Below are 60,948 nucleotides of genomic sequence, written 5' to 3'. Positions count from 1 at the left end.
TTTCTGTGGAATAAATACCATTTATTGAAATGGCAGACTTTTTTTCCAGAGAACAAATGTAATCTTTTGATAGCTTTTATTTAATTTTAATCGTCTTGTTTTGAAAGTGTCAGAATATCCTCTTTTAATTTTTTAAGAGACAATGGTTCAAGAAGACTTTTTTAAAATGCCAATTTAGTTTTAAAACTAAAAGCCCAAATGTGAAATGAAATGCTTCAGCGTTGTCAAATGTAAATTAACATAATTCAAAAGTTTCACAAGTCACAGAATAGTTCACGATTCTCATCACTTTATTTGAATGTGGGAAAAAAAAATTAAAATCCTTCAGGAAGAAAAAACATTTTTCTCTCTCCACTCTTGCATTTGTGGCTCTCTCCTACGATGTACCTATGTCATAGCTGTCCAATGCATACAGAAGTGTCCAGGAGGTTTTTCAGGAAGGCTGGGAAGCAGGACAATGGGGTTAGAAGTATATGATTACTTTACCACAGGACTTCCTTTCCTGTGAATTCTTTGCCCTGTAGTGTGTGGATTAAAAATAGTCCTGGACTATCTTACATTCCATAGTGAGGGAATTGCTGCCTAAAAAAAGAAGGGATTGAAGCAAGCTTTAGTCCAAGATGTGAGGAATAAGGCTCCTATTGGAAAGAGACTTTAGGCATCATTAGCAGCTGAGACTGTGGCCAAAATTTGAACTTCTGTAAACTACTTTCTATATTGCAAAGTGGTATGTAATTCTATATTCCAATAGTAACAGGTATATGAATATATTTAGTGATGTTCTACAATTAGATCCTCAGTAACCTTCCATCTCAGGTTTAAAGTGGCATTGGAAGGGAGGCAGCAAGATCTAAAGTGCACTGGGATTATTTCTGGGAATGCTTTTATAGATGAGAGACAGACTGAAGTTGAATTATCCTTAGTGGGAGCTTTCCTTGAGTGAGAGGTTTATAGGGAACAGGAGATAAACATGGTAAGCAGTTGCTGAAGTATGGTCGTGGTGTAATAGGACTTACATAAAATACCATGAAGGGGAAAGTAGCCTTCCTGTTGCAGTCAGTCATTCTTTTCAGGCCCAGAAATTTGGGGGCTTGCTGCTGAGGTTGCCCACAAACCTAATGTGGTGATCCCAGAAAATTACGGTTATCTTTGCTTCCACTTTCTTTCCTAGGAATTCTTTTCTTTGTCTGTTTATTAAACAGGACTATGTCAAATGAAAAGAAAAAAGAGAGCAACAAACAACAAGCAAACAACCAATCAACCAGAAAAACAAAAAGACAAACACACCAAGAAACTCAACCATACCAAACTAAATTAGATTTAGAGTAGCTGGTTCAAATCCTGGGGCAAGGATTATTAAATTAAGAAAAAAATTACATAGTAGAATACAGCCATGGTAAGAATTTGGATGAGTCACCTTACAGACTGCAGTTATCTTCGTCTTTTCTGCACTGCTCAACAATGTTATCAGCAGTGTTTCTGCTACTGAGCATGCAGCCAGTGTGTGGTAAACTGTGCCATCACAGTCTCCACTAGGTAATCATAAATTAAGCTGTTAATAATGTCTGAACAATGAAGCATTTTTTGGTGGTTTGTTCATATCACCTTGTATTAATGAACTTCTTTCATACCTCTGGCATTCAGGGAATGAAATTCAACTTCGACATTCAGGGAATGCCAATTTACAGGAAATTGGCTCAGCAAACCTAGATATAACAAATGTCTGCTTCATTTACCAGATAATTAAATGCAACTACTTTAAATTAAATTAAACCACTTTAACTAACAAAGAACACCTATCCAGTTTTGAGAAAGTCATATCACATATGAACAGAAGCTCTTGAAGTACAATTATGACGCACTAACTCTAGGATTAGGCATTGGTCTAAATGAATGAGGATAAATTTAATTCACTTTACTATTTATAAATCTGTGCCCAGATGAACCCTCATCTCTTGACCAGATTTTATTTCCAGTAGGTTCTATGTTCAGCCCATTCCTTAATAACTTGTAACCCACCTGTGAGTTTGCAGACATTCTTCCACAATGCAAAAACTACCACAGATGTCTCTACTCGAGTTTAACACCCAAGTACTGCTGCTGCCAATCAGCACCCAGAAGCAGAGACCTTAGAACCACAGAACCAGAATGGTATGGGTTGGAAGGAACCCTAAAGACCATCTAGTTCTAACCAGTTTTTCATAGGCAGCTAGCCCATAGGCACCTCCTGCTAGCCCAAGCTGTTCAATGCCCCATCAAACCTGGCTTTCCCTGTGAGGAGAGCAGGATGCCATCTTCTGTGGCACCATGGAACACATGGCATTCAGCAGAAAAACATCAATAGGCTTATTACCCACTGCCTGACTCAGAGCTCTTGAAGGTTTCAGGCACATGACTGGGGACGGATTCATCTGGCTACCGCTTCAAGCCCCAAAGCCAGGGTCCATTGAGATGGCTACACCTGCTCTTGTTAACCTCAGGCACTCAGACTGGTAAAAGCTATTGTTTCACTGCAAAATGAACGCTGGTTTTGGGGGTGAGGTAAGAGCTTGTCTGGTAGTGAAACATGCGGTGACGCAGGATGAGTCTGCCTGCACCCTGCTGCTGGTTGCGGCCTCAGCAGACAGACCTGTGCTATTTGCTGCCTGCTAGCCTGAAGCAATTGTGAAGTCTTTCTTGGCCATGAAAGAGCAGATGTCTCATGCCACAGCAACCTCAACTACCATTTTTTTCTTGCATTTCAGTGAATATATGTTCCTAGCTGAACTTCTGCCTAAATATTTTTTACATATTATGTAGCAAAATCCCTACAGCCTTTACAATAAATTTTTAAAAAAAATAAAAAAAAAATAAAAAAAATCAGTTTTATAACTGTGTATTGTCCATGCACAACAATGTAAGTGGCAACTTTCATTTAAATCATGTCCAGGACTGATGAGTACCTTTATAGTCATCCTGTCCCAAGCAAAAACACGTTCATTGCATTGCCGCCTGTAGCTGTAGCTTTCATTCCCAAAGTGACAGAGTTTTTCCTCATGGTCCCTGTGCAATGGAAGAGTTGTCATTCAGGAAATGACTACATAAAGTCCTGTGAAAAATCAAGAGTGAGAACCAGCTCCTCAAACCACAGGCCACAATGTCCTATCTCCTGTGCTGATTCAATGTCAGTGATACTGAGGCACTCAACAAGGTCAGAACACCTTTTTCCTTCTCCTTTGCCCCAAACTTTTATTGCTGAGCATGGCTTTCATGTGGCATGGGATATCCCTTCATCACTCTGTGTCAGCTGTCCTGGTTTTGCCACCTCCCAGTTTCGTAGGCACCTGCAACCTACTCACTGAGGGGGAAGAGTGGAGAAAAAGAGAAAGCCTGGATGTTCTGCAAGCACTATTCAGCAATAGCCAAAACACTGGTGTGTTAGCAACACTGTTTTAGTTATAAAAATCTAAAACACAGTACCATATGGACTGCTACAAAGAAAATAAAAATTAACTCCATCTCAGCCAGACTCAGTACAGGAGTAGAAAGAGAAACTACATTTAAAAAAAGCTGTATAGGGTCTAGGTTGGGGTCATCTTTTTTGCTCTGAGGTTGTAGAGAGTCTCATGTAGTAGGATCCTGACTTCTGTGTTGAGTTGTTACAAAGTTATTACATTCACACAGGCAAGTTTTTCATCATGATGCTGACCTCAGAAGCCCTCTTTGCTTCACTTGCCATTGAACATCACTTTGTAAAAGAGAATCAGAGGAGGATTCAGAGATGCAATGAAACACAATGCTATGCTTCTCTATGAGATGGAAGCAGTGTGGGGTGAAAATCAGCAGCAGTCTAGAATATCCATCTGTGCATGCTGGGCAGATAGGAGGCTGTCAACATTCCTCAGCCACAATAGTTTTGCCATTTGTATTTCCAACAGAGAGTTCAACAGCATGTCTTTGAGCTGACAGGGCAAAGGTGCAAGAGAAAGCTGCACCTATCAGGGAGCCCACCTGTCACTTTCTTTGCTACAGAACATAATGAGTTTTACTTTATTTTATGAGACCTGGAAAAATCTCATCATGTGAAAAGCCCTGAATCAACACTAGTGAAGTCTGAAGGGGGGCCCAGATGGTTAGGAAGAAGAAATGTAAGAAAGACAGTAAAGTAGCATGAAGTTTGTTGTTATTTGAAAGACCTAAAAATTTGGGGATTTTTGTCACACAAATTGTGTTATTGCTGTCACACCGAGTGGTGCCTCATCCTCCTGCTGTGGTTAGTATCTGGGAGGAAGTAGTTTCAAGTGTTACCTCCATGGCAGGCAACAACTTATGTAGATTACTTACATATAACTTATATGTAATTTATTTCCAGAAGCAGCCCTAATCTTGGACATGAAGAGCAATTGTCTGCAATTCCTTTGGTGCTGTTGGCCTCACATAGAGAATCTGAATAGGGTCATTACCAGTAATAAACATGAGGTCTGTGCAGTGCTCTCTCGTTAAGATGCAGGGACACTGCACAGTAAGTGTACTGTAACACTCTTCTCTTTGCAATAAAACCACGAAAATACATATCTAGAAACAATATGGGTAAAACTAAAGAGAAGTTGAAAAGATATGAGCCACTGCAGGTTACGTGTAGGTCTCAAGAACTTATTAAAGTATAAGCCCTTCCTCCTTTTCTCCCTATCTCTCTGTGACTTGCACTGTCACCTGTTCTCTTCTCATGGCGAGGTTCCCCACGGCCTGACTGCTTATCTTGAAAACAGCTCTGTCCCTGGATGGAGATATGGGGCAAGGTCATAATCACTGAAGTATTTTTTCTTGTAAAAGGCATCTCTTTTAGGATGAAGTTGCTGTAAGAGGTGACAGAAAAACTGGAGACAGGAAAATCAAAAGAGTGCTGGGATAGAGGGATGACATGGGCAGATTGACAGCTGTCTGCTGACCTAAGGCAAGTTGGTGGACTCAGTGGTTAGTTGATCCTGTGGTGTGCAGATATGAACTGCAGATATAACCAGTCCATAGGCTGATGTTATTTACAGCAGGTGTTAAAGAATGCAGCATAAAAACAACATAAATCTTTATAATTAATTGTTCCATGAAATGATGTGTGTTTTCTGCAATCAACTGAGCAACCCCAGTTGCTTTCTTCATTCTGCGTGTGGTTTGATTGTAAAGCTGTACTAAGTCTTATCCACAGAAACAAAAAGATGAGGACTTTAGGAATCTTGTTTACATTTATTAAGACTTTATTTATTAGTTTGTCATCTGCATGAAATGGTAAATTAAACGGTAAACAGCTAATCTTCCCTTATAAAGGTGAGATCTCACAGGAGGTTTTTATTCCTAAGACATTTGACTTATAACAGCCTTGAAATCTGTTCCTTTACCATCCAGGAAACGGTACACACTGGAACGCCCTTGGAGATGTGCCTGTAAAGGGCTGGTCAGTTTGCTTTGCCTCCATCCCTCTTACCCTGTTGGATTACATGTGTGTTTCCTGAGAGGGGGATTTTCCATTTTCCTTCTTGGCAGCAGTAGGTGTCCTGGGGGAGCTCTTAGCCTCGAGGTATTCCACTGCTCCATAGGTCACCATGGACAGCACAAGCACAGACAGTAAAATGTACATTTTGACGTAGGCTTGCAACAGGTTGCTGTAAGCGAAGGCGATGACAAATCCAACTGATTCCCAGAGACGGTAATTCGCAAAGGCAGCCTCCTTGTTTTTCTCAAATAAAATGCCATAGATTGCTGGAAGGAAGGAAGAAAGGAAGGAAAGACATGTCTTGTGAAGATTAAATCTGCAACCACATATTTTCTGCAAAGGGAATAAATAGAGCACAATGGGAAAGACAGACATTCCCTCATAAATGTCAGAGAAAGGAAAATACAAGCCTTGCCTTAAAAAATTGTTGTGCTTCTGTGAATTGTAACAAGTGAAATAACATAACAAACATGACAAAATAGAGAACACCAGAGAAAAAGGGAACAAAAATGTGAGGAAGAAAGGATGTGATTTATTGAAATAAGATGGCAGGACTTCTTTTTTCAAGCTATTAGTTACAAAAATGGAGGGTTTTGCACTGATGAACAGGTAAGGAGAAAAGGGAGGCCTTGACATCATAGAGTCTCCATGTATAACTATGGAGAAGCTCATACCAAATCCTTACTGGCTTTCACATCATGGGCTCAGATTTAGTATGCAGATAAGATATGTCTCTCTGAATCAACCAGGTTTTCAAATTTTCAGCTCCTGGATGGGTTAGCAAATAGAATATCCTTGATGCATACAGAACTTCCAGGCAGCAACTGGAAAACTTACTTGACACAGAGACTCAGTTCAACTGATCATCCTAATGCAGTTGTGTTCAGTGGGAAGCTCCCAATGAGTTAAGTCAGTTGCACACACACAGCTGGGATCCAGGGAGAGATTCCAGCCTCCAGGTCTGGCTAGTGAAGCACACAGGGAAAAGGGAGAGAGCTTGCTTTCCTCTGGGTGCTGAGCTAGCACCAGCAGTGATAAAGAACAGGGTATTTACTCTGATTCAGATGTGGTATGCACAGAGGAAAGAAGAATATCAAGAACTTTGACTGTTTTCATCCACTTGTAGAACAACACATCTGTTTGAAATATGTACATTCAGCCAAAAGACAAAGAGGAATGCAAAGTTCTCTAAAAATCTGAGTAGACTCAACTACCCCTTCATTTTTGTTAAGTAGGGGGAGACTTCTTCTGTATGAAAAAGCTTATGTGTCCTGATGACTGCAAGAGGACATTGGCTGAACTGTTTCAATTCAGACATGATGGAAATCTGGACAGGTGCATCACAAGATATACTTAGTTCATTAAACTGTCTGAGTGGAGTGTAGATATAATAGACCTTCATAGATTTGCCTAATAAATGAACAAGTGCAAGTTGTTCATACTAATTACCTGATATGCCCAGTGTTATCTCCTGGAAAGATATTAGTGAGGAAAGTTTAATATAGGAAGGTTTCTGAGGCCATGTTAGTTCTATGTCTAAAGATTCTGGTTTTCAGCTGGTACAGGTTTGCCATCTTGAAGCAAATTGCCTGGATGAGCTTCAGCAGGACCACCTGCTGGACTGAGTGAGTGGAGAGGCTGCTAGCTCTGAAATTTTGCAGTTCAATTCCATGGAAATTATCCTGGTTCTTTGCCACTGCCTGTTTTCCTACTCGCTCCCCTGGTACTTGTAGGCATGAGTATATAATAGGACTGCTGGAAATTATTTGAGTCCAGGTTTATAAACTCTTTAGACTCATTTATATCCTTTCTAAAGACACAAATCAGCCTGGAAAGATCTTGGTTTTACTGTAGTCCACCTGATAGTTCTGTGCTACACAATTATTATGCCCCTGTTGTTTTGCCCCAGGTGCAATTTTTGTCAGTGCATAATATCAGCATCTGTGCTCAAGTTAGATAAGAAAGAGCACAACACGCTCTGAAATGAAGTAGCTTTCACTGGAAATAAGTGAGAGCATCCACACATGAACACAAACATGTCAGGAAAACTTTTTAAGATGAAGTGGCACATCTACTGTGAGCCTACATATCCTCTAGGGGGTACTCGAGTATTAAATATCCACAGGAGCACAAAGCAAACCAAAGAATGCCTTAAGTATGTGGCACTGTGCCATTTATGTATTCACTGGTTAATCTACTGAGGCCCAAGCAGCATTCATGGGAGATTAGCAAAGGAAGGAACACAGATTTTGTAAACCAGTGTTATTTTGGAGGTCTTATCTCACCTCATAGTCTTTGATGCCAGGAAGTTCTCATGTGATGTATATCTATATGAAGCTTTTGAAGGGGAGAAGACAATTAGTCCTATGTGGGTATGTCAAGCTGAAGATCCTATTCTGGGATGCAGCACTATGGGGTAATGTCACTGCACCTCTCTATTAATGTTTCATGTCATCACTTGATGTTTCACTGTGACAATGTGACAAAGAGAACTTTGTATTATCTTACAAATGAGATCTGTGAAACAGTTGAGTAAGGTACAAACCAAAAAGAGACACTATGCAAGGAAGAAGAACATTTGGGTGTCTTTCCAAATGTGAAATTTTCACAAGTATCTCACAGGAATCTGAGAATGCAGATGACTGGACAGAGGGCTGTAAACAGAGGATGATCCTGTCACATAGCTGCAGAGTTCACTCACCATCAAGTAAGCATAAAGTACTGTCCACTGTCTTTGCCTCCTCTGGGGATTTAGAAATTACAGTCACTCCCTAGCCACCTTCTCCAATACTTAATTCCTCTGTGCTTACCCCTTTTTCCCCTAATGCAGGTCTCAGGTGCATTTTTGTCATGCAGGGACCTTACTGAGGAAACACGCTCCTCAGGGACACCTCAAATGTATGTAAATCCTAGAAGAGAGGGTACAAATCCCAGCTCTTTTCAGTGGTGTCCAAGAAAAGTGGGCAAGAGGCGATGGGCATAAACTGAAATACAGGAGGTTTCCTCTCAGCATCGGGAATTTTTTTTTTACTATGAGGGTGACTGAGCACTGTCACAGGTTGCCCAGAGAGGGTGTGGAGTCTCCCTCTGTGGAAAATATCCAGGCTCCCTGGACATGGTCCTGAGTAAGTGGCTGGGTGGCCCTGCTTGAGCAAGGGGTTTGAAGTCCAGAAGTCCTTTCCAGCCCTAACCCCACTGTGATTCTGAAAGAAGCACAGTGTCCGAGGACAAGGTTTTCTGGCTAAGATAGAAGCAGGACAAAGGACAGGTCCTTTATTCCAGTGAAAGACTAGGCTACAGTTCTCAAGAGTGTTAGGAAGCAGAGCAGTCAGAAAGACTGTGGCTGAAGAAGCAGGAAATGAATGAATAGCTTGACTTAAGAGAGAGCAAATCCTCTTTGATGTTCTCCTTCCATGACCCTGAGTATTATCAAGAACACTGATTTTAAATTTTTACCTGAGGCACAAGCCTCTGGGTAAGGATGTGAGATGATGAGAGGGTGTTCCCTGATATATGCACTAGCTCTGCTCTAGGGGATATGAGCTGGAGCTGCTGGAGGGGCAGAGAAGGATGCTGGCTGACCACTCCCTTGTGTGTAGAGGCAGGGACTCTACATGTGCTTGAAAGGAGATCACTCGAGGAGGCAATGGACTACAATGCTTTCCATCTGGCTCTCCAGGAGGAACAGGACACTTTATCTAGTGAGTGAAGTCTTCTAAACTCCTTAGACAACCAAAGGGATCAGAGAAAGGAAGGCCAAGATGCATAACCTGATGTGTGCCCAGAGGAGCACCTTCCCCTGAAGTGATTTTGTAATGATGTGATGTAATTCCAGCTCAAATTTTTGGCAATGAATTCCATACTTTGCTTATGCATTGTGTGAGAAATACTATTCATTTTGATTCCTATAAAGACTTCTGCCTGGTAACTATCTGGTGCCACTAGTCCTGTTATTATGAGATATAGTGAATTTCAAGTCACCTTCTCCATACAATTAATTATCTTAATGACTACTTTCCATACTTACCTCTTGTCCAGGCTAAAGAGCTCTAGTTTTTAGTCTGCCTTCAAGCAGAAGTGCACCATGACCTTGCTCCTTTTTATTGCCTACTTATGCCTTATCACACTGGATTATGAGTTTTGAAATAGAGTAAATCAGAACTGTATGAAGTCACTTGGCTGTATAATATTTCTGTGGTTTTCTCCTACACATTTTTTCCAATAACCTAACACACAAATTTTTTCTTCTTTTGTTGTTGAGCTTTGAGTTAATTTTTATCCAGAGTGCTCTCCTTTATGCTAAAGACAGACTAAATGTAAAGTTCTTCTTAGTTTCTAAATTACTTTGAAATAGTCCTCCAGAATATTTATCCTGAATACCCAAATACCTGAATAATCTTCTGCAGTATTCTTCTCTCTTCATCTTGGAAATTTTGGTTCAGTGAGTATTTTGCATTCTTACTCCCAACTTGTTCTATTTCTTCTGCTTTCCAATGAGTTAACATATTTCTTTTAGATGCTGTCTTAAAACCATTATCATTGTTATGCAGCATTGTTTCATAGATGCAAACATGCAGACTTTTATATCTCGACAGAATACATTTCATTGTCACCAAGACTTACCATTAGTTTGTGTTTGCCAAACAGCATCAGATACGCCCCAAAGAGCAGGGATGACAAAAAATACAGCAAGCTGCTTGGGATGAGGTTTCCACAGCAGTAGTGTTATTATACAGCCTGTGTTCAAAGCTGCGGCTGTTGATTTAGAAAGAAATAAAGAAGAGAAATAAAGATGCAATTATAATTAGGACAGATTGTGGTAGATAACACTTATTTATTCTACCCCCCAACAAAAGCACAAGGCAATCTTAAAGTCTTTCTGGTTCATTGAGCTTTGCACTGACTGAGTTGATATCACATGAAATACAAACAATGCAGGCTTTTGACAGTGTCTAATTCATGATTCTGAGCAGTGTCCTGAGCTGAGAGATGCTCAGTGCTGATACGATTGTTAGCACAAAGGACACGAACTACTGAGAAGGAGCTTCTGAAAGGCTTGCAGTCGCCATGTGAGGCATGTGGGAAGGGGGACCAAACACCCTTCTGCGCTCCTTGCCTTAAATGAGGTTTCCATTTAGGGCTAGAGGGGACAATTAAGGATTTCTAGAGGATCTGGTGGCTTTGGGGTCTCTGTTTTAAAAGGTGGTTTTTAAATGAGTCACAGATTCTTCCCCCTGCAGGTGCATATTCACAGGCTGAGTACAAAGACCACTAAACAGAATTGAGAAGTTCAGGTCTTCCATTTCTAACACTGCAGTTTGGGGAGAGATTTATTTGTTTATTGCTACTATTAGGTTGTTTTGGTTTTTGTTTCTGTTTTTTTTAAATCTGAGTTTTATAGGCTGAGACACACACCTAGAACAGACAGAAGAATCTTTGAGCTAGTGACTGTAACAGAAAGCACTCTAAATTTCTTCCTCTTTGTCCAGGTTTAAAATTTCCTGTGGAGAATGTCTGTAATGTCTTGATGCATATTGATCTATTCAGTGATGTTTCTAATAGTATAAGTTATTGCATAGAGGAAATAAGGTATTAGTCTAGTTCAGTATGCATAATGCACACAGGGGCACAAGAGAAATATTTCTTGGTATTTATTTTGTGCCTCCATTACTCTGTTGCTCATTGGAACAATGTTCTTTGGAAAGGGAGATGTCCTTAAATATGCAAATCTTTTCTCAAGGCAACATGTAAATTACTGTCCCGTACACAAGCGCTTAAGTTATTTTAGCCTGACACATGATTCTCTTCTATTTTTCTCCCTATAGAACTAGTAGCAAAAAGGACAGCAGGCCAACCTTTAAAAAGTTTCCTGAAATTTCACTCAAATTTCCAAGTTTGTAATTTCCTGAGACTCAGGTCAACAGTGATTTGCATTCACTCCATAAGTGTGAGGAGGTCTCAGCCCAGTGGAGAAATCCTTCTTATGATAGTGCAAGTCTCAACATCTGCATTGCAAGATGATTTGTCACTGGCTGCATCAGAGCTATAAACATCAAAGCTATAGGGCACCTCCTGCATAGATAGAGCCCTCAAAAGCAGGCTGAACTTACATCACCAGCAAAGTGATGTAAGGCAAAGACAGCAATAGAGTTCTTAACTGTGAGCTGAGCTGCCTCTTCTTATGAATGAAGTTTGTGAAGTCTGCCTCTAGATTGACTTTGGTTGTAATTGATAGCTGACAGCAAGCTATCCCTCTGTACATGCAAAGGGGGGAGCAGTGGATCTGATTACATGTGGTGATCAGTCGTTCAAGAAACCTTTACATACCTAATGCAAATAGAAGTTTTCTACCCGTGAACTGAGAGATCTTTCCAAAGAGCAGGGAGCAGAGGGAATTTACACCTGCAAAGCAGATCATCATATAGCCAACGTACTGTATCCCCAGGGCACAGGTCATATATACCTGGAAGAGAAGGTATAGTGGTGCCACATTTTCTTTGATAAAAATACACAGCTAAAATTCAAGCATTTTACCCTGAGTGTTTGGTAAATAACCAACATGGATGAGATAAAAACAGCATGGCTAGAGAGTTTGCCGATAAGTCCCTGGTGCATTGACATAGCTGGCCTTCAGCAGCAGCTTTCCTACCCCTGTTCCCAACCAGACTGATGCCATGCAAGCAGAGGGATAATAAGCAGAACAATTCTGAGCACTGCTTGCTACAAATAAAACTCCTGAAAGCAGCATTAGGAGTCTTCTGCCCTTCCCATCATAGCCCAGGAGATGAAAATTGGCAATTGACACTATGGTCATGACAGAGCTGCTCCCAAAAAATGAAGAGGACGTCTTCTATAACAGCGTATAACAAGTGGAGGTTGCCATGGAGTGCCCTTTTCAATCCATTCCAACAGAGCAACAAGTGCACCCTTCCATCTGATTTATATGCAAGGTTTGAAAGCCTTAAGCTTGGAAGAAACGGCTTGGGAAGGTTGTCCTCTTTCTTATGAGGCTTTCTCAACAAATGCCTGGAGAACATACCTGCTGTGTATCTAGGTTTGTTGAGAAACTGGAGGAGCAGAGGTGGTTTTAACAATTTCAATCTGTCAGGGTCCGGACCTGTTGCAGTAGTGACTGTGAGGGCTTTCAGCCAGCCACATTGAGGACTTGCCCTCTTACTGTAAAAGTTGTCAAAATAAAATATGTGGAATGTGTGCTGACTTGCATTTATACAAGCTCTAGGGAAACCAGAAGAGGAAGGAAGATATGAAAGCTTTCCTGACTTCTGGCTTTATTCCCAGTTTGTTATTTACAACGAGGTGAAGAGTTTGAACCTGTAGCTCTCTGCTGTGGGCTCCACTGGTGAGTTAAGCACTCTACTGCATTCTTTTTGAGGCTGTTCCAAGGGACATATTTACTGCTGTTTGAAGATGTCACTCAGTTCATTCACGTAGAAGTAAGCAGTAATTTTGCAGTCCACAAATCATCATTAAGAACATCTTCATTTGACAAGTAAATATTCAATAGTGAGATACAGCGGCACAAAAAAAATCAGACAGAAATACATTTTCATTTACATCCATACCTTGGAGTAGTCACCAGTAAGAAATGCCTGTTCAAACCCACTGTACATTGTCAGAGGGATTAGAAGACACTGTCTTTTATCTTTAAGATGCCGGAAAGTCGCTAGGAAAGTAGACCAAAAGGATGGTGCTTCTAGTTTTTCTTTCTCAGTCTCTACTTGGTCAGATTGGATCTGGTCCAGAAATATAGTAACCAGCAACACAGCTAGCACACCGCAAGCTGCAAAAAAAAAAAAAAAAAACCAAAACAAAAAGTTAATGGAAAACTGAGGAATGCTGAAAGAATGATGGGAAGTCGCTTGCTGCTGTTATTGTTCTGACTTGGTGCTTAGCTCTCTGTGGGATATTTTGGCAGCTGCCTCTGATTCCGCTTCAGTGTAGAGGCCATTTCTGTATAAACAAGGAGGCCTGATCTACATTCACATCTTCTGCATACAGCTGTGCACTGGCAAATCCCCTCAGCTTAGCTGTGGCTGGTCTGTTGTGACAGCCGCCGGGCCAGCTGCACGGCCGCTGAGGGTGACAGCTCACCCTTCCAGGGCACTCCGGGGCACGGGGATGGGAGCCGGCCACAAACAGTTCCCTCGGGAGCTATCAGGAGCCTTTAAATCAACAAGAGAGAGGAGTATTCACTTCCAGTGCCAAGGTCTTCATGGCTAGCAGGGCTCTTCTTTCAAATACATGGAAAGAAAAATAAATGCTGTCTTGAAACCCAGTATATGTTGTGTCTTTTTTTTCTTTTTTTGGCTCAGAACCATGCTTTGGGTATGGAATATGTGCTGTTTTGAAGATGATAGGGAGCAGCTCTAGCTAACTTGAAAAGATGGAAGCTATAGCTTTAAACCCATAATTTCCTCGGAGAAGCAGCATATAAAAGTATATAAAAATATATAGAGTGTTTAATCAGAAAATTATCATGCACGTATCAGTCTAGATTTGTTGCCTGTGTGGTGAATCAAAACAATTTTTTTCATGTTATCAAGAAGATAACTGTGTCTCACAATATACATGAGACAGCCATAGATTCACAACTGATTGCATCATTTTAGATGCAGGGCACGATAATGTTTCCTCACTTATGCAGACTAGAATTCCATCCATGGAAGGAAGTACAGTTCAGAGTAAGATGAGAACCAGGCACCTCTTTCCATCCACTTGGCTTGTTTAATGTGCTCCTGTGTTATTTGTATGGATATTATCTCTATTGTGAACTTTTAATATCCAAATACATCAGCAGATTAACAATAAATTGCCTCATTTTTTTTATTGCTTATTATTTTTCATCCATGTCTCGTAGAATTTCTCCAGTGTCCTGGTTCCCCACTGTGGCTAAGCTGTAAATCCTTTGTGATTCAAGTAATTATTGGTTCTGCCAGAGTGTTTATTAGTACTTATGGACTAATTGCTTTACTTAAATGGGTGAGAAGAGGACATCCACATTTCCAGAAAAAATATATATAAAAAATACATTAAATGAATCAAGAGCAATTATAGGAGATAATGGCATGTCTTAATAGTGGTTGGCATGAACATAAGTAGAAATATTCGCAGTCCTTGAGACAGCAAAACAGCAGAACTGTTATCTATTACTGTTTCCACACAAACTGGGAAAAATAAGTATTCAGCCACCAAATAGAGAGGACACATTTAAAAAATGTCTGTGAACGAAATATTTACCCATTTACTTTCCCCTGAGGTAAGAAAAGACATCTCTTGCATTAAGAGCTTAAAAGAAGGAAACCCCACTGACGCAGGGTCAGGAGGAAGCAGGGTTGCATTCACTCTGCATGCACAGAGCCTAAGGGAGTGCTGTATATGTTAGTCGTCAAATTTAAATTTAAACTTTACAGACAACATGCCTTTAGCAGAAAGCCATCAGCTCCAGTACATTCTGGGAGGAGAGTGGGGGGATATTTTTTACACTTTCCCACCAATTAGGAATGGAGGATGGGGGCAGAGGAAGGCTTTTCTGCAATGCCCCTGTGCACTGAGACCTGGCTCTGCTGGGTCACATACATTCTGTTGGAGTGTATGGCAAATTCTGTGCTCCTGTATCAGCACAGAGAGTACATCTATGTTCAGAGACTGCAAAGATGTTTTGACAGAGCTGAGGTGCACATTGCCTTACTGGATACTTTTCTTTATCCAGAGAATAACTTCTTTCCAGTGGGATACTTTTTGGAACTTTCCTCACTCAGTGAATCCTTGCACATATATTTTTTTTCTTTTAATGGCATCATCTTCCCTGTATTTAATTCTTTTCTAGCCTTGTGCAAGGAAGGTCTATAGCAGCTGTAGTTACTAAATGGGAAATATTCCAATTTGCCTGGCTGAATTTGGGTCACCACACTGGGCTTCAGCTTTATTCCAGGTGAAAAATATAATGAATAACTTTCTCCTTTAGATAAAAATGATACAGCTCTGGCATAAAGTGTTAGAACTATTTAGGCAGTAGTTGTTTATAGCTCTCACATATCTTATTTACCTTTGGCAAATTGGATTGAAGGAGAAAGTCAGAAACTTAATCTGCAAAGCCCTGCTAGATTCCACTAGTACTAGGCTCTCCATCAGTGATACTGATTAAAGATTGTGTGGATTACTCACCAGTATAGATCCCTACCAATGTGTAGATTAAGGAGTTGGAGGGTCTTGCTGACTCAGTGGAGTTAGTGGTACCAGTCAGGCAGTTGAATGCTCCACAGCATTTCAGGTCTTCTTCTGTGATCTCCACTAGTTAAGAACCAAAACAAAGGCAGGTCAATGAAGAGATCAGGCAATTCCACACTATGTGTAAGGATATAAGGAATCCAGTTCTTAGCCATTGGTCCTGGTTTCAAGCCTTTCCTGATTAGAGATATTTAACTTCAGAATCCCAGTTTAACACACAAAAATTTGGTTTAAGAGAAACAAAAGAGAGACTGAACACTGAATTAATGGTTACATGAGGGCAGGGACTAAAGTTGGAAGGTGAAATCTGAATCCAAGCTCAATTTGAGTATATATTTTTATCTCTTAATCATAATTCTTCATGAGATAGGTCCCTAAGTTTACACCAGCAATGGACTGATGGACTTCAGTTCTTAGAGCCATCCCACATTTTCCTTCTCCAGATAATTTCTGTATATGTTATAGGAACAGAAACCACCTCAAGACATCTTTTCGGTGTTTTTATAAATTCAAATTATGATTACTCAGTATTGCAATGTAAGATATGTGAGTTCCATGCAGCCTGCTTTTCCTGACTTTATTATTTTACATACTGCTATTTTAACTTCCTGAGAACGCTTGAAACCAACAGTTCAGCAGTATTTGGAGTAAGACTTTTTCTTTGTGCAGTCCTATCATTGCTGTGTAGGGCATATGTCAAAGCCACAAACACACATGTACTTACACACACCGTCACCAGCACACTGTGCCCACTCCCTCCAGTACCCTCTTGGTAAAGAATAAATGCCTACCCAAACAGCAATCCTGGATAAACTGTCTACTGGAGGAGGATGACCTAAACCCCACACAATATTTTTCATGTTCTCACTGCAGAATTTGTCTCTGGTCCAAGCACAATAAAGGGCAACACAGCTGTACCTTGGCTGATTCCTTAAAGGAGAGTTGATCTGTAATTTTTCAATTAAGGTGATTGCATAACTACTTTTAGTGTGGTTTTCCTCATTGCTTCCAATCAAAGCAGCTGTGATGTGAATCAGCTGTCTAACCAGCTTCATAAACAACTTGAGGTTCAACATAAGATAAAATGCAGTAATGTAAAGAAAATCATTACCTTATAATAGTCACTGGCTACTACTACAGGCCTTTAGCAAAAAATGGACAAACAGACCTCCAGCAAAATTACCACTTGCAAAAGGTGAGTCACATGAGTGAAGTGTGGAAGTGTGTAAAACAAGTTTTTTATTGGTTCCTACATCATCTGAAGATGAAGCTGCACATGCAATTAGTCATACACAGGCTGCAAGGCAGGGTTTGCACTGTTTCTCTTGAATTAAAACTTGTGATATTGTTGAGTGAGGAAGGATGACTCTCATCATTTACACTGATTACTGTCTTCAGGTATGGTATTATCATATGGTGTAACTTTGCCTTGCTGTGTCTGGATGCAATGATGCAGGCAATACGTCAAGAGTAGCTACATCTGAATTTTATGCATTTTGAATTTGAGCAGATACATGCTATATCTTTCCAACTGCTCAGTGAAATAATTCATTTTAAGTACATGAAAATATGAATAGATGCCTTGGCACAAGTCTCAGAGGAGAGGAAAATAATCACATGACTGGAGATTCTTACCCCCTCACCCCAGCAAAGAAATTTCCTCTGGATTAAAGCCGTGTCTCACTGAGAAGGCACAGTAGAGGAACTCATGTTATAACTGCTCATCACTGCAGTGAAGATGCCTCTGGCTTTGAGCACCATTCACAGGAACACAGCATTTTCTGAAATTCTATGCAATAAGTTAAAAAAATGTCTACAATTTGGAGGAACATCCTCAAAAGTAAAACTAGGAAGGGATTTACAAGACCAAAAAAATAGTGTTTTATTCCTCTTGTTAAAATTGTGTGTGCTGTGAGGCAGAGTCAAATGGTTGCAGCTGGTGCAGACCCCACAGCTGCACCACTGTCTCTGCCCTGCAAGTGACATCAGAGCAGACAGTCCCTCCTGAGATACCATGTGGCTCTGGGATCAGGTCAGCAGAGCTCCACTTCACTTGAAAGGGTCTTCCAGCATTCTGCTTTAATGGTGCTTCACCTATAGTTACTTAGGTTTAAAGGAAGCATGATTCTGCATAGGTATCACACCTTGCGACAACTACTTTGCCATAAATCCAAAAATTAAAACCTTATGCCAACTTCCTGATACTTAGCTTTAACCTAGCAGCTATTTGAGAATTCTTCAGAGGACATACTGCTTAACTGAGACAGGAAAGAGGTAGCTTCTTGCTACTTATAGTAGCACTGTATATAGAAAGCTCTCTCCATGTCTGGAGAACAGCCCTGTTTTGATTTTGACAGGATGAGGAATGTACAGGAGACTGCAATGGTAAGACACCACAGCATTTTGAATCTCTAAGGTGGCACCCAAATATTAATCTATCTTCACAACCACCATTTTAAAACTGACACCAATTACATGCATGGGAAATGAGGGCACTGCTGCTGAGTGATTTCTTCAAGCTACATTGGCATCTGCTGTCTGAGCCTGAAACACAGCAGAGGAGCCCTGGCACGCAGGCTCCTGCCAACAGCAACTGCTACTTCTTCTTGACAGTTCTGTAGAGCCCTCATTTTCAGCAAGCACCAGCAAGCAGTCTGACTCACCTTGAATGCTTAACAGCAAACTAACCCAGTACAACAAGCTTTGCAAAAGGGTTGCTTTAATATTTTGCCTTTTGTTTTAAACCACTTTTAGTAGAAGTCAGATGTGGAGGACTGCCAATGCCTGCAGCCTTGCAATGCCTGCAAACCATCTATGCTTTGAAATACAGGGGTAGAATTCAAACAGAACTCAATAGAGTTCTATTTTTTAGCTATTTGCCTCTTTATGGCTGATTTTTGATAGAAAATCGACACTTTCATAGAGAAATTTATCTCATCTATTTCAGGCATCTATCCTCAGATGGTCTAACTCTCATCTCAAGTGCCTGTTTCCACTGACTATGAAAGCTCAGCTGCAGAAATTTACCTCTTATCTATCCAGAACTAGTTAATGTTTATAGAAAGAAGTGCCAAAATTTTAAATATATTTTACCTTTGTTGGAAGATTGGTCAAGTATCAAGGCTGAGATAAGATTTCCCCAGACGCCGGAAGTCTGAAACACGAGAAAGAAGACCCCAAAATATTGGTTGATAATGTCTTTTGCATTTTTTCCTGCTTTCTCAGCATACAAAGTGCCAGCAATAGTGAGGTAAGTGCATTTGGCAGACCACAGTGGTGCTCCTCCTGTGCCCAGGATCACAGAGGCAGGGATGAGTGTGTACCTGCCAAAGAACACTTTATTTAGCACAGTTCTTACCATTAGCATAAGAATCATTTGCCCAAAGATCCAGCAGCAAAAATAGACATCAAAGAAATAGATTTATCCTTTTTATAACACAATAAATCTGTTACACAGAATCAAGAAAAGGCCAGCCTTGTGAAGTTTAGGGTGTGCAAGCAAATGCAGCTCTGCATTTGCTTGCACACCCTAAACTTCTCAGTTATAAGAAGTTAAGGCACACAAGCACAGACCAGGCCAGGCTGGCTAGGTCTGTGCTCGTGTGCCTTAACTTCTTATAACTGAGAATTGCATGTGCACTTTAGAAGACAGATATTGACAACTTTCCTCCACAGAGTTGCAACCCTTGTCACTGGAGAGCAGAAGTTGTTCATCCACCTTCAGGAAGGGCTAGGCAGGAGTTAACCTTCTCCTGCGCTCCTCTTCTCCCAGAGATACTGGCTGGAAGATAGTCTTCCCTTCAACATTTTCACAAACAGCCCTAAAAGTCTTTTTACTTTAAAAACAAACATCTGATTTCCCCCCCTCCCCCCCCCCCCCCCCCCCCCATTCCCCAAAGAGGAATCTCTGCTACAAACATGAGTTAGAGAAGCAGCTCCAGGTGGGTGGATGGATGTATATGGATGTATTCATTCTGACTCTACACATTTTCATCTCTCTGGTCCACCTAATACAGAATTTATTTATCTTGATTTGTGACAAGTAGAAACTTTTGCATCCAACTTTCTACTCTGCAACAAAGACAGTAGGAATGGAGAAGAAAAAGACGACAGAACTTTGCCCTTATTTTGTTTGAACACAACAGAGAGGGTTAAAGTATTTTAATCGTACCAGCTAGCATAGAAGTTCCCTAAGGAGTAGGCGATGTAGCCGCACATAGAGATCACAATGGTCCACTTGCAGCCCAGCTTCTTGATGATGATTGGGGGGAGGAACATGGATGATAAGGTGAGTGCAGCAAACAGAACACTTAGGGAAGCAACGCCCAGGCCTTCTTCTGCATTGAGGCTGCTCTGCAGGGACAAAAACAGCGATTGAGGCAAATTTCATCAGAGGTACATATTACTGTGGTGTACAGAGAGTGATTTTGGGCAGAAACAGAGAGACACAGCATCTGGGGCTGGGTATTACTGTCTCATTTCCCCAAAACAGCCTGATTATGGACTTGGAATTTTCCTCAAAATGATAGACCATTTATGAAAACCTGATACAAAATCAAGTGAGAGTTGGTCCTATTCAAAGCTTTGGTAAATCCTTCTTTAGATTATTTGATGCTATTTGTTTGAGTTTCTCTTTGAAAGCAATTTGAATGAAAGGTAATCTCTTTTCTTGGCCTTCATTTGTTGTCTCAGGCAGGAATATTCTCAGATCTGTATTACAAGGGCTGGCATAGCAATAGTGGGAGAGTCTTTGTTTTAAACTACAAGTCTGAAAATTTCTAAGATTTTCAGAGGCCAAGGTCCAAATATCCTTCCTAATAGGCTCACAGAGGCCCTTGGTAGTTGGAAGAAATTGATTCACCCACATTTTCACAAAGAAGGAATAACATTTTACTGATCTAACCAGGTTTATGCTCAAAATACTTCTCTTGTCATGATGCTCTGAAAGTTGAAATGAGAAGATCAATTTGGGAGACCTGGGCAAGCTTGAAAAATGGGTCCATGCAAACATAATGAGGTTCAACAAGTCCAAATTCAAGGTGCTACATCTGGGTCAGGGCAATCCCAGACATGAGTACAGTTCTTCTCCATGAGAAGAACTCACTGAGAGTAGCCTTACAGGGGAGGACGTGAGAATTCTGTGCATGAAAGCTGGACAAGAGCAATAATATGACAAGAGCTCGCAGCCCAGAAGGCCAGCTGCACCCTGGGCTGCATCAAAATAAGTGTGACCAGCAGGGCAAGGGAAGTGATTCTCCCCCTCTACTCTGCTCTGGTAAGACTCCATCTGAAGCACTGAGTCCAGTTCTGGGACCCCTGGCACAAGAAGGACATAGACAAGTTGGAGAGGAGGGCTATGAAGATGATCAGGAGGGATGGACCACCTCTCCTAGACTAGCTGAGAGAGTTTGGATTGTTCAGCCAGGAGAAGAGAAGACCTCATTTCAGCCTTACAGTACTCAAAGCGGACATTAAAAACTCAGGATGTGACTTTTCACAAGTCTAGTGATAGGCCAAGAAAGGGCAACAGTTTTAAACTAAAAGAGAGATTTAGGGTAGATATAAGTAAGATAATCTTTATTGTGAGGGTGGTGAGGCATTGGGACAGGTTGTCCAGACAATCTGCGGATACTCCATCCCTGGAAATATTCAAGCCCAAGCTGGATGGGCTTTGAGCAACCTGGTCTAGTAGAGCGTGTCCTTGCCCATGGCAGAGGGTTGGAATGAGATGACCTTTAAGGTCCTTTCCAACCAAATCATTCTGCAACTCCATGCTACTTAGCAATGTTTTCATGACTGTTTTGATTGATAGGTGGTATGATTCAGTATGATTTTGGAAGGGGGACTGGATGCTGAGGGGGTGGCACTGGAGAGCGTTGTAAAGGAATGAAGCTGTTGGTGTCTTCATGGAACCACTTTCTAAGCCTGCAGTGGCTGTGCAGTCTGGCCATGCAGGGCCATAGTGGCAGTCATGCAGCATGCTTGGAGACAACCAGGTACCAGGACAGTCTCTGTAAGAGCAGTGCCAAGGTGTTATAGAATTGGAATAGTTGTTTTGTAAACAGGAAAAGAGGCTTCCTGATCTCAAAGGTCTTATTTTTGAAATATCACATGCCTGATTTTGTCAGCTAGAGCTTCCAAAAATTAGAAGCCAGGCTTCCAAAATCACATGATTTTTACTGTCTCGGTTTTTTGTTAGTTAGTTAGTTAGTTAGTTAGTTAGTTTATTTGTTTGTTTATTTGTTTGTTTATTTGTTTGTCTTTTAGTGGGGTGTGAGTCTGGGTAGTGGAATATTGAAATGAATTATTTTTAGCATTCCAGTACTTACAGGTTCACAGATTCACAAAATATTGTGATTTGAAAGGGACCCACAGGGTGATCAAGTCCAACTCTTAAGTAAATAGCCTGTATGGGCACTGAACCCACAACCTTGGTGTTATTAGCACCATGCTCGAACCAACTGTTTCAGATGGTGGGACTGACTTGCAGCTTCTGGGGTTTATCTTCTCCTGCCTCATTAGTCTCTCCAACTCATAATATCTCCATCCAGTTTTGGGACTATTTTTGCACAACAGCCCTGAGTTCAGAATCTGACAATGCCAGCAAAGAAAAGCTGTTCAAGGAGAGGAGATGTGCAGAAGGAGGCACTTCTTCCTGAAATGAGGTCAACCCCTCATTATTAAAAACAAGTTCATCATGTTATATATCAATTTCCACCTTTAAGGAATACAGATTCCCACTCCAGTTGGAAAATTCAATCCAGTTGATAGTTTATCTACTCATAAGAATTCACAGACAGCAAGAGTAACCCTCAGTCTTTTATTTTGGATAAAAACAAGTGAGCTCTAATGGTAACCTGAGTATTCAATTCTAGAAACCCATCTCTGCTACTATGTTTTAGGATGCTAATGCCAGTAAAGCCTCAACTGCCTTATTAAAAAATAATATTTTTTACTATTATATCATGATCCTTGAAATTACTGTACTATTTTACACTTAAATTATTTAATTTAAGTGTAAAATATTTTATTTAGTTTATATTAGTTTTAGTTTTATTAGTAATTATATTATTAGTTTTATTTAGTAAATTATTTTATTTAGTTTAGGCATAATTTTTAATTATTTTACATTGTTGTACAATAATAATTACTATAAAATCATAGCAATTTAGAAATATTGAAAACAAATCCTTTCCAGAAACTGAATTTGTTTTCCATTTGGCAATATCTTCTCTTGAGAAAAGTCATCTCAGGTTAATTTTGTTTTCTGTTTCCATTGAAATAACTTTTGTGGATCTGAAATAGTAGCATGACACAAGTATGCGAGCTATTTGAGAAATACTGGAAAAAAATATTTAGTAAATGCTGTGGATCTGGGTGAAGAATATTAACCTGCAGCAAGTCAATGTCCTAACCCATCTCACAAAAAATACTGTGCATGCCTCCTTCACAGAGACCATGGAAAGACTGATGTGTTTCACACTACCAGTTAGCCTGATGCCCTTCCAGACCAACTGTCCTGACAACCAAAGGGAGATGCCCCTCTTACCTGCAGACTCTGGAGTCCTGAGTAAGCAGTAAAAAGTAGTAAAAATCCAAAAGAAATGACCAAAACATTCTTAAGATTCCTTTCCATGTTGATTCATAGAAGACAAAAGGTCTGCCAGTGGGCAAAGCTGATCCAATTATTCCACAGGATGACTTGGGTTGGAGAAAAACAGCTTATGCCTTGTTGGAAAAGGTCACTTTTTTCTGTGTTTGTAGAGAAGACAGTTGCTAATTATTTGAAGACTGGACAGTGAACTTTACTTTTAAGTAGTACTGAAAACTTATGGAGTTGTTACTCATTCACCTGTAGTTACTCAGGCAATAGCCAGCAGTCCCAAGGGCATCTATCACATTTTATTAGAGTGGTCTCTTGCAACGCTTGCACTTATTTGAGTATTGAAGTCATATATTATATGGCTCTCCACTATGATCAGTACAGAAGAAAAAAATTGCAAGCTGTGGAATCACTTTCTGTCATAAAGATACACAAATCCATAAGGGACAAAGATTAAACACTGTACTGAAATCTCTATCAGGCCTGTTGCTTAACTGTGGTTACAAAAGCATGCTAGAAAATGAGGTTGTGCTACAGCTCTGTCTGCATACACCAGCTCCATAACTGTGCAGCACAGAATCCCAAAGCTGCTGGCTGCTTGGCAAGTGGGACAGCCTTCATTCATGGAGAACACTGGGGCTTTGGTCCCTCGAGTTTACCAAGTCATATGAAAATTATTTTTCCCCTTCTTTCTCATCAATACATAAGCCAAAAAAAAAAAAAAAAAAAAAAAAAAAAAAGAAGGTGGATTGAGCAGATAACTGGAAAAGCAAGTTCTGCTCCCCTTCTCTGGCCCTAAGACAGCCAGGGTGAATGGATCTCTCCAGCATCTGTAGCACAGGAGGGATTTGAACTTGGGAGCAAAGTGGAATTCAAAAATGTCCATGCTATGATGTAAACAAGTCTGTAGGATGTCCACAATGTCCATTGGGAATGCACAGCTAAGACTTGGTCTAAATCCCACTAGATGGCACAATTTTTCTTCCCACAGGGACATTCACATGTGAGGGGAGGAAGCTTTAGTGCATTTCACTTAAAACATTTAAGAGATCACAATCAGTTTCTGCTTTGGAGAACATTGCAATATGTGCCTTTTCATTTTCTTCTTTTGTCTTATAATCTTCTTGAATGAAATAATGCAGAAAACATAATCTTTTAATTCTCGATTGTTACTGGTACTTCTATGTTGCAAGTCTAGATAATGGCTTTTTATTTTACAGGCTACCATGCTCAGCATGCAAGCTCTTTGAATGAGATCACAATGCTACTCTTGTTTGGCAATGTTTGTGAGCCTCTACAAGGAGCTTAGACCAAACTGGTGGTACTTTCCTCCATCTTTTCAGGTTTATGAATCCTTGCAATTTTCACCTGACAATATTTCAGAATAAATTTACACCTGGTGATAACATGCTTGTTTCTGTTTTGGAGCACTTAGTCAAAATCTGCAAAATTCTAGGAATTTGCAGTCATGGGTCTAAAACAACTGGAAAAATTATTGAGAATATATAAGAATAATGCTTATCCTAAACAAAAGCACAATTATCACCCACTCCAGCACAGGCAAGAACCAGGAATACTGCAAAGAGTATTATTTATTTTAGTTCTCTTTCTTGACATTAGCAGTAAAAACAAGAAAGCTTTAAAAAAATCAGCATTAACTGGACATTAATTTTAAAATGCAGTGTTGGACAGGTTATCTGATCAGCACTTCTGCTCTGGAGGAATTCCTAACTCCTAATCCATCACGTCTTCTCAGCAGCATAATATTGGAGAGCGTATGGGGGATAGCGGCAATTTGTGCATGTAGGGTTTTTTTCTCTTCTTTCCACTGATCAAAGGCATTCAGCCTGTTCTACATGCCTTGCCCAGAGCTTTGGGTTATCCAACTGATTGGTCCCAAGCTCCTCCTTAGGAATGTGCAGAGTCCTTACCAAAAAGATCTGATAAGGCCAAGGATCTTTACCTTTGGTACCAGGCAGCTAAAGCTCCAGCAGGCCTGCTGTGCATCACCCTTGACACGTCTTTCATTCTTTCTGCCAGTCCAAGATTAAGTGAGCCTCAGGAGTTGCGTGCTCTCTTTGGGGATTAGGTTTCACACAGAAGACTGCAGCCACCAAATGAAAACTATTTGTGGAGCACAGTGATAAACATGGGAGATAGAAGAGGCTGGTTAAATTCATTACTCCATCCCACAGGTGAATACATTTGTTTTCACCTGTTCATTTTCTCAGGGTAAATGAGGGCAGGCTTTTCTCAAAAGATTATAGCATCAAAGGACAATCTTTGGGGGCTTGAACAGAAGAAAGCCCCACAACCCAGGATACTCATCATAGGAATTTCTGTGATTTAGGAGGCTTTAATTTGGTTATTTCCTTGGTGGTACCTGCAGAAAGGATGGCTGCCTACACAGCATTTCCTCTCTTGCTGTGAAAGCATGGCCTTGTTACTTCCTTTTTCTCCTCTTCCTTCACCTGTGTTTGTGCCTGCTCAGTTTGGATTTGGAGCAGGAGTGACTACCTGTGACATGTTTTGCAAAGCCATTTCTGACAGGGGCATTGGAAAATACTGCCTGTTACATGCTGAGAGAAGGTCACAACCTGAAAGTGAGGCAACAGTGAACTGAACAGATCAAGCAAGAAAAGCTGTTTCCTTCCAGGAAGGGGGTTGTAAGGGAGCTGCCAGTCAGTGAACACATTTTGCCCACAAAACTGGAGCAAAATAATTTTTGTTGTGTCAAAGAATTGTTGTTTGTCAAAGAATTTTGTTGTCTCAAGAATTGTAAGTTGCTCCTGTTCGTCTACGAAGGTTTGAAGGTCTCACCCTTCTTCAGTATTTCAGGTCTCATTTCCAAGTTTCCTGTCTTTCCCATCTCCCCTTTCAAATACTTCTCTCCTACCACACAAAGCATCCACAGATACTGTCCTTTCATGTCTTCTACGATTCCCTCTGCATGCATAGCTGTGTAGACATGAGTATGCCACTTCTGTATGAATCCGATCTGCTGATGTCCTCTGTCTTTCTATGGAGGAACCAAACTGTCTATCTCAATCTTCCTTTATGTCCTTGATGTATGCCATCCTTCCTTCATTCCTGTTTTGCTGTTCCCTAGATATGACCCTGCCTCTGTCTCTGCTTCTCCCTTCTTACCTCATTCCTGAGTGCCAGCAGACTTTTTGATTTGTAAGGGAGAGGTTTGAAAACTGCAGGTTGGGTTCCTGTTTCTCAGGTTATTACACTACTCTTAGCCTCACTAGCTGTAAGGTCTCTCTCTCCTCCTTTAACACCTCTCTTAATTTCTTATGAGGTCCATTTCCTCCAGCTCCACTCCCTATTCCTTAAGGAAGAGGAGAAGAGACACTTTCTCTTCTGGGTTGGGAGACAGGTGGTGCTTAGAAAGGGAACCAAATGGAAAAAGATCCTAGAGGGTACAGGCTTGAATGAAAATGACTTTTTTCCCCTTAGGGCTATGTAGGAGACTTTCTCTGCAGGACACTTGTCTGCTTTGTTGAATGCAGCTGTCCAAATAACCAATATTGTCTTTATAATAAAGACAGAACTCAGTTTAGGATAGGATAATATGATGCCAATCCAGACTCACTCATAAATTTTGATGACTTGGAGAAAAAGTTCCTTTAATTGTTGAACTTCTTATAGCTGTTACTCATTTCCTGAGATTTGCATCTCTTTTGGCTAGAGTCTTCAATGCATGAACACATCTATGAGAGTGTTCACAGACACTAACTCTAGCCTGGGGAGAAATTCAAGCATTTTGAAGGCAAGACACTGCTCCGTAGAGAAGCCAACCTCTCTGCAGAGGACAGACAAAGAGATTGGACTCTCCAGGCTGACAGCTGCCTGTGAACAAGCCCCTGCTTCTCCACCAGAGTGGTCTACATTCATTCTCTAATAATAAAATGTTTTTTATCTGATTCAAACACAGCCCAGTAACATTCTACCTTCTTAAAAGTGCTGCCTGAGCACTGACCTAGTACTTGTGCCTTTTCCTGCATTTTAGATGTTTCAGAATAGCTGCAGTAATCCCATTTCTAAGCCTAAACCAGCGACTGTGACTCAGTTGGTAAGACTTAACACCCTGCTAAGATAAACATGCCACTGTTGTGATCTGTGTTTTTATAATGAATGGGTAGGGAGGCAGATCCTACCTATGAACAATAGGACTTTTGTACAGCAGTGGCTCTGAAGCCTTAAGAGCCATTTACTGGAAACTGCCTGACTGCATCCTGGTTGTTCATATGAGCATGCATGAGAAATTCCTTGCACACACCCATGATGTGGGCTGGGAGGATGGGACTCCATCAGCAACCCAAATGACATGTATTTTCACCTTTTCTCTTTTGTTCAGCAGTGGCAGCTCATGTTATTAATGTCCACTATCAAGCTAGCTCAAAAAATTATCTATAGTGATCAGTCAGGATTCCCCTATTGTTGAAAGGCTATCACTAAGATGTGTGATGAATTTATCAGCCAGTGGAAATAAAAAGAAGAGAAAAGACTGGGGCTTGATCCCAGAGAGCAGGGCTGCTGAAAGGCGTGTTGGTGTATATGTCCTGGAATGTGGAGGTTCTCACCCCTGATACCTTCCACCTTTCTTTTGTTTATTGGTTGTACCCATGCCCGGACAGTGACATAAGGGGAATATTTACAGCCTATTTACCACCCACTTGCCTTCAATGTAATCATCTATATAAAGATATCTAAGATAAAAAGGAAAGTAGCCTGAGCCTCTTCTTCTGAAAGCATCGCTTTTACTTTCTTTCTCTGAATATACTACAACTGCATGTAAGAGCAAGAGCTACCAAGCAGAAGTGCAAGCAGGGGCTCTTGAGAGTGAAATATTAGAAGGAGAAATATTAGAAAGAGGCTGGTATGAGAGAAAGGTGTTGTTATGGACAAAATATAGTATCTATTAATCAGATAGGCAATCCTGCAGAAAATTTTGATGATAAAATTTCCTCCCTATTCCAGCAGATATGATTAGGTGCTTGGGGCAAGTGATTACCTGTTTTACATGGCCTTTTCTGTGACACAAAACGTGGGGAAACTACATAACCTTCCCCTAGGGTGACAGGGAGTCTCTCCCAGGTTGGAAGAACAGACACTTTCCCTTGCCAGTATTGGTAAATCATGCAGCCATCCAGGACATTGTTTCTTTACCAGCTGTCCCTGATCCCTTTCCCCCCATCTGCAGCCCTGCCTTCTCCCTCCAATCACTGGCCCATTACTCTGCATATCCTTGCATTCAAATGAATCAGATTACCTTTTCCAGTGGCTTCCTGTACTTTGAGATTATGAAGCTATGATAGACCTCCCTGAAAGCAGGTACCAGGGTCCAGCTGGAAACATCTTGATGGTTGCTGCTCTGAACAAGCTGCGTGCTTCTAGACTTGCACTGATCTTTACAGAAACTGCCCCGATATGCTCAAGAGAGTTGCAAAACTCCCATCCCATCCTTCTTTCGAAATTCTTCATAATTTTTGTCAGTCCTTAAGTGAAACTTGAACCAAGAAGCAAACGGTATGTAGGAAGACAGGTCACATAAAACTCCTCCTCTGGTTTGTCATCTGAAAAAAGAGTAATTGCTATTGAATTTGCACATTTGCTTGCCCCTCCAGTCTCTGAGCCATGAGCTGACAAAGAGAAAAGCTGAACATAGCAATGCAGTTGATCTGTCAAGCTGAGCCTGGCAACCTGGTTCTTCAGCATCTGACTCTGTTTAACAAAAATCAGGCATTGCAAATTACCAAATTTTCAAAAACTCACTGCAAAATTATTTTATTTTCCACTAAACTGCTCCCAATTCTAGAGAAGTACTATGATTCCTAATCAGTCACTCCATCCATTTCACAGAAGCTGTTCCATAGCTTCAGGATGACAGGGACTATCAGTTACCCACACCACAGTGTGATGGGCACACTGCAAGGACTTGAAGGTGAAAAGTGACAGCTGAGTACCACCAGCTCCTTTGTCATTTAGCAGTAGCACAGGCATAGTCACTGCATACAGAGAGTTTCAGCCTGCACTGTATCTGGAAAGTCATTCCTCTTGGGATTTTTCCTATTAAAAGTCACTCACTGAGTATGTTCCAGTATTCACTGCAATCACTGGAAGACTTCCTACTTTGGGAATAGTTGCTTCATCCCTTCATACTCCCATGGATGGATGCCTTTGTCTTTCCCACACAAGAGAGTTAAAGTTTGGTGAAGTCAGCTTAAGCAGGAGGCTAAGGACTTCTGAGTATTATAGGACAGCTCTGAAGAAATGTGGAGGAAAAACTTTCAGAGCAGTGGACTGGAAATCTAGAAGCAATATCTAGTTCCTAATGGGCTGCTGACTTCAATAGGCTATTTGTGAGAAAAGATATTTCTATTCTGTTTGCTGGATTCCCTAAGGCAAACAGACAGATCAAAGTGGACTGAATATGTCTGTAGCTACTTTTTAAAAAAATCAATATTATTAACTGTCAGAAATTACAAAAATTATGCTAAACATAGATTCCTCCATGCCAGACCTCTGAAGTACAGCAGTTTTAATTATTCAGCATTAAATTTGGGCTTAGTTGAGTTTTATCTGAAACATTATCTTCCAGTGATAGCCATTTTAAGTAAGTGTTTTTCTTAAACAGACAAACAGCAAGAAATCCAGAGAATACTACAGAAAATTCCAGTGTCTTTTTATTGTGAGAGTTCTTCTTTGCAAGGGAGGAGGAAGTGAGGGAGTAAAACCATACCATATGGAGAAGAAGCACTAGGGAGTTTACTGGAGCAGTTCGAGAAAAGCAAACAAACTAGTGGCCTGCTTTTCTGATTACCAAATACTTAAACTATCAAAATCTTCATATCCTCTTTAAATCTTCTGAGGACGATACACTTTCACACCTCTCTATTAAAAGAGCAGAATGCACATGAAGAGGCTTTCAGTAAATGTACAAAATCCATGCTACAAAAACGTGTGATGAATGGCAATTAATTTTGACTTTCATAATGAGTTGCTTTTGATTTGTTTGTAAATATGCTCAATTCCCCCTGTTACTGTCACTTTCTTGAAGCTGAACCTTTTTTGAGTCTTGAGTCTATTTTAAGCTATTGCCCCTTGGACAGCTGTGGTGCCTTTGTTCAGCAGGGAATTTAGGCAGTGCAGGGTGCATGGGCCATTTCTCCAGAATGCATTCTTACAATGGAGAGAAACAATAAAAACAAGTGGGACTTTTGTATGAATCCAGCTGTTCATGGTGGCTTTTGCAGGAACTGGAGCTGTAATGAGACATGGTTTGGTATGTAATGGTGCAGACTATAACCTAGCTGTCTGTTGTGCAGAATCCCTCTGCAGAGATGAAAACCCAGCCAGGAGAAGTCATCTGCTTCTTGTCCTTGGCATTGCTATTGGAGAATCACCAGGACCTTAATCCCAGGGGCTTAGTTTTGCAACAAGAAGAGCTCAAACATGTCTTTTGGTTGCAAGCATTCTTTTACCCTTTAGAAGTCAAGGTCCTGATATGGGCTTTTGATTAATTATACTTTTAAATATTTCTTCTTTCTATTTATGTTTTGAGTGTAGGTGCAGAATTTCAATGGAGATTCTGCTAAGAGCTCTTTGGCAGCATAAATAATGCAAACCTCAGAGAAATAGATTAAATACTGCAGCCTAAAGAGTTTGCTGAAATTACAATTGAAAATAAGTAAAAGTCCTTTAATTTCAGCTTTTAAAGTAGGGCTCTCCAAAGATGTAATCTATGAGGCATGTCAAAGGTTTTTGACATTAGAAATTATAGTTCCAGTAATGAAAAGAGGCTGTCAGTTTGTAGCTTTGTGCTTTTTCTCTTTACAAATGTAAGTTATTTATTTTATCCCTCAATACATCACCAGTATATTGTTGTTTGTGGAGCTGCTTGAATTTAGTAGATGAGAATCAATAAATGAACCATTTACTGACTGTGAAATTGACTTTTATAATTGAGGGACTGCTGGAAATATATGTATATCTGGAAGCAAAAATCAAACTGCATTGTATCGTTCGTTTGCAGCAGATCCAAAAGCAGTTCTTTAGGATAAAAGTTATAGAGTCACATGGATCTTGGAGAAATGTACCACTAGACATCAGCTAGTCCTGTCTCCCACCCCAAGTTGTGCTGCCACCAGCACTAAGCCAGATCAGCCATGTGGCCTGGTGTAACACGAGCTGGACTGAAGCTGGTGTGCCTGTACCAAGGACTGCCACAACCCTTGTCCCCAGTGACATAACACAGGACAGTGGGAGTTTCCCGTGTACAGTTCTGGAATAAGATGAAATTTATTCCTAAGGCAGGAAGCCCTGCTGCTGAGACATTTCCTAGTGACCCAAGTGACCATCTTGCTCAGACACTAGATGCTTACAGAGAGAGCCTGCTCTTTCATGAGTACCCTTAGTAGCCTTACACAGAAGTAGTACAGAGTGGCCTCTACTTGTTAGAACTGACTGTAGTGCAAATTTAGGCTTATAGCCACAAAAAGTGCCTTATTCTTCATTCTGGGTTCATACCTTCAATCATTTTGCAAGTAATGGGCTAGTGCAAATTACTGTGTTAAAATAACTTGTTCTTTGGAGGCCTGAGAATTCTGATCTAGACTGAGATATAGAAAACTTATTGTTAGTTTTTGTGGGGTTTATATACTTTTTGAATAGAGTTGATAAGACTTTCTCTTGAGTGGAGCAGTCTGATGCTCCAAACACTACAGGATTTTATGACTCCTTTAAGAATTCAGAGGCTCTGTTTGACTTGCTACTCAGGTGTGCTCCTTCTGTCTGGGTGAATTCCTTCCACCAGATCAAATATCAGGTATTGAATTTATTTGACACCTTGTCTCAGTAACTTCCCTGGACTTGCTCAGCGTACTAATTTTCCTCAGTGATTGTTTCCATATTTATTCAGAAGTTGCCAGTCTCATGGCTGATCTCTCTTTTACCCTGCTTATTTTATCATCTTTACCCCTCCAGTCTCTGAGCCATGAGTTGATAAAGAGAAAAAGCTGAACATAGCAATGCAGCTGACCTGTCAAGCTGAACCTGGAAACCTGGTTCTTCAGCATCTGACTCTGTTTAAAAAAAATCAGGCATTGCAAATTACCAAAGGGAGTTCTACCTCTGACTTTCTGCTTTCACTAAGAACATCCTCTGAAGATTTATTTAGTATCACAAAGTATATAAAATGAGGAAAAAAAAAAAAAAGCTGCCTTCTAAAGGCTTAAAGGCTCCCTTAGAAGTTCACTGGCAGATACTTCATGAAAAAAGAAGCCAGACATCATGTTGAAAACTACAAAGTCAATGTGAGTATCCATGAGGGCCAATACAGCTTTAAAAGCAGAGTGGTTTGTGGGTGGCTAATATGTAGATGCTGTGTCACGATATTCTGATTTTGTATGCATTTACTACTTCTTTGGCACCTAATACAGAAAACCCTTTATAACCCGGGGTTTATAAATATAAATTTATAAACTTTTTGATAATATAATTTTAATATAAATTTATAAATTATATACTTATATTATAAACTCATAATCAGGTGACCTAATTTTTATCTAATGTGGATAAGCCATTGAGTTTAAAAACCCAGGCAGATATTTGACTATTTGGTAGCACGAAATACTACTTTATTTGTGTATGACTGCTAAAATTGCACTGTATTTAGAAAATAGGTGATCAAACAACATTTTTGGAATCTGTTTTTCCCCAGGAGAGAGAATTTGGCTACCAAGGAGAAAAGTGGAAAGAGAAAAAGAAATGTGACCTGTGACTTAAAGACCTCCTCTAGTTCATCGGTCTATCCCATGGAAGTAACCAAAGTAATTTCATAAGCATTTGTCTAATCTCTCCCCTAAAGATGACCAAGTAGGAAGTTGGTATGGACCTCCCTTGGCAATTTATTTCAGACCTTTTACTCTTACAACCTTCTTTTAATATGTAATTTTCATCATTCTTCCTTCTGTAGGAATCAAATACTGGGGCCTCACAAATGCCAGGCAAAGCATAGAGGAAATTTTGTATGACCTGCACATGACACTCCTGTCTATAAAGTCTTGAATGGCATTGGTAAAATCACCTCAAATTTTAATCCTGTCTTACTTTTGGTCTCTTCCAGTGTCTTCTGAAGATGTGGTCATTTCCTTCTGTTTTCAGGGCTTTAGATGTTGTGTTCTGGTTTCATCACGCAGGAGGAGGTCCAGGATAGATGCCAGCAAAACTTCACTCAGTTTCCTCTCCAGTTGTGAACCAGGGTATGTGGTCCCTGAGTGTAGCTGTGAGCTTGCACACAACCTGCACTTGTTCCATCAACACTCTACCTGGCTTATGAAAATGTTGCGTGAGCCAGGGACAGGAACATAACAAAATGAAGATAAATGACTCTTACTGCTTCTCCTCTAGCTACTAGGCCAGTTTTCCAGTATAGGAAGGAAATTCTACCCATGGGACATAATGTTTTGTTCTTAACAAATCCATTCTGGCTGTTACTCATTTCCATTTTCCCTTCAACAAATATTTGATAACAAATAGATCTACTTTTTCTTTCTTTCTTTTTCCCCTGAAAATTGAAGTTTTGGTGACAGACAATTGTACAAATTTTCCTTAATTTTTCCTCATCAGTTTCTCAAGACAAATGTTATCTTTACTCTTCCCCTGTCTCCAGGAAAAACTGGAAAGAGAGATGGTAATATACAAAATTTAAGGACAGATAACTAAATGCACAGGTGAAAAGAATTGTCTTAGTAGAACAAACCATGTGAAATAAGGGTTATTGGAAAATCACTTAACAGACCTGCATATTGAAGCATAAAAAGAACTACTAAGAGCATTTCTTGTCATGAAATGTCAGTGCTAAATTAAGAATATAGAAATTACTGTTCTTGATGTTGTATAGAAGTTACTGCTATTGATGTTGGCAAACAAAACTTCATCTAGAAAAACAGGTTTTATTCTTGCTTGTTCAAACATAATTTCTCTCTTCTTATCAGGACAGCCAAACTTCAGAATAAAAATATGCAGAAAATGCAGTTTAGTCTGTCGTTTTCAGATAAACTTTTGAAAAGCAGTTTAGTCCACATTGAAAAGGTACAGGATCCCCACAACCCAACCTTCAACAAGATCCATGTGTTTGCTCTTTTCCTCTGTGGCAGGTTGAAGTTTTCCATTTGTTTCCTAGTTTTCTGCAGCATATAGTCTCTCATGTGTTCTCATGTATTTGCACCACTCTCTGGAGAGCTGCAGGGAGCAGGTGCAGAGGAACTCCCAAGACTCAGTGTTGGGTAGAAAGGAGCTACAAAGCTGCTCTGTTTTGCAGTACTGACCATTTCCAGGCACTGAACCCCCCTCTGCAGAGAAGGGCACTTTGGTCCAGAGGGAATCTGGTAGGGTCTGAACCCTGCAACCAGGCAGCAATGGCTTGGCACAGCACAACTAATACTGTCTCAAATACATCCTCACACAAACTTCTTCTCTCTAAGAACAGGCATCTATGCATTGGGCAGCCCTGCCTACCTAGAGAGAATTGGGCCTTTAATGGTTCACAAGAAAGTCACTGCTCAACAAAGTCAACAAATTTGTCTTCTCCAAATGGAGAACTTGAACTGCCAAAGAAGTGCTTAACACCCCGTGCTAAAAGTTGTGGTATGATTTCTGCTTATCTTTGGCTTCTGACTAAAAAGTGGGGAAAGCTCTACAAGTAATTGTGTTCATCAGTACTCAAGGTCTACTTTACCCAAATTTCCTGCTCTCAGACATCTAAGTTTGCTTTATAAGCAAATAAAATACAAATGATTTCTTCATCCCACGTATATTAAATCCTTCTGGGAATTACACACCGTAATCTTTCTCATATGCTTGCTCAGGTGCTCCCCAATGTCAATTTTTACTGATTGCCCAGAACACCCCTTCGCACAGACCTGCACACACTTTTTGGGTGTTTGTGCTATGCAACCCAGCAAGCCCAGTGAGTTTGAATTGAGCTGTAAACCACCAAGTGCACAAAGTCATACCTGGTGCTTCCTCTCTGTTCCTCTTGAAAGTCAATGGATGGATGGGAAGCTGTACTGTTGACTGATGAGATGTTGCTGTCCATGGAGAGGCACTGCTTTCAGAGGGAAATCTAAGTGATTCCAGTAAAATTGTAATAAGGGGAGAGTAATCTAGGATTGTTTCAGTCTCAAAGTTCACATCTGTACCCATGTGAACTCACGCACTTTCACTGAAGTCAGTGAGTCTAGGCTGATTTACCATAGCTGAGCATTGCCTGGATGTAATTAATCTGTGGTGTTTGGGGTTTTTTTCTGCCTAATCTGGCATCCATTGCAAGCCAAAGCACATTAATGAGACTGTGTGAATTGCCTGTAAAAGCAGGCATATCTTCTTGCCTTGCTGGTGAATGCACAGGTGTGCTGTATTCCTAGTCTAGCCAAAATGATTCAAACAGTAAACAGTTCTCTCCTTTTATATTTGAAAGGAAAGCACAGCACAGGTGAAACAGAATATTACAACCCCTTTTTTAAAAAAAATTTCTTGTGACTAAGAAGCACATCCACAGAAGAACAAAAGGCTTTGCAAGTCTCTGGAATCATTCCTAAAGTGCTTGGAAGAGAAAACATAGAGGTGGTCCCTGCTTTGTGTTTTGATTTTTCATCCTAACCGCCACAAATGATAACACACAAGATCCAGTATCCACTTGGCCTCATTCCTCCTTCCCCAAGGAGTGAATATCTTTCACTGTTTACATGTTTACTGCTTTTCTCCCATGTAATGTGTGGCAGGGGGGGATCGCAGGGCCCATAAAGGGGCAGGTTGGGCACCCTTCTAGCAGGAGGTGATTGATACAGGCTTGAGTCTGCAGAAAGAAGAGCAAATGGAATTTGTTTCTCACAGTCATACAGAGGTCTATTAGGCACATCTCAGCATACCTGGGTAAAGTCCCTCTGAGGAGACAGGCTCTATGGGAAGCATTCCCTAGGCTCTTACTGCTAATTATAGGTGTAATCTACTAAATGCAGCCATCTGGGAAGTGAGATTATTTAAAGTACTTTAAGACTCTGTAGCTCTGCAAGGTACTGTGTAAAATCAGGTGCTATCCTGGTTGACAAAGGCTGGAATCTGAAATTATTGTTTCTTCTCTTCTACTTTGCTCCACTGCCCCGCTGAACTATAAAATATCTGAGTGTTGTGAACTGGGATTACTTTTTTTCTCCCATCCTAAAACCCCCAGAAACTCCAATGTGCTGAATTTGAAGAATACTGATTGTCAACACAGGAAAAAAAAACAAATCCTTTTTTTGGAGACATCACATGCAATCCTAGCCAATCATGCTGAAGAAAAAGGCAAGATGATGAGTTGGGGAGGGAAGAGAGGGTTAGATGGGAAGAGACACAGACAGCAAAAGAAATAAAAATTTTAAAAAAATAATAATAAAGGGCTGAGAAGCCATGTGCTTGCTATCCACAAATAATCACACTGCAGAGAAAGATCTATTTGGGTTAAAGGACAAAGATGGTGCAAGATCAAATAACTGTGAAGAAGCCACAGTTAAAAAGAGGCTGCATATAAGCAAGCTGTCAAATCATCTGGGGAAAAACATTCTGGGGTGTTTTTCAGAGCAAGTGACTAGGGAGAAGCCCAGATAATTTAAAAAATAATGGTATCAATTTGCCAAAGTGACAAATGGCACCTGTCAGACTGAATTCAGTAACCCAAGATGTCCTTCTTAGTCCTGTATCAGCTTTTCAGTAAAAACATTGTGAGGTTTATTTTCTCCTAGGGACAAAATATGCGTTCTGATTGTTGTTCAAGGTATAAACTAAAACATTCAGGTTCAATGTATGTTATTCATTCAGGAATGCACATTCATGCAGGATGATACTGTTCTAGAAACAAGCCAGAGGAGAGTCTGCGCTGCTTTGAGCCCCAGGATGTCTGAAATTATTTTTCATTGCCCTCCATTCCCAGTGCTTATGAAAGCCCAAAGAGACCACTACTGATTCTGTATATTCAGAATTATAACCAGAATCCTTGTTGTAACTGCTAATATCATTTTGTCTTCAAGGCAGTAAGATTTCAAGAATCAGAAGTATAAGATGTCATTTGACACCTTGTTTTGGAGATCCAAGCCTCACTTTTTATAGCTTTGAGGGTAACAGCTCACTGTGTTTTTCAAAATGAGAGCTGAGATTCTTGTACATAATTCTGGAAACAGGGACTTCACAAAAATACCAAATAGCATGACAGAAAAATAGAGAGAGAGAGTAAAAAAAGCCTCTATCAGCATGCCACTTCTTTTTCCAGACAAATTCATAAATCCCTCCAGGAAGAATTTCTGGTGTCATGTGTATTTTTACAACCCATCCTTCCTAGCAGTGGATATGGGGTAAAAAGCAGGAACATGGAGATGAAAAGTCAAAGGTGTTTCTTGTGGGACCAGGGATCAGGAAGGGCACAAAAGGTGAGAGGTTTTCACATGCAATCTCCATTCCTGGAGGCACCCAGGTCTGATTTTGCCTGAAGAGAGAAATCAGGAAAACTTGTGTCTGGAGGAAGTATAGTGAAGAAGGCAAGATTTTTGGAACCACCTATGACTTTAAATATTTGGTTTTAGTAAACCAGACCCAACTGCCAGCAGTGCAGTCTGGAAACAAAGGCATTCCCATTTCCAAGTAGCCTGGCCAGGCTGACACTCCTCAGCTACTTGGAGAGCTAAAAGTAGCAATGCTGGAAGCTCCCCAGCTCTGGACATCATGTTCCAGTTAACAAAAATCAGCCTGACACTCCTGGCCATGTCCAGAGAATTGGGAGGCCTAAACAGAAAGCTAAGTGGCCAATTAGTGAACCATAACATTGCATGGCTTCTTGACCTTTCAGAACTCGAATGAATTTGCCAAACAGGAAAGAGTAGGAATGAAACAGAACAAGTAATTCAGAAACCCTCTGGGTATAATCTGCTGATGCCTTGCACCTCCAGGCTCATTTCAGGTCTCTTGGCAGAGGAATTTGTGAGTGTCAGCACATTTCCAGGGGTGAGAGCAGAATCCTGCATAACCTGCTTCACCACTTCTGCCTGTGTGAATTAAAAGAATGTGGTGTTTTATCCCCACACTGAGAGAAATGTGTACCTCTGTGTACCTGCCTGTCCTGGCTGGGTTACTAACCAAAAGCCATTGCTTGTGAGTGATGCACCAAAGTAAGGACATGAGAACAGCAGAACAGGTTCAGGTTTTGGGTCCCTCTGCCCCATCATTTGTTTTCTGACTGTGCCGTAGGTAGTGACAGGTGAGGAAGAAGGTTGGAGCAAGAGCATTTAATGCTTCTCTCTCCCAGTACTAAGTGGTTTTCAGATTATTTTCAAGTCTGAAACAGTACTTTTTTTGTAATCCCCTCTGGTGATCTCACTGATCTCTCTTTTAATCCCCAAAAGGAAAACAAAAGTGTTTTGTGTCCCCAAAATTGTGTCAACATAATGATGTTTGGGTTTTTTTCCTGTTTTACTCTCTATGTTTTTCCAAATAATTCTTAATACTTGATTTACTTTTGTTGCAGTTAACCCAGCACTGAGCTTATAAAATATGCCTGGATCACCTGTCCCAGCCATGCTCCCTCCCACTTCTTGTGGACCTGCTGACTGGCAGGGCATGGGAAACTGGAAAGTCCTTGACTTAGAGGAAGCAGTACTCAACAACAGCTAAAACATCAGTGTGTCACTAACAGTTTTCTCATTCTGAACTAAAGTCACAGCACTGTAGTAGCTACTAGGAATCAAACTGACACTATCCCAGATGAAACTAAGACAGCAGGAAAACTCATGGCTGGACAGCAGATTTTACCCTCACGTTCTTTCAATTCACCTGGTCCCCCTTCAAGCTTTCCCCTAGCAAGGAATACGAGCTTGAATTTAGGGAGAGATGCAAAGCCTGGGGAAGCCACAGGGTAAAAGGGAGAAGCAGCTGTGCCAGGAGGTGAGAAGGCAGCTATTGCTGTGCAGCTGGAGGGCAGCATCCAGTTTTTCTTCCAGCTGCCTGTCCTGTGACTGCATGGTACTTCATTGCCAGCTGGGGTTAAACCATGACACTGCCTTCACTTTTCTCTCACAAGGCTCTTGGGGAAATACAGGCAGCAAAATGTAGAGAGTGAGGTACATGAACGGTACATGAGGCAATCTGGTGGTTCCTGAGGGCAGGGTGACTCTTCCCAGCACTTGCTGAAAGCTGCTGCCATTGCACCTCACCCCTGGCTCCGGCACACCACCCTGCACAGCGCTTGCACAAAGCTGCCAGCAGATCTGTCCCTGGGGAACAGACACAGTCAGTGAAGCCTATGCCAGTGAGACAGCAGCTGTCTGGATCTGTTCTCTTTTTTTTTCCTCACTGTTATTTGCATGCTCTTCCTTGATAGCTGTTACCTTCTGCCCTCTAAATTGTGTTGCAGTGCATTTCCCTGTTTGTTATATTTTGGGACCATATTCAGGGATGTCTCCAGAGTTGCCTGCCCTGGCCCCAGCACCCCATCCCTCATTGGTACCCCTAGCTCCCAGCCATGCCCCCTTGGCAGCCATGCCCCCTTGGCAGCCCTGCTGCTGGGACCTGCAGGCATCCCCAGGTACAGAGAAAAGAAAACAAGAGCAAAGAAAAAAGCAGAAATATCTCATGAATAAAGAGAGCTGCATCCACTTTAATCTGACAGCCATACAACTGCTTTCCCTGGCTTCTGACCAAACTCCAAATTATTTTTGCCAGTCTTCCCCTGGGGCAAGGCTGCACAAGGAGTCAGTGAGGGCACCCTGAGCACTGAAACTAACTCCCCATGCCAGATCAGATCAGATCAGTGACTCAGTAGGAAGGGTTTTTCTCGGTGGGTTACCAGCAGTGCTGCGAATGACACCATGATCAGGCAGGGGGTTTCCTAGGGAAGATTTCTCCCTGACACTGTCATTGTGTCAGACCTTCTCTGAATGCCCTGAACTTATGAAGTTTGTCTATATAACGTGTGGTATTGGGGGATTACATTTGCACTTCTCCCAGGGAAAAAATAAAATATAAAATAAACTTTACAAATAGACCAAAAGCTGGAGATGGATTTATAGTGAAAAAATAACCAGGCCTGGGCAGTAATTTCAGAAGATTTGAATTTGATGCTCGGACTTTACCTTAAATGAGAACAATGAACATTAGATCAAAACCAAGACAAAATTTGTCTGTTAATGCTCAGTGATATGAGCCCTTCTGTGTAATTATTTACTACATCCTTTCTCATCAGGAAAGCTCATCTTTGTCACTGCACCTTTTGGGCTGTGGAGAGGTGCATGCAAGTGGAGCATCCAACACTGGGGTCAACAGTGTGACTGGGGAACATCCAGCTTTTCTGAACCTGCCACTGTTCATGCACTGCACTGACATTGTGCAGCTCCTAATATTTTGCTGCACTAGGCAACCACCTGTAATGTTTTTTTGTTGCAAAGCCCGTCTGCCATGGAAACACTTCCAGTCCACCAGCAATTGCTATGTGTTAGGTCATTGCAGAGATGTTAAATTGTGGATTGTAGATTGTCTGTGTTGGGATCCGAAACAAGAAGTACAGTATTGCTTTGGGATTAGACTGCCTTAACTCTTGCTTATGACAACAGAGCCTGATGCGAGTTTCTCTACATGACCTGAGCTTCTGTTTATGCTGTGGCAGGTAGAATCATGCACCCAAATCCCGACTTTGATAACTATTTTTGTCTTTCATGAAACACAGTACTAAATACGGTACAAGCTAGCAGAGTGATCACCCCCACGGCAAGAGCGGCTGCCCAGGAGCCCAAGATGAGTGTGCTGCACGAGCTGCTGTCCTCAGGATGGCCAGGAATGGGGAGTGAAGTGCGTGAGTTGTCACTGCAGGGTAGGCACTGATGCAGTGGCATTGTTTCACAGGACTGCAAGCCTTGCTCATGAGCAGCAGCAGAAGGATGACAAGGATTTGTCCCACTTGCTCTGCACACACACAGCTTGTGGCCCTTTAAAGCCATCCTGTCTGAGCTCAGTGGCTCGTCAAGAGGGACATGGAGAGGCAGAAAGGAAATAGCATAGCATCACACAATTGTTCCCAAGAGAGAGGGTTCCTGGTAGAGGGCCAGGTGCTGATGCCCTGGCTGTGTGGCAGCTGATGGAGCTGTGTGGGGCTGAGTGCTTCTCGTTGTATGGGTGTAAGAAGGGTGCCTGTCCTCAAACAAACCAAAATAGGCTGTACTGATCTCTAAGTGGAGGTCTGCTATTCCACTTGCATGCAGGATATGCAATACATCTGGAATAATTAATTTCTTAGCCCATTGTTACTTTCTTGTGTATCAGACGTTTGCTGCCTCTGAAGCCTGTTGACTGTATTCAATATCTCTTCCTGTTTAACTTCGTTATTCCGGTCTTAAAACTTTTTTTTTGTTTTGTATTTTTAGGGCACGTCTTTTTATTTTCCCTTGAACTAGAGAATTTGCCTGAAGTATGGATGAGTCACGGATACCATATTTCCTCTTCTCTGAAGCACATTTACATTTTTGAAGAATTACAACTGACAACGATCACCCATACTTCCAAAACATCCTTTCTGGGAGGAGAAAGGAGGAACAGTGCTGCTGAAATCAGCCCGAAAGGTAAATGACTGAAAAACGGGGGAGAGAGAGAAAGCAGAGTCTCAGTAGGGCAGGCATTCACTGCACAGCCTTTGATGGTGATGCCTCAACTGAGAAGTTCCTGCAATCAGAGACACTCTGTCATTCCTGTCAGCAGCCATTCAAGCATATCACCAGCACCTCTGATTACAAATATCAGAAGCAAAAGGAATATATATTCAGAAAGTCAATTCATTTCCTTGGCTCCTAGCCCAGCATTTTCCAAAGTGAGGGAAGGCTAGTTTATAATCGGGTGTAAATGGTGCTGCCAACCCTGCATTACCCCATCAAAGCCATTGTACTGGTTTTAGCTGAAAGAGAGTTCTAATTCTCCTCATCACAGCTGCTGTTTTGTATTTGTCATGAAGACAATGTTGATAACACAGGAATGTTTTAGTTATCACTAAGCACTACTCAACATCAAGGCCTTTTCTGTTTCTCACTTGTTCTGCCAGCAGCACTGGGGGTACACAGGAAGCTGGGAGGAGTCACAGCTGGGACAGCTGACCCCGGCTGACCACAAGGATGTTCTGTACCACATGGTGCTGTGCCCAGCAATCAAAGTTAGGAGGAAGGCTTTGCCAGAGCTGCTGTTGTTCAGGCAGGCTGGGCACTGCTTGGCCGGTGGCAAGCAGTTATGGAGGACTTCTTTGTTTCGCTTATTTTTTCCTGGTTTTTCTTCTCCTTGTTTCCTTTTTTCACTTTTTTAACTGTTGTTATCTCAGACCGTGAGTTTTCTAGTTTTTGCCCTTCCCATTCTCTTCCCATTCCTGCTATGAGAAGGATGTGAACGAGTGGCTGCGTCATGCTCAGCTGCCTGACAAGTCTAACTCACAACAGTCACATAGGTCCAGAGCTGTTTCATGTTGTGACTCTCATCTGAAGTATTGCAGTAATGTATTTTTAAAGCCTTTCATTTTTGTCTCAAAAACCGACAGAAAATGGAGGTTCCCAGCTTGTCTTTTGTCTTAAGCTGTTTCCTAAATCAGGTCTTGTGGGTTTGTTTCTGACATTTCTATGGATTTTTTTTTTTTTTTTTTTTTTTTGGTTGAAATTTGTTTGGTTTGCTTAGGATTTTTACATAAAGCTGTAACAAGTATTTGCCTCATAAAGAAATCTGTTATTGAGATCATTAAGTTTAAAGGGCTGCTACTGTGCCTGTCTTTTCATCCCCAAATTGTAAGGCTGTAAGGAGTTAAATAATGGAAGTCCTTTCTATGAGCATCAGAGTGAAAATCAGGCTTCTCATATGCAGTCATTGACAAGACAGGCTAATTCCAGCTGTCTCTTTCTGTGCATCAGAGTGCCTTACATAAAAGCCCATCAAGCACTCACCCCTATTAGAGAGCCCTTGTGTAATTGGTGATGGCACACTGCAGTCGGCTGGAGCCCCACAAAGGGTCCCCCTGACCTTCACTCACAACTGGAAGATCATGTTACAATCTCACTGCACTGAACTAGTAATTCCAGCAAATCTTTTGTACTGTGGTTCAGGACAAGGCAGGCTCTGTAGCTGTTCGTGTGGAGAATCATTGGTTGGGAGGGGTCTGCTCTTTGCTTCTGCTTCCGTGAGACTTCACAGCTGAAAGGTGCACATAACCATCCTGCTTCCTGGTTATCTCCTCGTTTCATGTCCTGTCTTGCCTCACCTGAAGTAACCAAAATATTATTAATTGTTCTTATTACCAACAGGCAGCACACAGGATTGAAAGGACAGGAAAGTGTGAGCTGCATTGTGGCAGGCTGGTTCCCTGGAGGTTTGCTTGGCGGGACAAAATCTGGGATGGAAAGAACAGGACAGCAGAATAGAGTGAGATACTCACTAACCATAAAAAAACGCACTGATGCTCTGCAATTGCTGGGCAGATGCATAACAGGATTCTTTACAAAGTAGAATGAGGGATGTGCTCCATTTGGCTCCTCTAAGTAGGCCTACAACTTCTGGAACACACACGCAAACATGTCTACATGTATACACAACCCTGACTGAATTCCTGGTTATAATGGGCACCAAAGGTGTCCTTTTTCACTAGGGGACAGCCTCCAGTCAAGATCCTAATTCTTTGGAACAATCTTTGAAGTGTTAAATTTTGCTTCCAATTCTGCTTTGGAATAAATTCAATGTTTTTCAAAGGAAAATATGAGGTTTTCAGTTCATGCTGTCTTTGAATAAATAGCTAGACTCCACCTTAAAGCTTCAAGACCTTCTGTTACAATCTTTACTGAAATCTGTATATTTTGATGAAATATTCTTACTTTGACTTAATCAGCATTTTAATAGAATGACTGAAAACTGAAAATGTTTTTATTAGTGGGGCACATCAATCAAAGTATGTTTAGGATATCTGTTTAAACCATGTTTGTTATGAGTTTAAAGATCACAGAGATGGTCAAATGTTTTAACACTTCAGATTGAGAGACTTTTTGAACTTCCTACTCTGCACAAATCCTATTCTTCCCCTTAAACTAGAAAAATTAATGCAGAGGTTAACAAAGGTACATCTGAAACTGGGAAATCTCCCTCCAGACTGCAAAGGTTGCAGGAAGTGTTGTTTCCAGTAATTGAATATGGTGATATAATTTATAACTGCTCAGCCACACCTTTGCACAAATCAGACAAAATGCTCCTGATTACTTTGATTATCTGTTTATCACAACACCACAACCTTCAGACCAAAGATGATATTTCCCCTTTTATTTACAGCCTTCCAGGAGGCAAAAGGTTTTCGAGAACTGGAATTGCTTGGCTTCCTACATCACTGCCAGTCAGGTGGGCTGCCCTTCATGCTGCAGCATTTACAGCACCAGACATCTTGTTGCTAAATCAGCTGTCCTGTGATGCAGAGATACATGCAATTTTTGGTATTTGCACATGAGTATGCGCCCCCACACATAACATAATAATTTGATGGTGTTCTCTGTTTGAAAGAGATGTTTTCTTGCTTATTTGAGTGCATGGGGTTTTTTTAGTCTTAATTGGGAAAACAACTCCTACACAATAAGAGCAGTTTTTTGGAAAATTACTCAAAAATTTGGTTTTGGTTTGGTGGTTTGGGGATTGGTTAGTTGTTTTCTTTTTCCCCCAGCATTTAATGTCCTCGGGTAATATAAACCCCATGCAAAACTATATTGCTTGTTCTAAAACAGGTCTGATTAGCTCCAGTGAAGCAGAACATTGATATATATGATAGTCTATTACATCTACTTTCTGTGTTTTAAAGCACTAGCATTGTATTTAGCATTGACTGAAACACAGGAGATAATGGGCAGCCCATTGACTGTCTCTGAGCTCACTGCTCAGAGCCAGCTTGGGGTGGAGAAGGCGATCTGCTCAGTTCCTTTGCTGCTGAGCACTGTACCTCCCTCCTGTGCAGTTGTCAAAACCATCCCTGCAGCTGTCCTCCGTCGTTTGGGTTCCAGGGAAGGGAAAAAATTGAGCTCAAGGGTGAGAGCTCCGGGATTTTTCCTTTAGTGAAGCAAGTAACATCATGTGAAGTGCCCTGATATGGCTTTGTAGTCCCAACATACAAAACATCGTTAAAAAACCTGAATAGAAATCCTGATTTTCATACAAAACCAAAGTAACACAAAGTCTGTGCAGAGATATAGGAGCAAGTGAGCCGCCTTCCCAGGAGCAAGGCTGCCCTCCAGCTTCACAAGAGACAAAAAAATTTCAATGCAGGTGAAGCAGGTGGAGTGGCTGGTGTGGAGTGCCAGGAGCACACCCTCCTCACTGTGCAGCTTGGTGGCCTTCCCACTCCATGGCAGTCCTGGAAGCTCCCAAAAGAGGGGAGTGCTCTCTGCTTTGCTTTGTGGGAACAGTCACAACTAAGCTGCAGCACTGAAAAATAACCAGGTGATATCAGCCTTTTTTCAAAGCAGGGAGGCAAAAGATAAGGAGAAAAAAAAAAAAAGGAAAAGGTGGCTGCATGGGAAAGTTTACCAGCATGTGTAGAAAAGGCGGAACTCAGTTCCATAAAGGAAATAAACTAAGATGTACAGCATTCTCTGTAACATTTCACTTTGCCATTCAGGCAGGGCCTTTTTGAAGTCAGTGGGAGTCCTTCCACTGCTTTCAGGAGTTTTTGGAACAGAACCATCCAATTGTTTGGGCTGCTGACACATAACTGGCCCTTTCCCTGTCACTTTAAATGAATACTTCAAGGGAAAAGTATCAGATGCTGCTCAGAAGGCACCCAAAAGTGTTGAAGCAAATGGGTGGGCCCAACAGCTCAGTGTTTATTTACCTATCCTAGGGCTGAGTTTACATCAGCACAGGAGATGGAAACTGGACAGCAGGAAGGAATGACCTGCCCTGCTGAGCATGGGCTACTTTGGAGAGAGCCATTGCACTGGGAGCAGAGGTATTCCTGAACCCTCCCCCTTCCAATTACAGGTTCCTTTTCAACACCTGCAGCTTTGACAGAATGTTCTGCTCTGCAACCAGCAGAGGGTTAGAGGTAAGGGGGAGAAGAAGAAAGGAGATGCTCACAGATTAGGTTAGCAGCAAGGTCAAGCCTGCAGATTTCTATCACACTCCCTGTTGGCAACTTTCCAGATAGACTTTTATGAGTCTGAGTATCCTGAGGGGAAAAAAAACCCCAACAACTCAGTATTTTAATTATTTTAATTATTTTAAAAATAAAACAAATAACCGAGCTTTTATTTTGAATGTTTAAGTGAGAAGTGAGAGGCCCAATGTGTATCTAAATGTAGAATCATTCAGCGTGCCCAAAGTTGGAAGTGAACCTTTGTTTTTCCTTAAGACACCATAAGCCACAGAATGTGTTGTTGGTTGTTGGTTCTTACAGGCCTGCTGCTTCAGACTACCCAGTGCTAAACTACTCTGCTGTAGTGCTCTGCTGCACATGGGTTGTTCTGTCCCTTCAATGTCCCTAGTTTGGGATTCTTCATGCTGATATTTTACTGTGTCCTTTCTGAAATGCTGTTACTTGGGATGTTACTAGATGCTACTCAGTTCAGGCCAGTCCAGCTCTCACTGAAATAAAGACAACCTCTCTTTTGGGTCCTCTGTTCTGACAAAACACAGGGGACTGGTGTCATAGCTGAAGAAAACTACTTAGGGCTTATGGGTAGTAAGTATGGAGCTGTTTTTAATAAAGTTCTTAGCTTTGCAGCAGGTCAAGCAGAATACCCCTTCCTCTCACTACCTAAGTGATGAAGAAAAACAGGTTTTAGAACTAACGTCTGTGCTGTGTCTGGGACAGGCTAAGAACAGCACCAGACTGGCACAACAAGAGAAGCCCTTGTTTCAGACGGGACTACCTCAGTTCCCTTAGAAGAGACTCCAGGAAAAGTTGTATGTAGGAGGACTGAATTGCTTAAAAAGTATGAGATGAATCTCAATGAACCAAAGGTGATTGAGAATTGCAAACAGTAATGCTTACTTTGAATGACTGTGAGGGCCACAAGCACAGGTCTCTTCTCCAGGATGGCTTATACACATCCAGATAAAGGATGCCAGAAGTAAAGGACAAAACTGTTACAGCAGCCTCCACTTGCTCTGACAAGAAATGTGCTGAATGTCCAGCAAGGGATTTCTACAGGCATGGTCACAGCTCACTGGTAGCAGGTAGCAGGATGTGCATTAGGGCACAGCACCCTGATGGCTGAATTAAGGAGCGGTGTTTCACTCTACACTTGTGTGTCACCTAATTCAGGTCTGTAGCCAGGCACGCTCCTCTTTTAGCTGCCATGCTGCTTGACTTGTGAGCCAAACTGTTGTGGTGCAGAAAGGGAAAAATTGCCTTTTGATGTGATACCTATCTAGGAGTTCTAATGTATTCCTCTCTCTATTATCTGAGCACACATTTTCCAATCATGGCCCTATGAATTCTTTTCTCTTAAAAGGTGTGGTTGTGTTTTACAAGTAGTCTTGTGCTGGCTGGCTGAAATATGAACCCACAGCCTTTAGACCAATAATACCATACAAGTTGTAATGTTTTCCTCAGACTCTGGGGTATTGGTTAGCTGCAAAGCTGCCAAAGGACATTCCACAGTCAGAGGAAATTGAGTGTAGGTGGGCAGCCCAGAGCCCAAGTGCATACTTAATAAACTCTCCATTATTACACTAAAAGGGGTGAGTCACACAATAATCATTCTGCAATCAAATTCACTGTTGAGTGTGTTGTTTTTTTCCTTTTAAGTCAAATGTCATGTAAAAGTTGCCAATGCCTCACAGAAGTTTAATTTCTGAAAGTGGGAGAAAATGAAGCAAAGCTAGCTAGCTGACACATCTACATGTGTGCAAATGTTACCTTAGCTGTGCACTGCTTGTCTTTTTTTTATGTACCACAAATAAAATACTATTTTGTTGTCTGAGGCTGAGGGACTCTGTCAGAAAAAAGGAGCTTGGATATCTCTATTGCTTGATGACAATCAAAAGATCTCCAGTATTAAGCAAGCCCTCAGTGCTGGGGAAGCATGAATAATATGCTTATAAATTGCCAGCAGTACCCACTGGGCAATTAGGCAGTCACTCACAGAAGGCATAGATAAAATAGTTATATATTGTGTATATACAAAGTATTTTTCCCCCAAGGATTAATCCAGTCTGGTGTAAGATGGAAATAGTTGAGGTTTTGTTATGCCTAAATCGGATTTTTAAAGTAGAGAGCCTTTTCCAAGAGACCTCCTAGGATAGTGCCTGGTGCAACCAGCACTGGTTATGACAAACTCCAAGTGACTGGCCTGTGGTGGCTGCCTCTGATCTCATGCCGATGAGCAGCATCCCCACGGCTGTTTTGGTGGGGCGTGATGATACTACAAGTAAATGGACATGGGAAGAGCTCCTCAGAGATTTTGAAGGCTTTTTGTGACCCTTGAGCATCACTGCCAGCCCAATACTCATGGCAGTCCTTTTCCAGAGCTTGCTATCCATGTTGCACACAAGAAAACCCCATCTTCTACAATGAACAGTCCCAAGGAGGGTTTTGCACCCAGGGATGCTCAGGGTTTCTCTTTCTCCTCACAGGGTTTGTCTCCTGTGGTATTTCAGTTAGGGGAAGGGTGGAGCAGTGGTTTGGTCAGGAATGTCTTCCAGCTCTTTTCTTCTCCTCTAATGGACGAATTTCAACTTAGTGAAGCCACTGAGGTCTTGCCCAGCCCATTGCAGTCCCCGTGAGTCATAGGCCAGCACCAGCTGACACATCTCCTTCAGCTATCAGGAAACAGCTTGTAGTCACAGCGATAGAAATAGGAGAATAAAAGGAGTATTCAGCAATGAGTCCTCTCTTTTTACTTGGCTACTTCTTCAATTGACCTGTTTAAAAAGTCAATATCCTGACAGTATAAATGAGGCTAAGCTTGTTTCATTCAGATGATGCTAGGAATTCATTCTCTACTTTGTAGACTTTTTTCCTGCTCTCTGCTTTGTCCTTGAAAGACATCCTAGAAAAGCCAAACCTCTTCATTTGGTTGCACAGTCTCCATGTTGTCCTGCTTCATCTTTTGTCCTAAACTACACCCCAAGGGAGCACTAAGGCTATAGAAATGCTACCTAGCCCTGAGGCAAACCAGCAAACAGGTGCTCTTCTCAGCCAAGTGCCATTCTCCATTCATCCAGGGAGCACTCAGTAATTTTATTGTTGGAACCAAGTATCTTGCTGGCAACGTGAATGCTGAGGTGCAGGGAGCTAATGGCTCTTTTGCTGAATATAATTTCTGATAAGTGTCATGTGCCAATTATTAAGAAGGAGAAAATCACTGCCTTTGTATTAACATCACAGCAGGCCTTTACTGCACATTGGGGTCCCTTGAGAAATACCTATTCTGGTTTGGCAATCCCAAATTTTATATTTGGATGCTACTTAAGCCTGTCCCTCCTTCATGTCCTCCTAGTGCTTAGGGGCTATATCAGAAGGAAGGAACTATTTTCAAAAGAAAACACCTTTCATTTTTTGTGACTCAACCACCCCTGCTCCACAGGGAAGATGAAGCCAATGGTTTGTTGTGCAGGTGTCTTCTGGATGCTGGCTTAGGTGAAGGGGGCCTCTCAGTCCTGTGCAGTCACAGGGCACTTCCTGACATTGTTCATTTGAACAGCTATTTATTTCATCATCTCTTCACCAAAACCACTTTTTCCCTCTGTCACTTCAAACAATATTATTCTTGCAGAGGCTGCATCTCAGTGGTTCAGTGACCACTGTATAAATTATCCTTTGTACCAAAATGTTTAAATGTCTGTTTTTAATTTGAAGTGAGTGGTGCCACAAAAACTCTAAACATTATCAGTTGCTGTTTTTACTTCCTTCCTTTGGAACAGGAATGAATGAAACAGTTGGGATAAATAAGACTATATTACTCATGCCTTTTGTTCTTAACTAATCTGAATCTCAGATGAATGTTTTTCTCTGCAGGACAGATATTGCTCTCTCTCCGGCCAGTCTGGAGTATCACATTCTGTTTGTTGCTTCTCCCCATGGATTCAAACTAATCTGCTGCTGTCCTTTGCTTGCCTCTCCACCCCCAGCACAATGCCTTGTCTTATATGCTGCACACAGGCAGCACTTTAAGGCATGAACTTTTAGGTTTGCCTGTCTCAGAGTGCCTAGCAAGGCTGGCTCAGCTAGGACTGTGTCCATACTACTGAAGATAATAAAAGCTTTTCCATTAACATTAATGGAAGTTCAGTCTTCCTTTAACATGCTGCTGCATATCCTGAAATCCTAGAAGCTAGTCCACCTTCCAGCCACCTGGAATAGCTCACCAGTGCAGTGAAGCTTACAGATTTTTTAATATTCTCGCATCACTTTTGATAACTAAAAATTCTGGTGCCAGTTGTTCTTGGCTTTTGTGTCAGTGACCAATCCTTTTGCCTTGGCAATGTTTGTGGGGCCATTAAGTTGTGCCACTGAAATGTGTCCCAGTAAAAAACACACTCACTGCTGGCACAAAGCACAAATGTCCTCCTCTGATCTCAAACTGATCCCCACTGTCCAACAAAGTGAGGGTTGTTAAATGGTGAGCAGAGTGGTTTTTAGGGAACCATGTTTCAATTTCAGTCTTCCATGAGCTGACTTGTGAAAACAGTAAACAAAAATAACAGATGGTTATTTTAAGAATTTTGAAAAACATCTTGTCTGTATCCTTTTAAATAAATGCTGTTTGTTTCCCTCTCTCATGTAATAATCATAGGCAACTTTTGCTGTGCTTGCTAAATCTGTTCCCTCTTCACCAGGTGATGTTTACCTATTAGTGCAGCTTGCACTAGAGGTTATTCAGTGCAGCTGAATCCCAGGGTCTGCTCATTTTGTGGCACACAGCCCATTAGTCAAAATGAAAGATGATGTCTCTGTTTAGAAGACCAGGTCAGTGCTGTCTCATTTTCAGACATCCAGTTTCTGTGGCCACTGAGATTCCCCTTGTTGTTTGCTACCTTTGCTCTTACTGTTATCTTCTTTCACGGGTGCAATAGTCACCTCTGCAGGGCAAAGGATCTCAACAGGTAGATTGTTTTGCTGATGGAAAGCACAGACATAGTATAGCATATATCTGTGAAGAGGTGCTTCCACATCAGCACATAGTGCTGAAGGTATATGGAGAAAGAAAGATAAAATATTGTCACTAGTGACAAAAGAAGTTATGTGAAATAAGGACAGAAAGATACACTTGTAATCACAGAGCTAAAATGTTTAGGGTTTTTTGTAGGTCAGATTGATGAAATACAAGATGACACTTTGTAGCCCTAATGTTGGATGCAGGTGTGGTGGAGAGCTGTGACAAGGTATGACTGTTCCTTCTTAATGTAATGGACACGTAAATCTGTGTTGAGTGGGGAAAGTATTTTCCACAGGATAATGGGATGAAAAATACACTGCAGCTACAGCCTGCTTATAGTCACACAGAGAATAGCTGATGACTAGGATTTGCTGTTCCTCCTTCTCACTGTGATAGCTTAGTCTCCTAACCAATGGCCATTTCCTTGATAATAAATGTCCATGGTTCCTTCCTGTGCCATATCCAACCTGCACCCTGCTCTTTAACCCCTTGAAAATCCCATTTATAGAAGCTGAACTGTCTATCCTGAAATTGCATGTTCTATCAGGCATGAGGAGCCTCTTTCCTATATCAAAATTTCTCATTTTCCCTCTAAATTGGGGAAGTCATAGCCAACTCTACTTCAAGGAGGCAGATGAGGCAATAGTGATGCAATTTATCTTCTTTTATGTGAGGAGGTCAAAACCACTTATGATATTCTCTGCCTTTCTAAAGCACCCCTGACCATCAGGAGCTGAGAGCTCATGCATTTCAGGAAAGCAGGTCCCACTGAGATACAATAGGTCTTCCTCAAAGTGATGTACTCCAAATTGTCAGGCGCAAGCTTTTCCCCTCAATAAATAAACTGACTTTGCTGCTTCCCATCACCCTTAATTTGCCCCCTCACCTTCTTTTGCAGTTTTTTTCTCCTTCCATGTGTCTATCCTTGTTCATGCAAACTAGACATCTGTATATCATCCTTCCCTTGAACATTATTTTCTCATGACAGCTTGTATATATTTTGACTCTCTTGGCCTGGGTGACTTAGTTCTTATCTTGCCACTTGCCAAAAAATATTTTTCTTTTTCTTCTACATGTTCCCCTCTTGGTTGTGACTGACTTTGTTTCTTCTCCTCCTCCCACAGAAGTGATAGTTTTTGCAGTTCCTCAAAATTAAAGTTTTAAATACCTGTAGATGATCCAGGGATCAAACCCTGTTACCATCAGGTCTTATTCACAGTATTCCCCTGTAGGAGGAATCACTCTTGAAGATAAGAAGTTTAACTCAAACACAGTCCCAAATCAAATGTCATTCTGGCACATCTCTATAGGTTGAGTGACAGTTGGTTTCTGTGCTGATCAAGGTAGTGTGCATGGGTCCATCCCTGTCCAGATCTGCTGGTTTTAAAACCTACAACAACTGAGAAGCATCAAAATCGTGATCCGATTCTGAATTTTAGAGGCTTTGTGTTCCTTTCCAGGCTGCTGGAAGTAAGAGAAAATTCAGATGATCCCATTTTGCAATGTACTTTTATACTTCTCCACTCTTTCTGGAGCATGGAGAAACCAGTTTCCCTTCTGGAGTATCCTTCAGGAATAATGATCAAGTTAAGTAGTAAGCCAAAAGGCAGGAAGAGTGAGTTGGCTGTTTATTTTACAGCTGTCATCTTTCAGGTGGCTTTTTATAACCCCCTCTACCCCAGACAGGCCAAACCATCCTTCAATTAGCACATGGCTGCTCCTGCAGAGACAACACAAATGTGAATGCAGAGTTCTTTTACAGAACAGAACCCCCAGGAGTGGATGGACAAATATTTTCAGCAATGTTCAGTGCTGCAACTTAGGTATTAGTGAACACTTTGAAGAGCTTCTTTGTCACGGCTCTGCACACTCATGCTGTGTTGCTTGGTGCAGAGGAGGTAAGTTGTACTGCCAACAGTAATGCTACATTCATGTTGGAAAACAAATGCAGTGGAGATAAGGGAGGAAATCTGTTCAAAATGCCTTTTTCACTGTGTGAGAAGAAAGGGAAGAGGCAAGAGAGGAACCCCTGTGCAATGAAAAGACATCTTTTAGCAAGCTGACTACAGATAGAAGGAAGGTAGACATTTAAAAGCCTACTGTAAAATGTATTGGACATAAATTGAAGAACAGTTCAAATTCCTTTTCCAGGCTTCATTGACCAGTTTTTCCTTTTTTCTTCTTTTTTTCTATTTTTTTTTTTTTTTTAATTTTACAAAAGCTGTTTTATCTCTTGTATTTGAATCTTCTCAAAATGTGCTGTACAAAGCCAGCGCATTTCCTGCCTTTAAGAAGGGCTATTGGACTCAACACTGGAGGTGGGTTTTCCTTAAGTTCATGTTCATTCCATTCTTTTCACTGGACTTTTATCTGTGTATCGGGGTGCACTGAAGCACATGTGCTGCAAAGATGGAACATGCCCCCACTTATTTGATTCCTCCTGATCACACTGGAGCTGATTCTGATTTGATTTTGATTTTTGATTTCACATGCTGAAAGTGGCAGCAGATTTTGATTTCCCACTGCCCTTGTCAGTCTGGATGTACAGTAAAATCACAGCCAAGCTGTGTATCTCTAGCCTCCCACTGTAACTCCTGCTGAGATAAAAGGGGCTACTTCAGCAATTATACTGGAAGTCATCTCAACAATGAGTAACATCTCCATGGCTCCCAGCCCCAGAGGCTCCATATGGACTCATCCAGCTAAGCATCTGTGGAATTTTGGCTCTAGTTCAAGAGACAGAACTGTTATTCACATATGTGTTTCTGGATCTCCATTTCTACCCCCTCCCCCCATGCCCATAAGCCATCCAGCTTCCATGTCCATGAAGTTTTAATACAGGCTTGCTGCAGATGAAAAATGGATGTCAGCCCCAGCAGGTCAATATAATTCCCTAAAAAACATACATTGTGGTTGGCAAGAAAGCCCCTAGGGAATATATCTTCTGGAAATACAACAATTAAAAGAGATGGTTGGGGTAATTGCACTTAATTGAAGGGAGAAATACTTTATGTAGCAGAAAAGTGAGCACTTAAAAATGTTTGGCCAGCCAAGGACAATTATCCAGTTGGTGATGTGCAAGTACAGAGAGCAGTTAATCCATTCTGAATCACTCTTACAGTCATGGGGGTGATGGGGAAATGCCACCAGGATGGTTCTTGCTCTGGGCACAGGGGGATTTCAGTGATGGCCAGGACCAGGCTTGTTGGGCACAACTCCTCCTTTCCTTGTCCTGACTTCTCAAAGAGTATATTAGTTGGTAACAAGATGCTGTCTTCTACTCTCACAAGCCTGCAGAGGCAGGCTGAGGCCTAAAGGGGAAGAGGGGAATTACTGCCTTCCTCCCAAAATGTCTGTAATTTTCAGTCTGCTTCCAAGGTTCAGCTGACAGAGCTCTGTTGTTTCGGGAGCGGAGCCTACCCCATACACCAACTGCATAGGGGGGCAGCACTGGCCCCTACAGGAGGAGCTGATCCTCCTGTCCAGGGAAACACGCAGGCGTGACTGAAATGCATGCAGAATACATCACCAGCTGAGGAAAACAAAGCTGTTTCTGTGGTCTTTCCCCCGCTGCTGTGTTTTAAATACAGAGTCACAATTTTTTTATTATTTTTATTTTCTTTTTATTATTTTTTTTTACCTTGGTTCTATTAGGATGATGAAAAGATAGTGAACTGGTTTGTGAGTGACATAAAAATTGAACTTTCCTGAATTTACTCAGAAGCCTTCGGAACCAATCCACCCTGGGGTTTGTCTACAGCAGGAACCAAACCACCTGCTTAGGATTTGTTTAACTTGCTTGAGTAAAACACTTCAAACTTGCTTATGTGTTACAAAAGACGGAAGAGAAGAAAAGCCTGAGCACTGGCACACTTCCTCACTGCCCCCCTTTCCCTGTAAATGTAAAGATCTGCACTCAAATGCTCGCTTGCTGAGCAGAAGAGAGAGGGAAGCCTCCCAGTTTTGTCTCCTTTAAGGAGATTTCCAAACCACCGAAGAGCTGCCTGGAGTGCTGATTGAAGCATTACCTCATCACCAGCCAGCGTTATTGGCTGGAGATAACGGGAGGGGGGGATGCTGCTACCCCCTCGGTGGGAGCTGGGCTTTCTCATTATCTCTTTCTCTTTATTTCAAAGCAACTGACCCTTTTTAATGGATGTCACCTACAGGGACAGCCTGGTCTTTATGGAAGCGTCCTATAAAACAAAGAAGGACCAGCCCAAGTGTGATCGTAATGAGATTGAATGAGATCAATAGAAACAATTTTAAAATAAATACCCTTTAAATGCAATAAGCAATTGTGCATTCAACATGGCAGTTTTAACCATCCTTTTAAAATTACTATTAAATCCAACAGAGCAGCTCTAAAAATTACACAGTCATTAGAATCCATAAGGCGTCTTGATTTTAATTTTTTTTTTATCAAGTCTCTGTATGGTTCCTAAGGCTAAATTATGTCATTTTTATTCAGGACCACCCTCTGTCATTGGTTTTCAGAAAAGTCATCATTGATTGCAGAGAGCGTGATAAGTCTGGTGATGATATTACTTACCTCTTGTGAGGACCTGGCTTTTCAGTCACCGAGAACATATTGCCCTGATGGGACACACCAGGAAATTAGAATTTCAGTGCTAAGGTAAATCCCAAAATACTTTTTGAGGGACAAAGTTACCATTACTTTTACAAACAAGGAGAGCAAGAGCAGTTAAAGTCACCTGCAAACGTGATAGCTGCATGAAAGTGGCAGAATCAGGACTAGAGGCATTGTGTGATTCCAAGCAATGCTCTTGCCACTGGCCTTGGTTTTCACTTAGATCTCACTGCTGTGAAATTCCTTTTGGCATTACAGCAATTCAGAGTAAATTAAGCAAGGATCTCAAGGTTTATCTTTTGATGAATAACGTGGCCAGGTGCAGACACAGTTCCAAGAACCTCTTCAACATCTGTGCCATACAAAGCTGTATGCCATGTGTGCTGCAAAAGGCCTTTAATCCTTTATTTCCTTTATGGTGATTACTAATAGGGGACTGAGTTCTGTCTTTGTCTCTCTGGTGTTGTTTCCTTTGTTTCCTTTTAGGAACAGCACAAGAGGATAGAGAGCAGACAAACTGCAATATCCTGGTAATTAACTACCTCAGCAATATAGTGGCATCACAACAGTGGTAATACTGTGCAACAATTTGCATACATTAGTTTTCCTGTTCCAGGAAAGCAATTTCTGTAGCATTTGAGAGAAAAATAAGGAGGAAAAAAGGAAGAGAGGAAAGGTTGAGCTGGGGTCAATATAGGACTGTAATTGAGATTGCATTCTGAGAGAGAACAAGTGGGGCTCTGAAAGTGCTTGGACCCTTGTTAACTGGGTGTAATTCTACCTGTAAATAGGTGAAATTCTACCTGAAGCAGTTAGCTGACAAAGCTGATCCAGTTTGGAGAGATATTTTACCACCTTTAGGACCCACTGATTTCAACCAGCGCAGTAGGTGCAGACTGTCTCATCTATACCCAAACTCGTGGGCCTGCATTTGCAGAACTTGTGATGCTGCACAGGCACTGCACCCTCCCTGCGCTCATGCCTGGCTTGTGAGTTCAATTCCTGAGCAGAAGAGAAGACCCACAAAACCTGTCACCATGTCAGATGTTCATGTTCTAGCAGTGTTTTCATTGGAGAAACAGAAGCTTTGGCAGTGAGAATTTATCTGTCTCTGCCAAGCTGCATTGTATCCTGGGGTCCTTTACACTTCAGGGCTGATCAAAGAGGCAGCAATAGACTCCTGGACATTAAGAGATACAGTCACAGAACCATAGACTGGTTTGGGGTGGAGGAGGCATTAAAGAACATCTAGTTTCAACCCCTCCATGGGCAGGGATGCCTCCCACAACACCAGGCTGCTGAAAGCCCCATCCAGCCTGTTCTTGAGCACTTACAGGAATGGGCCACCACAAATTGTCTAGGCACTCTTGGATCTGGAGTACAATGAAATAATCGATTGCCAGGGCTGGTTGTAGGTAGGGACAGAGGCTCTAGCTGCAGCTGCTGTGTTGCTGCAGCCACCGAGTCTTTCCTGCTCCTTTGCTCCAGCTCATCATGGGGATGAGTCTCGCCAGAGAAAAAGAAGTAAAGCTCCTGCACAGGCAAACCCAAAAGCTTTATTTTAATTTCATCTAAACTGCTGTGCAGTGGCAGTGATGCTACCCTATGGTTGTCACAGCAGTTTGGTTGAAACAGATCAGGAGGAGGAGTCCATGGGATGTGGTACCATCTTGTATGGGAAACAGGATATTGCATATGTACAGTATGGGATGGGGTACCTCAAGCTAGGTTCAGATCAGTGGCTACCTGTAACATCAGTGTTAGCCATGAAAATCTTTCTCCATATTTATATTTGTGTGACCTGGCAGCATGTGTCCCTTAAAGTCTCTTTTTGTTCTTTTTTGTTGATTTACTCTGCGACTTTGGGGAAATTACTTGATATCTGTGTGCCAGAATTTACGTATCCACAACATGGGTGTATTGTTAAACAGCTTTCTCAGAGGGACATTGTGAGGTTTAATGAATTCATGCTTGCAAAGTAATTTATGGATACTTTTAGAAAACTTTTAGAGAAGTGCAAAGCACATTATAGCTAAACCCGAGAGGATACAATATAATAATTATCAAAAGGCCCTAAAGATGCTGATCACTCTAAAGGGGGAATATTTATGATTGAAGTCACTAATAAAAACATCAACCACTGTGTTACAAAGTAAGGTTTTTCAGCTACATTATATATATAGAGCTTTATATTTTATTATATTTTATTTATTTTATATATATTATATATATATTATATATATAAGCGCTATATAGCTTATATATATAGTATGTATAATATTACTTAATATTATGCTATTTATTATTCTGCTTAGTATTTCCATTCTCATTGCATGGAAAGAAAATCTGTTAAACTGACCTATACTGGATTTATATCAAAAGGACATCAGTGTTTGCCCAAAATATGTCAGAAGAGTGCAAAGCCATGGCATGTTTGTTTGTACGACTACCTTTACTCACAGCAGAAATCTATAGGATGACTTACCTGAGTGAGTCCAGAAGCTTTTGTGCAATCAGGGCTTTGGTGTGAAGGAACAAGGACTTGAAAAATTGTCTTGTTGCCACAAAGAATAAAGTCCACAAAGAATAAAGTCCACACAGAGTACAAAATCCTTGGAAAGAAATTGTGTGGCACGTGCCAAAGCCTTTTCAGCAACAAAGATTTCATTCTGTAACAGAAAACAGGGATTAATGTGACCTTCCACACCTCCATAAAACAAAGGTTGCCTCTGCACATGTCCAGGCAAAAGCTGAGGAGGGGAAGTCAATAACTCTTGTGAGGTGTTTCAGAGAAAGCTGTTGGAGAAAAGGAGGAGCAAAACCACAGAAGACCAAGAAAGAATAGAATTTGCATTCTGCCCATCAGGATACAATCCTTTCGTGTTTGTAAACATTTGGGGTTTGGTCAAGATACAATCCTTTTTTGTCTTGAGCTAAAATCCCAAAACCTTTGGATCCCCAAAACAAGAGCAAGACTATTTAAAGTTTGTACCAATTTGTTCGAGTTCAAAGCCTATAAAACATAACCTTTGCTGTGCAGCCTGTGTCCCCCTTCAGACACGGAGGGTGCCTGCTGGTAGGTCAGTGCAAGTTGAGTAGGAGGTGTAAGCTCACCTGCCCTCCAGATGGGGATAAATTGTCAGACAACTGAAGTGGGCATTGGTTTCTGTGCTTCATGTACAGCTAATAACAAATGAAAGGCTGTGCAATCTTTTAAATAAAGGTGGTTCTCCTTCTGTGGGACAAATTATGATTTGCCTTCAGAAGTCAATGCTGAACTGGGGGAGAAGAGACAAAGGGAGTATTTTGACTATTTGGAAATATAAGGCCATAGGTTGAACTTTGAATTTCAGTTTCCTAGACATATCTATGATGGCTCTTATGTGGGGGGGAAAAAATGAAGAACCATTTTTGCAGTACTTTAGAAACTGAGTTTATTTTCATGGATCTGTACTTGATCTCTGCTGAGATGAATCTCAGAAGATGCCTGTTCTGAGCATGGCAAGCCTGAAGGGCCTCTAGGTAACCACCAGGATTCTCTGTGGTTTTGAGAGCACTCTGGCCTCAGCTTCCCGTTCTGCAGCAGAGGAGCTCAAGTGGTGCTGGTCTTGGGACAACAAACACACAAAGCCCTGTTCCTGTAAGCCGATTCCTGGTTCATCCTCACATGATGATGAGCTCCCAGAAAAGCAGATTACACAGAGTGTCCAATTTAGGGAGGACTGTAGATGCTCTATAGCTCTTAACATCCTTGGACATTGTGTTTTGATGAAGTATACATTTTAGGGACTTAACAGGGAATGAGAAAGAAAAAGATAATCCATCTCTATTGAAAAGACAAAAGGGGAAATGTGGGAAGTATTCCAGCCCTCAGCCACAAAAATACCTCAATGTATTAGTCATCTGAGTGATTACAACATGTTCTGACAGTTCTAATGCCAAAAATGTGACTGAAATACCAGGGAAAATCAGGTGTCCATAGTTTTTTTAGATATGAGTAACACCTCAGATAAATTCTTTGAAAAAGCCCACTTTTTGTTAGATAGTTTGGGGTTCAAATGTTTGCAAAACCAAACTCTGACTTTATCTGCACTCTGGGCAGCATTTGTGGTTCTTAACAGTGCCTGCATTTCTGGAGTGGTACAGAAGGCCTCAGCCTCAGTGGCGTGAAAGCAAATGTGTGGGTGCCTTCACTCAGAGCAACTTCACAAAATAAGAGGTTTTCTTAATGCTGTGGGCAGGTCTGATCCAGCTCTGAAGTTGGGACTGTGTTACATGAAGTAGTTCATGCTTTCAAACAAATGAAATGAATCTCAGGGAAAGAAGGAATAATCTTCCCATTAAATCCATTCCTGCCTAGAGTATTTCAGATGTTTAGCACTCAGATTTCTTTTTTTCCCATGGTGTGGACAGATTAAAAAAAAATAACAAAGCAAACCCCCCCCCCCCCCAAAAAAAGAACCAAACAAACCATACTAATAAACAAACAAAAGTGTGTGGCAACTGGATATAATTCTTCACTTAAATTACACCAAATATATTGCATAGGTGAGAAAATGTTCCTTTCCCCTATTCTCAAAAATGTAAAAGGTATAAAGGCAAAACTCCTGCAGGTGGCTGGAGAGAGTGATGGAAGTTGAGGTGTTCCTATTTAGTTCTTGTGTCCTCTGCGTCTCAGCTTGCTTTCCTGCTAAGCATTGGAGTACTGTACTGTGTCAAAGGGGAGCACTTTGGAAAAGACTCCAAAGTACATAGTACTATGAGAAGTGATCATAAATATCTTTGTAGTGTTACACATAGTTCTTGCTTGGAGGCATCTGAACTTGTAGCATTTCAAGTTGTCAATAAAATGCTTAAC

General features: G+C 41.3%; 1 protein-coding gene across 2 annotated transcripts; it reads right to left on the bottom strand.

Moving 5' to 3' along the window:
- Window positions 1–384: 384 nt before the first annotated feature.
- UNC93A (unc-93 homolog A) lies at window positions 385–23,476 on the bottom strand. Of its 2 annotated transcripts, XM_058835931.1 has the most exons (9): window positions 23,265–23,476; window positions 19,887–20,068; window positions 18,809–19,038; window positions 15,653–15,778; window positions 13,051–13,268; window positions 11,795–11,930; window positions 10,091–10,222; window positions 1,017–1,115; window positions 385–442 (listed from the first exon to the last, which is right to left on the bottom strand). In XM_058835931.1, the coding sequence occupies exons 1-8, from the start codon at window positions 23,349–23,351 to the stop codon at window positions 1,057–1,059; spliced, it is 1,170 nt and encodes a 389-aa protein (XP_058691914.1). In that variant the 5' UTR covers window positions 23,352–23,476; the 3' UTR covers window positions 385–442; window positions 1,017–1,056. The 2 variants fall into 2 exon arrangements, with proteins under 2 accessions (XP_058691914.1, XP_058691913.1); XM_058835930.1 differs by lacking the exons at window positions 385–442; window positions 1,017–1,115 and adding an exon at window positions 5,268–5,733.
- Window positions 23,477–60,948: the final 37,472 nt, after the last annotated feature.

The sequence above is a fragment of the Poecile atricapillus genome, chromosome 3, assembly GCF_030490865.1.
Source record: "Poecile atricapillus isolate bPoeAtr1 chromosome 3, bPoeAtr1.hap1, whole genome shotgun sequence".
Classification (NCBI taxonomy): domain Eukaryota; kingdom Metazoa; phylum Chordata; class Aves; order Passeriformes; family Paridae; genus Poecile; species Poecile atricapillus.
Note: the sequence above shows the minus strand (reverse complement) of the source record. Positions and strands in the feature narration are given on the sequence as shown.

Excerpts from the sequence above, each read along its gene's own strand:
- UNC93A (XM_058835930.1), bottom strand. The coding sequence starts at position 23,351 with ATGGAAAGGAATCTTAAGAATGTTTTGGTCATTTCTTTTGGATTTTTA. Across the intron at positions 11,931-13,050 it reads TTACTGGTGACTACTCCAAG|GTATATATGACCTGTGCCCT; the intron begins GTATGGATGTAA and ends CTTCTCTTCCAG. Across the intron at positions 5,734-10,090 it reads TTGGCAAACACAAACTAATG|CAATCTATGGCATTTTATTT; the intron begins GTAAGTCTTGGT and ends CCTTCCTTCCAG.